This window comes from Eucalyptus grandis, chromosome 8, assembly GCF_016545825.1.
Source record: "Eucalyptus grandis isolate ANBG69807.140 chromosome 8, ASM1654582v1, whole genome shotgun sequence".
In the NCBI taxonomy this organism is placed as follows: Eukaryota; Viridiplantae; Streptophyta; class Magnoliopsida; order Myrtales; family Myrtaceae; genus Eucalyptus; species Eucalyptus grandis.
This window is the reverse complement of record NC_052619.1, coordinates 19,660,634-19,732,722: the sequence shown is the minus strand read 5'-3', so window position 1 is coordinate 19,732,722 and position 72,089 is coordinate 19,660,634. Positions and strand designations below refer to the sequence as shown.

The window sequence follows — 72,089 nt, the reverse complement described above, 5'->3', positions numbered from 1 at the left end:
ACAACCCATCCAACCCTCCTCATTGACATGTCCTTTGTTCTTGTAATCCTCGTCAACCCTCATCTTATATGGAAAGAGCTTTTCCAGAAACATCTCATTCTCACCCAAACCCTCTCTCCTGCCAAAATATACATCCAGCTTCTGCTGAAATTCTGCAGCATCGCCTCGTTCAACTGGTGCACCATCATCTCTCTTCTTCACTGTCAAAAAATCACTGTTTGTCGCCATCAACCTCTGCAACCTCCGCAGCTTCCAGAAGATGCCCTTCTCATCTCCTCTTGCTCCTAACTGCAGCTCTTCTTCTTAGTAGCTTCTTTTTGCTCCTCATTAAAATCAGGTCCCTGCTCAATCAGATTCTTGGCCACCACATCTTTCAAGTAAAGCTTATGTCTTCTCTACTTCAACTCCTCTTTGTCTCCGTCTCTGTCTCCGTTGCTATATTCAGACTAGCAAAGAGACACTTTTCTCTTTAAGACTTGATCTTGGCTTCACACCTTAATTAGTGCATTATAGAACTCAAAGTCCTTGTACTAGCCATACTCACATCAACATCTCACCTTAATTGAGGGCTGATAACTATGATCCCTACATCAATCATTTCCTGTTTTGTGCCCAAGCTGAGCATTGCAGACAGCTTTCAATAATCACTTTGGGTAAGCATTTTGTCGGCACAGACTTTCTTACAATAATTGATTGTCTTTTTTACCTTCCAAGTATGTGTCACTTCCTATCTCACCTTCACAATTTCTGAACTTCTGTTGGATGTGCCTTTTCTGTCTATACTTATGTTGATAAATTGTTTGTATGAAATATTAAATGCCTTCTTAATGTCTCGTAGACAAAGTAGAGAGGTGCTGAAGCTCGACCAGGAAATGAAAGATCTTGCTAAGCTACTGATTGCAGAGCAGTCACTTCCAATGTTTGGCAAAGGATACAATTATGCTACAACTTTGGAAGGTTCTTTTGAAGTAAAGGAAGTGGCATGGATACACAGTGAAGGAGTACTTGCCAGTGAAATGAAACAGGTCCTCTGGCTCTAGTGGATGAGTCTTCCCATTGTAGTGATTGCTACTCATGATGCTTGCTTCAGGTTAGCTTTTGTTGTACAGGTTTACTCGCATCCATGAAATCTCTATTTATTTTAAAGCTGAAGGTGTCAATGTTAACGGCAAGCAACAATCAGTTATTCAGCAACTCCATGCCCGCAAAGGATGCCTAATTGTCATGTGCTCGAGGGGGGATGCTGCAGCTGTGTCTCTTGGTAGAGCATGTAGAGTCATTGAAGTTCCTCAGGTGGACTGTCTTCAGCCTGTAGTCAATATAGTTCCTTTGCAGGTACAGAGTACTTCCAATAGTTTTCTATGATTGCCAAGATGAAACATCTTTTTTTCCTATTCTACTAAACGCATTATAACTTGCTGAAGATGAAGCTATGATGTAGATGAGGTGGAGCTGGATGGGAACATCTAGCTTTTTGTTTCCTTGATTTGTTTTATGCTCTCGCTGTTGTTTTTCAATTAAGAGTGCCAAAATTCTCTCTACTATTTGGCCTTTAGTTCTAAAAGAGAGTCTCTTTTTACATCTCAACAAAAACAAAGGAAATAAATTTTATTGAATGAGCCTTAACATTTTGCTGTTTTTATTTGTTTATTTACTCATTGCTTAGACATTATTTTCACATTCCGGTTCGTGCTATCAAATAGCCTGTTTCATTTTAGTAGATTTCGCTAATTCGTCGGGCATGAGATAACTTTTAACATTTGGGGTCCAGTTGGCATGTCATCTCACGGTTCTAAGAGGATACAATGTCGACCGGCGTAAAAACCTTGCAAAGAGTGTGAGAACAGAGTAGAAGCCCACTAACAGATTTCTTCTAATTATGTTACCCGGCGGTGAAACGGATTATGTCATGAGAATGTAAAGCATCTTTCTGATGCTGAGTGTACATTCTACTGGTCACTTGTACTTCATTGAATGGCAACCCCTACAAAATCTTTATTTATGATCAATTAGGAAAAACCATTAAAACCCACCTTTTTGCGCGTTCGCCGCTTGTTATGCATTTATCTGTCAATCTACCTCGAAGTGTTGTACTCATGGTACCTGAACATTATATCATGATTGACATAACAACAACGGCTACAACTTAGATTCAAGTGACTATGCAACTTAGAGCAATCCATGTGTCACACCCCGATTCACAAGAAAAAGGGGCATGACACGGCCGTCCTTTTACCAAAGGACGTAGCCTCAACGTAACCAAAATTTAACCCGATATCAACATATATACATCTATATATATATATATGACAAAAAGGGGCACTTGGTTACAATATCAAAGTATATCTATAATCTACAAAAAAATCAAAACATAAACTTTCTACAAAGACTAACTTATAAACTTATTAACTATGCATCTTTACCAAAAAAAAAAAACCTATTAACTATGCACAAGTCATACCAAAAAGTTTCCACCACAAAAGTCCTCCCCGAACGAACGCTCACGCCTATTCGCGATTCGCTGAAGAACCTGAAAAACAAGTATAAGAAAGGAGTGAGCTACCACGGCTTAGTGAGTAACACATTTCTTCTAAGCGGATCAAGAAATTACTATACACGTTTAAAACATAATTCAAATACATAATCATAACTCAAATATCGAAGATACAAATTGTCTAGTCTATTAGTCAATCTCATAAACATGTATCAATGGTCTATTCCATTGATTAATCTCATCAAATCACATCGATGGTTCATTCCATCGACCAAACTCAAATAACACGTCAATGGTCCACTCCATTGACCAATTCATGCTCAAATGTCTAACCATGGTCACGTGTAACGCTCGTGAAAAGACGACCAAGATTTCCCTCTTGGCAAGGTCTCCACCTATTATTAGCCGGTGGCTCGGCTCATAAGGACATCCTAGAATATTTTGCGCATACCCACACACCCCTCAAGGTCCACAGAGACATTGAGCACTAACTACCAATCACAATATCTACTAATCCAACATCAGAAAGGAAGTCATATCACAACTCAAAATTTGATATATAAATATCAAAGCATTCTCCAAAACATTTCAAGATTCTTTCACAAAAAATTTCACAAATCCTTTTTCAAACAACCATTCAAATCAAAGTCAGAATATAACTCCCTTCGAACAATAAAAATGGCAGAAATAGCTCGATCTTGTTTTATGCAACAAAATATGCTTTTTATCAACTCAGAGTATTTAATCCACCACGTTTCTCAAAACATGAGTTTAAAATACAAAGAAGAAATAATGTCACTCACTTGGGAAAAGCCAAAAATCAACTATGACGCTCACTCGAACCAACGCATTCGGATTCCTAACAATTAACGGAAAAACAATATCAAAAGGCCGAGTAAAAAGGATATTCGCATAACGACTCGTCTATACTAGGCCATCATTTCCCGCTCGGTGCAGCCCATGCATCAACTTTGTCACGCCATAACTTCCTCCACAAAAATCCGTTTTAAGCCGTTTTATAGTCTTTAGAAAGCTTTCTTAACGTACAACAACAATCCCAACTCAGCCTCCCAAAACAGTACCCGAAAAAAAAAAAAAAAAAAAAAAAAAAAAAAAGGCTCGAAGCTATTATTTGCTACAGTACTAGAATGCGCCCCAACTTCAAAATTCCGTTCCGGACAAACCGCAAGCTCAAATCACGATCCGTAAGATGCTATAGTTTCACAACATCCCAAAGTACCATTTCTACAAAAATATACAACTCAAAAACTCAAAAATCGGGCTTCACCGCACAAATATTCAAGAAATCCGAATTTCGAGCCTTATTTGCGGCGATTGCTTCAAGTAAGTGATTAAAGGCTTCGATTTCTTACCGGCCTTGCAAAACACACTTGAGTCGGCTTGATGAGGCATCCGGATGACGAGCGTGCCAAATTTTTTTCCTTTTTTTCCTTTTTCCTTTCTCTTCTTTCTCTCTTCTCCCCTGTTTTCTTTCGTTCTCCAGTTTTTCGTTTCTGCTGAAGACCTCCTTCTCTCCTCTCTTTAAAATGGTACAAGGTTCCATAGTTCTCCCTCAGCTTCCTTTTTTTTAACTTTTCAAACTCTTTATTTTCCTTTTATTTTATTTTCTTTTAAAGCCCATGTATTACATTCTCCCCTCCTTAAAAAAAATTCCGTCCTCGAAATTTACAAGCACCTCAATCATGAAACAAGCGAGGGTATTTGCGCATTGCCTCTTCCTCGAGTTCCCAAGTGGCCTCTCTCTCTCTCTGTGATTTTTCCATTGGATCTTCACATAAGGAATAATGCGTCGTCGCAACACCTAATCCTTCTTATCGATAATACGAATGGGCGGCTCTTCGTACGTTAAGTTTTCTCTCAACTTCAATGGTGTAAAATCCAATACGTGATCAGGATTTGACACATATTTTCGTAATAAGGATACATGAAACACATTATGGACTCTGGATAATGCTGGAGGTAAAGTTAGCTTATAAGCAACTTCACCAATCTTTTCTAATATCAAAAATGGTCCCACGTACCTTTGGCTTAATTTACCACGCATGTCAAATCTCATGACGCCATTCATAGGAGAAACTTTCAAGAATACATGGTCTCCTACATTAAATTCTACTTTGCGCCTCTTAAGGTCCGCATAACTTTTTTGACGGCTTTGTGCTGTTTTCAAACGCTCTCAAATGAGTCTGATTTTCTCTTATGATTATTGTATAAATTCAGGGTCGGTTATTCTTTTCTCACCAACATCATCCCAGCAAAAGCAAGTCCTACATTTACACCCATACAAAGCTTCAAAATGAGCTATTTTAATACTGGAATGATAGCTGTTATTATAAGAAAACTCTGCCAAGTGTAAATGTTCATCTCACAAACCACCAAAGTCAATAACGCAAGATTGTAGCATATCCTCTAACGTCTGAATAGTTCTTTCTGACTGACCATCTGTCTATGGGTGAAAAGTTGTGCTAAAGTTGAGTTGAGTACCTAACGCCCCTTGTAAACTCTTCCAAAAGTTGGACACAAACCTAGGATCTCTATCGGAAACAATACTCACTGGAACTCCATGAAGTCTCACTATCTCATTGACATTTCGCTTCGCCATGTCTTCAAGTGAAAGACCAAATCGATAAGACAAAAAGTGTGCAGATTTAGTCAATCAATCAACAATTACCCATATGGCATTCTTACCACTAGGCGTTCTCGGTAAGCCGACGATGAAATCCATGGTAATATGCTCCCACTTCCATTTAGGTACTTCAAGTGGGCGTAGCTGGCCACCTGGTTTCTGATGCTCAATTTTCACTTGCTGGCAAACTAGACATTGGTCGACAAACTTCACAATATCTTTCTTCATATTGATTCACAAAAAATTTCCTCTCAAATCCCTGTACATCTTGGTGCTCCCTGGATGAATCAAGAATCTAGTGCTATGAGCTTCTTGTAATATCTCATTTTTCAATTCTAAATCATTGGGAACACATAATCAACCACAAAACCTCAATGACCCATCTACATGGATACTAAAGTTATCTTGTTTCTTAACTTCTACACCTTCTTTGATCTTCTCCAATTGAGGATCTTCATTTTGTTTAACCTTGATTCTGTCAATCAATGTCGGTTGTACTCGAAGATTAGCTAATTGAGCACCAAGCTGATGGACCAAAACCTCCAGGTCTTGCTTTCTCATATCTTCAAAAATAGGCTTTTGAAAAGTGAGCAAGGCTACCACGTTAGCTTTACCTTGATGGTAATTGATAGATGAGTCATAATCCTTTAGAAGTTCTAACCATCTCCTCTGCCTCATGTTAAGTTCTTTCTGAGTAAAAATATATTTCAAACTTTTGTGATCGGTAAAGACTTCACATTTTTCACCATATAAGTAGTGCCGCCATATTTTTAAGGCAAACATAACCGCCACCAACTCTAGATCATGAGTAGGATAGTTCTTCTAATGAGCCTTCAACTGTCTAGAGGCATATGCCACAACTTTACCATCCTACATAAGAACACAACCTAAACCTTCCTTAGATGCATCGCAATAAATTGTAAAGCCACCAGTTCCTGAAGGCAAAGTTAATATGGGAGCTGACACCAATCGCCTCTTCAACTCTTGGAAACTACACTCACATTGATCTGACCACACAAATTTAACTCCATTCTGGGTTAGGCAAGTAAGTGGACTGGCAATTTTAGAAAACCCTTCTATAAATCTCCTGTAATAACTTGCTAACCCAAGAAAACTTCTTACCTTCGTGACATTGGTAGAGCGATTCCATTGAATAACTGCTTCAACTTTCTTTGGATCAACTGAGATACCATCCTTTGATATTACATGACCCAAGAATTCTACATGATCAAGCCAGAAGGCACACTTACTAAATTTAGCATACAACTTCTTTTCACGCAAAGTTTGTAAAACAACTCTAAAGTATTGTTCATGTTCTCCTAAACTCCTCGAATACCCCAAAATATCATCGATGAATACCGCAATAAATCTGTCAAGAAATTGTCTGAATACCCTGTTCATCAAATCCATGAAAGCCGCATGTGCATTCGTTAACCCAAAAGGCATGACAAGAAATTCATAATGCCCATACCTTGTTCTGAAAGCAATCTTTGGCACATCATCAACTTTTATCTTCAACTGATGATACCCAGAACGAAGGTCGATCTTAGAAAATACCTAAGCCCCTTGAAGTTGATCAAATAAATCATTAATCCTGGGCAAAGGATATTTATTTTTTATCATCACATTGTTAAGTTTTCGATAATCTATGCAAAGTCGCATACTACCGTCTTTCTTCTTCACATATAGAACAGGAGCTCCCCAAGGCGATACACTAGGCTTGATAAAACCCTTATCCAAAAGCTCTTGCAGTTGTATCTTCAATTCACTCAATTCAGAAGGTGCCATCTGATATGGGGTCTTAGAGATAGGTGTTGTACCAGGTATTAAATCGATACAAAACTCTATCTCTCTATCGGGAGGCAAGCCAGGTAAATCTTCAGGAAATACATCAGGAAATTCTCTGACAACATGAACATTTTCTAGCTTTACCGGCTCCTTACTTGTATCTTTTACACAAGCCAAATAACCGCAACAACTGTTTCTCAAAAGCTTTCTTGCTTGCATAGCTGAAATCAACCTTGGAAAAGTGCCTTCATAACTTCCCGAAAAAGAGAATTTGCGTTGATTTGGAGGTCGAAAAATAACTTTCTTTGAATAACAATTAACAGTGGCATAATATTTTGATAACCAATCCATCCCTAGAATAACATCGAAATCCCATATATTTAACTCCACCAAATCCACAGGCAATGGTACATCATCAATTCGCAACAAATAATTCTTGAAAACATGATAAGCAATCAAGAAATCACCAGTGGGAGTATCAATACACAATTCATATTTTAGAAGCTCAGGCAATACATCAAGTTTCTTTGCAAAGTCAACAGAAGTAAATGAATGCGTGGCACCGAGATCAAACAATGCATAAGCAGGTTGTGAGGCAATATAAATATTACCTGCAATAACTGTATTAGAAGCTGCCGCATTCTCTCATGTCATCGTAAAAACTTTCCCAGTCATCCTTTGCCTTTGATGGCCTTCTTGTGGCCTATCAACTGGAGGGGCGGTCTTCCTCATAGAACAAGTATAGGCTCGATGTCCAGGTTGCCTATATACAAAACATACTCTATTATATTCTTCTGTGTTGGACAATCACGTGCCATATGTCCCATTTTTCCACAAGTGAAACATACTCCTCTCTTGCAGTAATAAGGACTGCTATGTCGTCTCCCACAAGTAGTACAAGGGCTTGGATTATTTTGAATTCTAGGCTTTCCTATCTAGTTAAAAGCTTTCCTCTTTCCGCTACCACCAGTGTCGCTATCCTGATAGACCGTGGATCTCAACTTCTTATGTTGAGGTACACCTTGCTCGTCACGCTCCAAAATCTTTTGTTCCACTTTGATAGCACAACACGTCTTTATAATATGTCAATGCTAGAGGTGTGAGTGCCGAACCAATTTCATATCGAAGCTCCCTCTAAAAGTGATCAGCCTTATCTTGCTCATGAGATACATATTGCTCAGCAAATCTACTCATCTGATTAAAGCGGGCTGCATACTCCAAAACCGTGGAGTCGCCTTGAGATATGTGTATAAAATCACTCTTCATTTTTGCCTGAAATGACACTAGGAAGAATTGGGTGTCGAAAACCTGTTTAAAGTCCTCCCAAGCTATAACACCACCCCTATCTCCAAGAGCTGGCCTCATTCCCTCCCACCAATGCTCTGCCTCGCCTTCTAAGTATCGAGAAGCAAAGTTAACCTTCTTGTCTTCGGGAACACCTTATGCTTCAAAGATCCCCTCGATCTTTCTAGTCCACTGCTCAGCTGCAAGAGGATCAGCTTTCCCGTCATAAGTGGGTGGTTTCGCCTCTCTGAATTGGGCAAAGGTGTATGAGCTAGTTGCTCCATCTCCACTTAATTCCTTTGTTTGACGATACCAATGAATCATGGCTTGCTCAAAGTCCGTTGGGGAAAACAACCGTGGGTTAACTTCCCTGACTTCATGAGAGTTAGGATTTCCATCACGCCGATCCTCTCATCTCCTCCTTAAAGACGCACCTCGAGAAGCTTGAGGCATGTCTCTAGCATCAGGGGCGACAACTTGCTTGCCTTTACTATTTCTACGAAGCGAAGCAAGTGTCTCCCAGTCACGCATGATCACCTGAATCCAAGAATGGAGCTATAACTCTATATCTAAAAGGCTAACGCATTAAAAAAATCTATCACACAATCTCACATCGTCCCCTATTTACCCAAACAAATCAAAACCTAAGCTCTTACCAACAAATGTCACACCCCGATTCACAAGAAAAAGGGGCATGACACGGCCGTCCTTTTACCAAAGGACGTAGCCTCAATGTAACCAAAATTCAACCCGATTTCAACATATATACATCCACATATATATATTTGACAAAAAGGGGCACTTGATTACAATATCATAGTATATCTATAATCTACAAAAAAATCAAAACATAAACCTTCTATAAAGACTAACTTATAAACCTATTAACTATGCACAAGTCATACCAAAAATTTTCCACCACAAAAGTCCTCCCCGAACGAACGCTCACGCTTACTCGCGATTCATTGAAGAACCTGAAAAACAAGTATAAGAAAGGAGTGAGCTACCACGGCTCAGTGAGTAACACATTTCTTCTAAGCGGATCGAGAAATTACTATACACATTTAAAACATAATTCAAATACATAATCATAACTCAAATATCGAAGATACAAATTGTCTAGTTTATTAGTCAATCTCATAAACATGTATCAATGGTCTATTCCATTGATTAATCTCATCAAATCACATCGATGGTTCATTCCATCGACCAAACTCAAATAACACGTCAATGGTTCACTCCATTGACCAATTTATGCTCAAATGTCTAACCATGGTCACGCGTAATGCCAGTGACAATGCGACTAAGATTTCCCCCTTGGCAAAGTCTTCACCTATTATCAGCCGGTGGCTCGGCCCACAAGGATATCCTAGAATAGTATGCGCATACTCACACACTCCTCAGGGTCCACGGAGACATTGAGCACCAACCACCAATCACAATATCCATTAATCCAACATCAGAAAGGAAGTCATATCACAACTCAAAATTTGATATATAAATATCAAAGCATTCTCCAAAACATTTCAAGATTCTTTAACAAAGAATTTCACAAATCCTTCTTCAAACAACCATTCAAATCAAAGTCAGAATATAACTCCCTTTGAACAACAAAAATGGCAGTAATAGCTTGATCTTGTTTTATGCAACAAAATATGTTTTTTATCAACTCATAGAGTATTTAATCCACTACGTTTCTCAAAACATGAGTTTAAAATATAAAGAAGAAATAGTGTCACTCATCTGGGAAAAGCCAAAAATCAACTAACACTCTCTCTTAAACCAACGCATTCGGATTCCTAACAATTTAACGGAAAAAAAATATCAAAAGGCCGAGTAAAAAGGATATTCGCATAACGACTCGTCTATACTAGGCCTATTTGTCAATAAAACGACACCTATGCGCCACAAAAGCTCTCATTTAGTGGAAACCCATCATTTCCCACTCGGTGCAACCCATGCGCCAACTTTGTCACGCCATAACTTCCTACACAAAAATCCGTTTCAAGCCGTCTTATAGTCTTTAGAAAGCTCTCTTAACGTACAACAACAACTCCAACTCAGCTGCCCCAAAATAGTATCGAAAAAAAAAAAAAAAACGCTCGAAGCTATTGTTCGCTACAGTACCAGAATGCGCCCCCAACTTCAAAATTCCGTTCTGGACAAACCGTAAGCTCAAATCATGATCCATAAAATACTATAGCTTCACAACATCCAAAAGTACAATTTCTACAAAAATATACAGCTCAACGACTCAAAAATCGGGCTTCGCCGCACAAATATACAAGAAATCCAAATTTCGAGCCCTATTTGCGGCGATTGCTTCAAGTAAGTGATTAAAGGTTTCAATTTCTTACCGACCTTGCAAAACACACTTGAGTCGGCTTGATGAGGCGTTCGGATCACGAGCGCGCCAAATTTTTTTTTTTTCCTTTTCCCCTTTTCCTTTCTCTTCTTTCTCTCTTCTCCCTTGTTTCTTTCATTCCCCTATTTTTCGTTTCTGCTGAAGACCTCCTTCTCTCCTCTCTTTAAAACGGTAGAAGGTTCCACAGGTTCTCCCTTAGCTTCCTTTTTTTGACTTTTTAAACTCTTTCTTTTTCTTTTATTTTATTTTCTTTTAAAGCCCCTATACTACACCATGTGGCTATGCAACTTAGAGCAATATGTTGTTCATTAATGCCTTCATCTTAAAGGTCTAGAAAAAGTTCTATTGCCAAAAATATTGGCATCGTATTTAGCTTTTAGAAGGGAACTCATTTTTCTTATGGTGGACTTTGATTGATGTATCTTGTGCTGCACAATGAGATGTAACGAGTCTGGTGGATGTTGGAAGAGGAAGATTGTATCACAAAAAATGCGGGTTATTAAATGTGCAAGATCGATGGAATCAATCAAGAAACTAAGACCGTTGAGATCTATTTTTGCCATTGAACGTGTCTCTCGAGTGGTGATTGTCGCTTCAATCATCAAAATGCAAGTTAACTCCCGATTCATACCTTTCTTGGGAAATATAGTCCAAGGCAAATTGTATTGTATATGTTTTCCTTAGTTAGTATGATATATAAATCCATATAACTCCTGGTTCATACCTTTCTTCAGAAATATAGTCGAAGGCAAATTGTATCATGTTTTCCTTTGTCAGTATGATATATAAATCCATATATGGTCCAATTTGCAGACATGGAGAGGCCTCGTGTATTCGAATGGAAAAAATTTCAATGTCAACTTGTATCACATACCGAAACCATCATAAATGGAGTATGACATGGCTGTCCTTCCACCCGAATGATGCAGCCTTAAAGCTCTCAAAATTCAACTCCTAAAAGTCCCATCATTGATATCACTCTCGTACGACTTATCATTAGCTGAGGAACTTGAAAAAGATTGGTAAATAGAGGGGTGGAATCGTACTACTTATCATTAGCTAAGGAACCTGAAAAAGATTGGTAAATAGAGGAGTGGACAACCACAACTTAGTGAGTAGTACATCTCTTCTAAGTGGATTGAGCATCCACTATGCATATTTACAAAACCGAACCACAACTCTTTTAACCAAAATCCAGAATATAACAAACAAATAATAAAAGGATAAGTTATGTATACTTAAGGATAGCTACATTTATACAAGAAACATTCATTTCACAATAACGTCAAAACAAATGTCAATGGTCAAATCCATTGATCAATCTCATTAAGTCACATGCCAATAGTCCATTCCATTGGTTAATCTCATGCCACACATCAATAGTCCATTTCATCAATCTATCTCATATGAAATCACATGTTGATACCACCACCCGCGGTGGCCGCGTGGTTAAGGCTTGGTACCCCATCCGCAGGGGGAAGAGTTCGAGACTCCGTGTCCGCGTTGCTTCAATGCAAAACGTGCGATTTACCTGTGTGTTGGGTCTGTGGTGGTGGCCCAGTTTACCCCAGGGTTTACTCTCCGCCGCGAAGCGGTGCACGGAGGTTCCCTGGGTCAAAAAAAAAAAAATCACATGTTGATGGTACAACTAAACTCAAATCGCATGTTAATAGTCAATTCTATTTACCAAACTCATATCACATGCCAATGGTCCACTCCATTGACCAATCTGTTGTTCAATATCAAACCATGATCACGATACAACGCTTAGTAACAAGGCGACCAAGATTCTCCCATTGGCAAGGTCTCTACCTATTATTAGCTAGTGGCTCGGCCTACAAGAATATCTTAGAATTGTATGCGCATACCCACAAGTCTCTCACTGGGCTCATAGCAATATTGAGCATCAATATCAATCTAGAGCAGCACCATCCACAATTCACAAAACCAAATCCATAAATCATTTCATATATCACCAAAAAAATTCGCAACTCAACTTATTCGCTGAAAATACTTTTCATATCACAAATCGATATCTATACAACATTCTACAAACCTTCTCAAAGTCGAGCTTTTCGTAAAAATGTTTCACAAACCAAAAACACGTAATACTTCTCAACTTCGTTATTTCCACCAAAAAGTTACTACTCTTAAATACTAAAACATAGTAAATGCCCAATCCAAATTTTATGCAACAAACATGCTTATTCATACCTCATAAAATATCAATCATTTATCATTTTAAAGACATGAGCTTATAAATTCTTAGAAGAGATGACACAACTCATCTGGGAAAGCCAAAAATTAACTTATGTGGTTATTCGAGCCAACGCACTCGTATTCCAATTAATAAATCAAAAACGATATTAAAACAAATAATATGCTACTCTCCAACTAACGACTAAACTAAATTATGCTTATTCATTGATAAAACAACACCTATGCATTAATAACAGCATATCCAAAGCGATCATTTAAGCTGTCCGCAACACGGAACTTGAGCGTGGAACTTGAGCGCAAAAAGCGTGAAATTTGGTCACATCATAACTTTCTTCGTGGAATCCTGTTTCAAGTGTACTTATAGTCAATAGAAAAACTTTCTAACATACTACAAGAACCCTAATTTATTCGATCCAAAATCAAGCCAAAAACCAACAAATTATGGCCCTCAAGTCCTAGTCGCACACTGTTCATCATGCGCAATAAACTTTAAAATTTTGTTTCGAGCAAATCATAAGCTCAAATCATGATCCGTAAAATCCTACAACTCCACAACATCCTAAACTATCATTTCTACAAAAATCCGCAGCTCAATGACTCAAAAATCGGATTTCGTTGTTCAATTTTTCCCAAAATTCCAAATTTCAGTCCTTAAGCCCAAAACTACTCCGATTTAACGAATGGGGAGCACGAGCACTTACCGGCATTGCATTACGTAGTTGAGGTGACTTGGCAAGGTTCCCATGGCGAGAATGCGCGAAACCCTTTTCTTCTTTTCCCTTCTTCTTCTTCTTCTTATTCTTCTTCCTCTTCTTCTTTCTCTCTTTCTTTTTCTTTCTTGCAAGCTCTCTCCGTCCCTCTCTCTCCTTCTTTCCTTCTCTCTTTCCCTTTTATCTCCTCCTTTTTCTTTTTTTCATTTCTTTCTTTCTTTCTTTCTCTCTCTCTCTCTATTATTTTTCCTCTCTCCCGAAAACTCTCAGTTTCTCTCTCTATTTATTGAAGCTTCCACCTTTTTCCTCTACCTTTGACTTTTCAACCCCTCATTTTACAACTAGCCCCAAAAAGTCATTCTATTAATTAATCATACTTCGAATATATGAGACGTGCGGACCCCTAGAGTGCCATAACTTTGTAGAAATGGACACTTAAGTTCATAACTCACGAAATGTACACTTAAGTGCCAAAATCGGAGTAAAATGAATCACTTGAGTGCCAATCCGTCCAAAGTCCGCCAAAACGCCGACATGACATTTTTCCGGCGAAGCGAGTCCAAAACGACGCCGTTTTGCACGCTAACGTGGTAAAAAATTAATTAAATTAAATTTAGTTAAAAATTAAAAAATATATATAATTTTAAAATTAAAAATTAAAAAAAAAAAATTAAAAAATTAAAAAATTAAAAAATTAAAAAAAAAAAAAAAAAAAAAAAAAAAAGGGGAGGCGGCCGAGGGATCAGCCCTCGGCCATCGCGCTGCCACCGGGAAGGGCCGGCGACGGCGGGGGCCCAGATCGGGCGAGGGTCGCAGCCGTCGCCCGGATCCGGTGAGGGTCACGGGCCCTCGCCCGGCTAGGCCAAGGGCGCGACCCTCGCCCAATCCGGGGCGACAGTGCGAGCCTTGCCACTAGCCACAAATTTGGGGAGGGTCGCGGCCCTCGCCCGTGGGCGACCCACAGCGGCGCGGCCCTCGCCTGGCCGTCGCTCGCCAGGGCGACCCTTGGCGGGCGGCCCTGGCTCGCGACCCGTGCCGACCATCCCCGCCGTCGCCACCTTCTCGGCGACGGCGGCTAAGGGTTGATCCTCAACCGCCTCCCCCTTTCCCCTTTTTTTTTTTTTTTAGTTTTTTCTAAATTTTTAAAATTTTTAAATTATTATTTTTTAGTATTTTAACTAAATTTAATTTTTTAATATTTTAACTAAATTTAATTTAATTAATTTTTATATTTTTTTTTGGAAAAAGCCACCAAAAACCCCAAATTTTGCCTATAGTGACAATTTTACTTCAAATTTTGATTTGTGACGTAAAAAATTCAGAAGTTTGCTAATTGTGACACATTTACCCCAAACTTTTATTTGTGACACAAAAAATCCAGAACTTTCATTTGTGCGACACATTTACCCTAAATCATAGGGACATTTTGGTCTTTTTACTTTTAAAAACTTTTTTCTTTTTTTTTTTTCCTTCTTCTTCTTTCTTCCCTCCGCCGGCCATGGCGGAGCCAACGGAGGGAAGCCGGCATCCTCGCCGGCGTCCGGCGGGGGCCGCCCTCACGGCGTCCGCAAGGCCCTCCCTCATCGGATTTGGCTAGGGCACCCTCGCCCGACGCCGGCGAGGGCATCCCTCGCCTGGCCGTCGCCCGCTGGGGCGACCCCTAGCGGGCGGCGGCCTCGCCGGCCGTTGCTCGCTAGGGCGACCCACGGCGGGCGGCGGCCCTTGGCCGCGACCCCGACCGACCATCCCCCGCCGTCGCCGCCCTTCTACGGCGGCGGCCCGAGGGTCGATCCTCAACCACCTCCCCCCTTTCCCTTTTTTTTTTTTTTTTAAAAAATTTTTCTAAATTTTTTAAAATTTTAAATTATTATTTTTTAGTATTTTAACTAAATTTAATTTTTAATATTTATTTTTTAATATTTTAACTAAATTTAATTTAATTAATTTTTATAATTTTTTGGGAAAAAGCCACCAAAAACCCCAAATTTTGCCTATAGTGACAAATTTACTTCAAATTTTGATTTGTGACGTAAAAAATTTGGTTTGCTAATTGTGACACATTTACCCCAAACTTTTATTTGTGACACAAAAAATCCAGAACTTTCATTTGTGCGACACATTTACCCTAAATCATAGGGACATTTTGGTCTTTTTACTTTTAAAAACTTTTTTCTTTCTTTTTTCCTTCTTCTTCTTTCTTCCCTCCGCCGGCCATGGCGGAGCCGACGGAGGGAAGCCGGGCGTCCGGCGAGGGCCGCCCTCGCCGGCGTTCGGCAAGGCCCTCCCTCGTCGGATCGGCTAGGGCACCTCGCCCGACGCCGCAAGGGCATCCCTCACCCGACGCAGCGAGGGCGGCCCTCGTCGGTGTCGGACGAGGGCCTCCTCGCGACGGGCGAGGGCACCCTCGCTCGACGCCGACAAGGGTAGCCCTCGCCGGGTGACGGCTTCCTCTCCGTGAGCTCCGCCATGGTGGCGGAGGGAAGAGAGAAAGAAAAAAATAAAAAATAAAAAGAAAAAACATAAAGAATAAGACGAAAATACCATTAATGGGGTAAATGTGTCATAATTTACAAAGTTCGAAGTTTTTTACGTCACAAAACAAAAGTTTGGGGTAAATGTGTCACAATTTACAAAGTTCGAGGTTTTTTACGTCACAAAACAAAGTTTGGGATAAATCACACCTCAGAAAAGTTGGGGTTTTTGGTGGCTTTTTCCCTTATTTTTTACCACGTCAGCCCAAAACGACGCTGTTTTTACATTATTTGGCCACGTTAGCGTGCAAAACGACGTCATTTTGGGCTCGCTTCGCCGGAAATATGTCACATCGGCGTTTTAGCCGGACTTTAGTCGGAGTGGCACTTAAATGATCTGTTTTTCTTCAAATGTAGCACTTAAATGTACATTTCATAAATTGTGGCACTTAAGTGTCATTTTGTGCAAAATTATGGCACTTGAAGCATTCTTTTGCCGAATATATGATTTGGCTCTACCTAGATACCAACAAAAGCAAAACCATAAGCTCCTGCTGGCGCTGCTAATCGATGTCCAACGCGATGTTGTTATTTCTCTTCCCAACTTGTGTTTCACTTTTCAGGGAAAAAATATTCAACGGTTTGCAGGTATGTGCATTTTTTCAATTTAAATCAATTACAATTTTTTCGGTAAAAAACCAACCACAATTGGATCCATATATACTGACGTGAATCTAATTAAAGAAAATTACGGCAAAAAAATATATAGTTAAACAAAATTGCGAAAAAAATTAAAAAAATAAAAATTTCAGTCCTCACTTTTCTTCCCCATCTGCACTCTCTCCTCCGTCTCTGGCCATCTCGAGCCCAACCTCCCCGTCTCCGGCCATCTCGAGCCTAACCTCCCCGCCTCCCTCCACCGTCGCCACGGGTGGAGTTGCCAACGCCGAGTCCAAGGAGAGAACTGCTGAGCGGAGTTGCAGATCTCCAAGTCGACCATTGTTGCTCGCGGCCGTGGACGAGCCGCTGTCAATGGAGCCACAGTTGCGGAACTGGAAGTCGTTTCCGGGGTTGCGTTGGTGGTGGGCACGCCGTAGGACATCTGGGGCCGGGTCCAGGTCCGAATTCCGGGACGAAGCGCGCGCATCCGTGACTGTAGAAGGCAAGAGCGACGGGGCTACCGGTCGGCAAGGACGGAACAGGACGAAAATAGACAAGAGGAGCATGGTAAGCAACACTAATGACAAGAGATAGGGGAAAGAATGAAAGGGCCTCCGGAGCAACAACGACGTGAGGGAGGCCACCGAGAGCGTGGCGGCAAGCATCATGAGGATGTGGAACGCTGGGTCACAACAATTGGGAGCCAACGACAGGTGAGCAACAAGGGCCAATGAGCAATAGAACAGAAGACAGAAGACGGCAAGAGTGGTGGCACAAGGGTGGGTTTCGAATGGGGACGCAGTTTTCCCTTGGAACCTCACCTGGACTAGGTTGACCAGCACGGAAACAAGAAAGGCGAGAATGGCGTGGAGGGCAGTGAAATCAGGCGAACCTTGGGCGTTTGTGTGGGGATGACCGCCGGTCGGCATCTGGGTAGGCTTCCGGAGGATCTCGTGGTCCTATCCAGAGGATGGTTATCGAAATGATCAAAGAGAGATGGCTCTAAGTGGCAAGCCGAACTCTGGGTTTTATAAGGAAAAGGTCACGTTGTACGAAGTTGGAGGAAAAGGCCGGATCGGATGAAGAAGGTCAAAGTTGCCGTGGGAAAAATTGTTTCGTACCGCTGGATTGGATGTAGACGGTCGAAGTGGCCATGGGTAGCCATGGGAAAAATTGGGACTTGGCTGCCGGATCGATTAGAAGATCAAAGTGGCCATGCAGGAAAAATTGGGACTTGGCTACGAAAAATTGGCCAAGTCCCAATTTTTCGTAGTCAATTTGCCAATTTTTCATAGTCAAAGTGGCCATGCATGGCCATGGAAAAATTGGGACTTGGCCGATAAATCCCAATTTAACGGCCAAGTCCCAATTTTTCCAATTTAACGGCCGAGTCCCAATTTTTCCATGGGCCATGGAAAAATTGGGACTTGGCCGATAAATCCCAATTTATTGGCCAAGTCCCAATTTTTCCAATTTATCGGCCAAGTCCCAATTTTCCATGGCCATGGCCACTTTGACCTTCTACATCGATCCAGCAGCAAGTCCCAATTTTTCTCATGGCTACTCATGGCCACTTCGACCTTCTACATCCAATCCAGCAGTACGAAACAATTTTTCCCATGGATAAGACTACGAGATCCTCCAGAAGCCTACCCAGATGCCGACCAGCGGTCATCCCCAAACAAATGCCCAGGTTCGCCTGACCTCATTGCCCTCCATGCCATTCTCGCCTTTTGTTAAATTATGTCTCGAGTTTTCGCTGGAAAAAGGAAATATAAAATAAATATTTGGGCACACGGTATATGAATTCCTTCTTTCGGAATTGTCGCTAAAAGATGTTATCCACGGGGGCCAGGTTTCCTATTTCCTTTGAATCCTTGCACTGCCGAATTCCTTATGGCGAGAAGTCCCTGCCCGTGAAGAAAAGGGCAGACATCACAGGAGGTTTTCTTTTCTTTTGGCCGCTACACGTACAAGTCGTGAAGAAGGAGCTGCTCAACGTCCGCCGAAATCCTTCATACGTGAAGACGTCCACGCCGCTTGAAGAAAATCCGCAAGATCTTGAAGCCTTGCGAAGTCGTACGTAGAGCGTTTCGTTTCACGGTAATTTGTGCCGTGAGTTTATACCAAGGGAGTTGTTATTTATACACTTAGGTCTGGGTTAAATTTAGGTACGGGAAACATTTGAGCCATTGAACGATTGTAAACTCCGATTCTCTGATTTTAGTGGATTATTTGCTGCTGACTCTCCCCGTGGACGTAGGTACCGATACTCGGACCGAACCATATAAATTTCTGGTGTTGCAAGATCCTGTCGTTTCCGCGTATTATATCTCAACGCCTTTCGTGCTGGTCAACCTCGTCCAGGTGAAATTCCAAGGGAAAACCGCGTCCCCATTCGACACCCACCCTTGTGCCACCACTCTTGAGGGTGCGGCTATCCTCAAGTAATACCAATTCGGAGACTCCTTTTTATGTTGGACTTTGTTTGAAGTATCTTTTGCTCCATCATGACTGCAAAAGGAGTCTGGTGAAGGGAAGAGGAAAATTGCATGCTTATTCTAGGAAAAGAGCAGGTGGTGAGAACCAAAAAAAGTGGTTATTAAAGGTGCAAAATTGATGAAATCAACTGAGTTTCTGAGACATGATTTTGCTTTTCACTGAGATTGGTTTTTGATGTGAAAATGTCTCTCGAGTGGCGATTTTCGTCAAAATGTTATTGAACTCCACATGGTTCAAACCTTTCTTGGGAAATACTCTTGAGGTTACTTGTACTGTCTGTTGAATCGACTAAATGGGCATATTAGCTTGTATTCCACAATGGAAACGTTCCGCTCTGTAGGCACAGTGGGGACTTGTGTATTTAAATGGAAAGATCTTCATGTCAACTCCCTCCAAAGCATTTGTTTGTGGTCTCTCACTTTGACATTTTGTTACCTGAGTTCAATTTGTTAGTCAATTGTGTTACAAGATACAATTCGACTCTCACTAGATACCAGCAAAAAGCAAAGCCGTAAGTTCCAACTGCGCTGTTATTTTGTCTAACACACTGTTATATGTTTCTTCCCTACTCATTTTTTATCTTTCCAGGGTGTGCGAGTTGCAGGCACTCTGGGACATTTGCAGCTCTGTCAACATGGACCAATTGCCACTTCCGGCACAAAGCGCATATCCACGACCATACGAGGCAAAAGTGGCCGTGCTCTTCCACCATGTAGCCGGTGAAAACGAGACACTCGGACAGACATAAGTACAATCTTTTTTTTTTGAACCCACATGTAAAGTTTTCAAGCAAGACCAAGCAAGAGGACGATGGAAAGCAATGCCGAAAACAACAAATAGGGGAAAGAGTGAAAGGGGCCTTGGAACAACAACGATGCAAGGGAAGCCACCGAGAGGGAAGCAGCGAGCATCATGAGGATGTGAAATGCTCGGGCACAACAAGCTGGAGCAAATGATAGATGAGCAACAAGTGCCAATGAGCTATAGAACAAAAGACAGAAGATGGCAACAAAGGTGGTAAAAGAGTGGGTGTCAAAAGGGGACTTTGGTTTCCCTTGATATTTTGAGCAGCACGGGAACAATAAAGGTAAGAGCCGCATGGTGGGAAGTGGAGGCAGGGAAACCTCGGACATTTCTGTGGGACAACTGCCGAGCGGCATTGGAAACTGGAATAAGTTTCCAGATTATCCTTCATCCAATGTATAGAACGATTATCAAAGTAATCATATAGAAAGATGGGCTACTAGAACAGGGAAAATACTAATGCATTAGAGTAGGGGCAAATCTTCCTTTTCATAATGGAGTGGTTGAGCACTGCACTAGCAGATTGTCGAGCTATTCTGTTATTGTCTTGCCACTCTTAGGCAATTTGATGAACCTAGACCGAATGAGGGTGACATTATAGTCAAACTGTCGTCTTGCAGTGAATGCGACGGGGTTGGGGACATCACACATAAGATAGCATACTATGACTTTCATCCCATGTCCACGAAACTTTTACATTCATCTTCTGCTTCACTCATTGGAGGACAAACGAAAGTTGTCTAGTTTTCCTACTTTATAGAGCGCTTGATGGTCACCGCATATTTATTTCTTTATGGAGACAGAAGCAGACCCTCTAATGAGCCAAAAGAGTTTAGTGCCTCCGAAATGCAAAATTCCAAAGTCAACAGTGATGGACAAACGAAATGCAAAATTCCAAAGTAAGTACAATAATTTAATAATAAGTTCCTCTGGAGCATACGGAAGTTTTGGCTCGGCAGCTTGGAAGCTGGTCTCAAGAGCCCCACCCATTCGTGCAAATAAGAATGGAAATAGACGGGTGTTATAAAACCACCGGCCACTGGGCCTCGGAGAGACTTGTTCGGATTATCTGTCCAGGTCCATGTCGGTCGAGGCTAACGCCAGCAGATCTGAATCTACAAGGGCCCACCTCCATTCTTAGATTCAGTGCGCAATGGCTTTTCAGCCATTGTTACTTGCTGCTTGCAGGCTCGAAAATCTCTCCTTTGCGTCTCATCCCCGGCTCAACGTTGGTTAATCATGAAATATTGTTTATGGTCACCCCAGGTTTCTGATGGGGTTCAGTAAAGCTCTCCCGATTAAAGACGAGAAAATTTGGTGCGACCAAGCTCACATGCAAAATCCAAACTTGAGCAATCCCATTCACAGTATGCCCATCTTCTAGAACAGATACACTGCTTATATGGTCACCTTCTACTGAACAATGGACACCCGTACCTATATAACTAACTTGCTTAGGCTTTGAAAGCATGTCAGTCCTTCCAATCATTTCACTTAACCTGTATTAATAAGAACGAAAACAAAAGTGTGTACGGCACATTGATAACAAGTTGTCATTAATCAAGCCAAATAACAAGAAAGAGAAGTATAAGGTGAGGTCCATAAGAAAATCATGCGGATCTGAATTTAAAGTATACCGAGGGGAGGGGTTTCAAGGGATTCGTCAACAAAGGGGAATGAAGAAGACGTTCTGGTACTAGAGAATATAATCATTACATGTATGCCAAACTTATGAGCTTTCTAAGGATCATACAATGGCTGGAGCGAGACAGCTTTGATATATGGCATTCTTTCATCATCTTTCCTGGTTTTGTACAGAACAGTTGAGAGATGAATCTGATTAGTCGCCATCATCTGAAAGACTTGATGACAATTATGTCATAGTCGCAGGATAAACACAGAGGGAGTTGTATGAATGATTATTTTCCTCTCCAATAGGCGAAAGCTTTAGTCAACACCACGAGAATAAACAAGTTACAGTCCTTTAAAATATAGTGAAAAGGATAATTACGCTTTTATGAAATCACAGTTCTTTCCAAAATGCGTAAAAATAAGGGATAACTACACCAAAAGTTCTAAACCTCTGTTGAAAATTGCAATTCAATTCTAAAACCCTAAAAAGGTACAAGAAGTCATAATACTTGTTGAGTTGATTAATGTGGCCTTTCTTTTTATCTTTCACTTTCTTAAAATACAGAGTGTCTGTTGCTTTTTCTTTTTCTTTTTTCTCTTCATTTCTACTTTTGCTCTCCCTGTTACTATTCATCTTCTTCACCGCACAAGCTCAACGATAACGCAATCATCATCAGAGTTTGGCCGCCAACCAAGTCTCCAGAGCAATGTCACGACAGTTCTCTTCCCTACCGTCAACAACCAGTGGCGAGGCCAAACAAGATCCTCCAGTTTCAATCTCCATTTTTGGAGTTCCAAGCAGCCATTTTTTACTATGAAAGTCATCAAGCTGTCCCCAATGTTCATTTCATGCCCCATCGACATCTGAGCGAGGGCCAGAGACAGCTAGAATTTGCCGCCGATCGAGACCTTAGAGCCCCTGTTTTCACTTTCTCCTGGACTTCACGTCCTTGTAACCCAGCTTTTGCGTGTTCATGGCTTGTTATGCATTTACCTGTTAATCTACCTCAAAGACGTGATCATGGTACCAGAACATTGTTTCATGTCAACATGGCAAGAATGACTGCAGCTTATTTTCATCCGGGACGCCATGCATCTTAGAGCAATATCGTAGTTCATTAATGACTTTATCATAAAGGTCATGAAAAAATTTCTATTGCCAACATTTTAGTTATCTACCAAAATCGGTTTTTTTATGAAGAACTTTGGTTGAAGTTATCCTTTATTGCATCGGAAGACGTGAAGGGAGTCTGGTGGAGGTCTGAAGAGGAAGATTGTATCCCCTATCCAGAAAAAAAGAGTAGGTAGTGGAACAAAGAAGTGGGTTATTAAAGGTGCAAGAATGATGAAATCGATCATCTGAGACCGGATTTTGTTTTTTCGAGTGGTGGTTACGAGGCCTCTTGGATTCAACTGGAATGAATTCAATTTCAACACCCTCCAAAGCAGTCGTTCATGGTCTCCCTTTTGACTTTTTGTCAACCAAGTCCATTTTATTAATCAACCATATTACAAGATACAAAGCGACTCTTCACTATATACCAAAAAAAGCAGAGCCATAAGATCCAAATACGCTGATATTGGTTATCTAACTCGCCATATGGATGTTTCTTCCCTGCTCCTGTTTCCCTTTATAGGGTGTGAGAGTGGCAGGCACCCCATGGGACATTTTGCGGCCGTGTCAACATGGACCAATTGCCGATTCCGGTACAGAGCGCACATCCATGACCGTAAGAGGCAAAAGTGGGCGTGCCCTTCCACCGTGTAGTCGGCGAGAACTGGACACACGGAGAGACATAAGTACAATCCTGTGCTGCACCCACGTGTAAAGTTTTTGAGCGAGACCAGGCAAGAGGACCACGGAAAGCCATACGGGTAACAGGAAATAGGGTAAAGAGTGAAAACGGCCTTGGAACAACAAGGAAGTAAGAGAAGACACTAGGAGCAAAGCAGTCAGCGTCATGAGGATGTGAAACACTCGGGCACAACAAGCGGGGCCAATGATAAATGAGCAACATGTGCCAATGTGCAGTAGAACAGAAGACAGAAGATGGCTACATAGGTGGAAGACCAGCGGGTGTGAAATAGGGTCTTGGGTTCCGCTTGATATTTTACCTCGATGAAGTTGACCAGAACGGGAACAATAAAGGCGAGGATGGAGTGGACGGAAGCAAAGGCAGAGCGGATGTCTGTGTGGGGACGACGGCCGGGCTGCATTGGAAAAGGTTTCTAAGTTATCCCCAGCCCTATGTAATGGATGATAAACAAAATGACCAGAGAAAGAGAGAAATAGCAACTAAAACAGAGAAAGTACTGGTGTATTAGAGTGTGAGCAAAGCTTGCTTTTTATAATGAAGTGCTTGGGCACTGCACTTGCATCTCGTCCATTTCTTTTATAATTGACTTGCCACTGTTCAGGAGTTAAACGAAGCTTCATCGAAGAGGGTTACATCATTGTCGACCTGTCGTCTTTCAGGGGTGAAATGCAACGAGTGGGGACATTGCACGAAAAATGCGTACTAACACTCTACATTAATCTCCCTCTTTACACTGACAAAAGGAAAGTTGTCCAGCTTTTTACTACTTTATATGGCGTCGGATTTTCCCCGCATTTTCTCATGACGTAGCCAGGATAGCAAAACCTTCCAATGAGCCAAAAGAATTTTAAAAGTGCCCATGAAGGCAAGATTCCAAGTCAAAATCATGGGATATTTTTCGCTATGGGGTTCGGTAAAGCTCTCTAGGTTAAAGTCAATAATGATTGTCTTAAAAATTGAGGAAAAGTTCCACAAAGCAGAGTCATAAATGTAAGTTAGCGAGCGGGATTGAAAACTGCAACATGCTTCTAAGTTCCACAAAGCAGAGTCATAAATGAAGTTGGCGAGCGGGATTAGAAACTGTAACAGGTTTCTAGATTATACTTTGTTCTATGCACACGCTGATTATGGATCGGCGAGCGGCCGGCAAGCCGTCAGCAGCCTCCCCTGCAGTCACGCAAAAAGATTAGGGAATTTAGTTTAGAAAAAAGAATTCGTAAAAGTTCTTTACAAAGTGTATTTTTTTTTTCAAACCATATTTACATCAAAATTACTTCCCAATTGTTTTTAGATTACAATTTACCAAACATCATTTAAATTTTGGAAAACTCTTTTTATCTAAAGTCCTTCAGAGACTTACCCCAAACCAAACCAAATGCACCTATGGAGGCCTTAGAACAACAACGATGCAAGAGAAGCCACCGAGGGCGAGGCAACAAGAATCATGAGGATGCGAAACACTTGGGCACAACAAGCAGGAGCAAGTGAGAGATGAGCACCAAGTGTCAATGAGCAATAGAACAGAAGAAAGACGGAAGATGGCAACAGAGGTGGTGAAGGAGTGGGAGACGAAAGGGGACTGAGGCTTCTCTTGATATTTCGCCTCAGTGATGTTTGTTGGGAAAATCCGTAATGATATTTTGAAAATGATAAAATAATCGAAGGCTATCAATATGTTTAATAATTGAGTAATCAGGTGAAACATGCATAAGCTGTTATGTAAATAATGTTCTAATCGGGTCATCTAACGACGAGGAATACGCTATTTTTTCAATGGTGAACAAAGCATTGGATGTATGTATAGAAGCTGGAGGTACCCAAGTAAAAGGTAAACAAGTTAGAACAGGACATTTGGAAAAGTTTGGAGGTACCGTGAACGGGTCAACAATAAGGTAGTGTCATGATTGCTAATATGCTTGGAATGATTAGTGGATAGAAGCTAGATTGAAGTTGAATATCAGCAAAAGTTTGATATAACCAGAAATTTACGGAAGGTGGACAGCACTAGAATACTACTTGGATATCAGCAACGTACTACATGATTACCAGCAGGGCCTAAACTGAATATTAGCAGAGTATTGAAGGCTAGATATCAGCAGGGCATAAACAGGTTATTAGCAATGTGTTGAAGGCCAGATATCAGTAAAGTACAATTCTGAAGGCTGAATATAAGCAAAAGCCTGGCCATAGTCTGATATCATCAAACAACTGGAAAGCTGAATATTACCAAAACTGCTGATATAAGCAAAACATTTATACAACCTATAACAAAAATATCGTCACAAACTTAAGATTATTATTCTAAGATATTTTATTTTATCCCTTTATAGCTTGTGATCATGTATGGACTTTTGTCATCGAAGATTTTGATTGACCAAGATTATCTAAGTAGAATAGTTCAATCACACACAATATTTTGATTGATCTAAAAGCAGGATACTTTCCATAATTGAATTACTCTATTTCGGACATCAACATTTGATTGTATGAACGATAAAATCAATGGGAATTTTTGATCGGTCGACTTCAACGGCTGATTGATCTTCTTAATGATTGTCCAATTACTAGTTTGGAGATTGATCCCCTTAAAGAATATCCAATGGGAACATTGGATGTGGAGGAGTATAAAGGAGACCAAGGCACCAAAGAAAGTGGGGGATCAAGAATTCATAAATCCAAATTTTCGAGTGGCATTGGAAACTGTAATAGGTTTCTAGACTATCCTTTGTCCTATGTACAAATGATTTTCAAAGTAATTAATAGGGGCAGGCATAGTTTCAAGATAGAACGTGGAACTTGAGAACCAAACCGATGGAACTTGTCCAATTCCAAGTTCTAAAGTATGCAGAATAAGTTCTTGGTTCCAAAAATTAGAAAATCTATTTTTACAAGTAGATTATAGGTTCTAGATTGGTAAAACCTGGAACTTGGAACTTGGAATAAGTTTTTATATTTTTTTAGTCTATGTATTTGCATGATCATGTGATATTTCATGGTGTTCATTGATGAATGTATAATTTGGAACTATAGCTCAAGCTTCCATTTTATGACTAACACTTTTGCTTTTGTATATCTAAAATAAATTATAATCAATGAATTGTAGTAGCAAGTAGTAATTATTAAAGGTAATAATTCACTATAATTATTCAATTAATAATAAATGTGAAACCTAGGTAGGCCCTGAAACCGATCCTAAAACCTATAACAAGGTAGATTCCAAGTTATAGAATATGCAGAGTATGACTTAGATTCTAAAAAATGATAAACATGTTCCAATGGATAGATTTTGGGTGGTACAAAATTTGTAACCACTCAATCCTAATAACTAGAGAGAAAGATGGGCAACTAGAACAGGGAAAATACTAATGCATTAGTGTGGGAGAAAATCTTGCTTTTTCATATCGGAGTGACTAAGCACCGCACTAGCTGATTGTCGATCTATTCTATAATTGTCTTGCCACTCTTCAGCAGTACGGTGAAGCTAAGACCGAAGGAGCGTTACATTATAGTCATACTGTCGTCTTGTGACGAAAGCAACGGGGGTGGGGACACCACACGTAAGATAGCATACCATAACTTTCAACCCCTGTCCACGAAACTCTTACATTCATCGTCTTTTTCACACACTGGATGACAAAACGAGAGTTTGTCTTGCTTTTCTGCTTTATAGAGCGCTGGATGGTCATCGCATATTTGTTTCTTCGTGGAGACAGAAGTAGACCCTCCAACAAGCCAAGAGTTTAGTGCCTCCAAAATGCAAGATTCCAAGTCGACATTGATTAATCATGAAATGAGTATAGGAATATAAAAAGAAGTTCCACTGGAGCATGCGGAGGTTTTGGTTTGGCAGCTCGGAAGCTGGTCTCCGAACCCCATCCCATTCGCCCAAATAAAAATGGAATGAGACGGGCGTAATGAAATTTACCGGTGGGGCTGGGAGGGATTTGTCCGTATCGGTCGAGGCTAATGCCAGTAGATCTGAATCTACAAGGGCCCACCTCAATTCTTAGATTCAGTGCGCAACGGTTTTTCAGCCATTGTTACTTGCTGCCTGCAGGCTCGAAAATCCCTGCTTCGCCTCTCCTCTGTGTCTCAACATTGGTCAATCATGAAATATTGTTTATGGTAACCCAGGTTTCTGATGGGGTTCGGTAAAGCTCTCCCGGTTAGAGGCGATAAAAATCGTTTATTAAGTTGAGAGATGTTCCACAAAGCAGAGACATGGATGGAGATGGAAGAGAAAGAAGGAATAATCTCTCTTCCCTGGCTTGCTCTTCGGGCCACTGCCATTATTAGGCTTTGTTTGTACTCTCCACTTCACCTGCAGAAAAATTGCAGGAGCTTCTTACAATTTCCTATCCCATTTTTTCACTTTAGACAAATGATAATGAGGTGCGACCAAGCTCACATGCAAGACGCAAACTTGAGCAATCCCATTCTCAGTATGCCCATCTTCTAGAACAGATACCCTGCTTATATGGTCACCCTCTACTGTATAATGGAGACCTGTACCTATATTACTAACTTGGTGAGGCTTTGAGACCATGTCAGTCCTTCCAATCATGTCTCTTAGCCCCTATTAGATAGTACGAAAGAAGAAATATGTATGTCACATCAAACAAGTCGTCGTTACTCAAGCTGCATATAGAATTGTTGTGTGGCATCCTGAGAAAGAGAGGTATAAGGTGAGGTCCATAAGAAATATCATGGGGATCTGAATGCGAATCACACACCTAGGAGGAGGGGTCTCAAGTGATTCGTCCACAAAGGGGAATGAAGACATTCTGTTACTAGGAATATGGTCATTATATTTATGCCAAATTTATGAGCTTTCTAAGGATCATACAATAGCTGGATCAAGACTGCTTTGATATATGGTGTTATTTCATCTTCTTTTCAGTCTCTTCGTAGTAAGGGACAACTACTCCTAGATGTTTGCCGTCTTTCACAGATCGGCATGTCTTGACAAAACCGTTACTTTGGTCTGTTTCTTCACTGGCTACCCCTCTGATGCATGTTAAAAAGCAGAGCTTGCAAAATGTAGAGCTGACTTGTTATAGAAGCTAGCTGCTGCCCCCCTGACCTTTTTCCAGGTTTTGTACAGAACAGTTGAGAGGTGAATCTGACTAGTTGCTATCATCCAAAAGACTTGATGACACTTATGTCATAGTCGCAGGATAAACAACACAAAGGGAGTGGCATGGATGATCATTTTCCTCACCAATCAAGGTGAAAGCTTTTGTCAATACCCGTGTGAATAAACAAGTTACAGCCCTTTAAAATATAGGGATAACTGAAGTTCCACACCTTTGTTGAAAAATGCGATTCTCAAAAAGTACAAGAAGTCATATAGTGCTTGTTGAGTCGATTAATATGGCTTTTTTTATTACTTTTTAAAATAGAGTGCATCTATTTCTTTTTCATTTCTTTTTTTTTCTCTTCGTTTCAACACGTCCTCTCATTGTTAATATTCATCTTCTTCACCACACGAGCTCAACTACGACGCAATCATTATCGGTTTTGCCCACCAATTGTCTCCGGAGCAATGTCTCCACCGATCTCTTCCCTACCGTCAACAGCCAATGGCAAAGCCAAACAAGATCCCCTAGTTTCAGCTCACCATTTTTGGAGTTTCAAACAGCTCTTTTACTTTTGACAGTTATCGAGCTTTCCCCAACGCTCATCACGTACCCGTCAACATTTGTGTAAGGGCCAGCGACACCTAGAACCGAGACTCAAGAACCCCCATGTTCATGCTCACATCTTAACCGTGACCCACCTTTTTCCTTGTTCACGGCTTGTTATGCATTTACTAATTAATCTCCCTTGAAGATGTAATCACGGTACCTGAACATCGTTTCATGATTGACATGGCCAGAATGACTACAGCTTAGTTTTATCCAGGACACCATGCAACTTAGAGGAATATTGTAGTTCATTAATGCCTTTATCCTAAAGGTCATGAGAATTTCATTGTATGCATTTTAGTTATCTACCGAAGTCGGAAAACTCCATTTCTTATGATGAACTTTAGTTGAAGTTATCCTTTGTTGCATTGTAAGATGTAAAAGGAGTCTGGCGGAGGTTGGAAGATGAAGATTGTACACGCATAGGGGAAGAAGAGTAGGTGGTGGAACAAAGTGGGTCATTAAAAGTGCAAGATTGATGGAATCAATTGATTATCTGAGACCATATTTTGTTATTAAGAGTGGTGATTACGAGGCTTCTTGGATTCAAATGGAAAGAATTCAATGTCGACTCCCTCCAAAGCACTCCAAAGCAGTCGTTCATGGTCTCACTTTTGATTTTTTGTCACCTCAGTCCATTCTATTAATCGACCATATTACAACATACAAAGCAACTCTTCACTATATACCTACAAAAGCAAAGCCATAAGATCCAAAATGCGCCGTTATTGGTTATCCAACTCGCTGTACATATGTTTCTTCCCTGCTTGTGTTTCCCTTTCCAAGGTGTGCGGGTCGCCAGCACCCCTTGGGACAATTTGCGGCCGTGTCAACGTGGAACAATTGCCTGTTCCGGTACAGAGCGCACATCCATGACCGTACGAGGCAAAAGTGGGCGCGCCCTTCCACCGTGCAGTCGGCAAGAACTGGACACACGGAGAGACCAAAGTATCATTTTGTGTTGAAACCACGTGTAAACTTTTCGAGCGAGGCCAGGCAAGAGGGCCACGGAAAGCCATGCGGGTAACAAGAAATAGGGGAAAGAGTGAAAGGGGCTTGCAACAACAACGATGTAAGGGAAGCCACTAAGAGCAAAGCAGCGAGCATCATGATGATGCGCAACACTCGGGCACAAGTGGGAGCCGACGATAGGTGAGCAACATATGCCAATGTGCAATAGAACAGAAGACAGAAGATGGCAACGTAGGCGGTAGAACAGCGGGAGTCAAATGGGGACTCACCTCCCCCTTGATATTTCACCTCGATGAAGTTGACCAGCACGGGAACAATAAAAGCGAGAATAGAGTGGAACTCAGTGAAGGCAGGGAAGATGTCTGTGTGGGGACGACGGCCGGGCTGCATTGTAATAGACTTCTAGGTCGTCCCCTGCCCTATGTGATGGATAATTATCAAAATGATCAGAGAAGTACTCATGTATTAGAGTGGGAGCAAAGCTTGCTTTTTATAATGAAGGGGTTACGCACTGCACTTGCAGATTGCCCATCTCTTCCACAAATGTCTCGCCACTGTTCAGGAGTTCGACGAAGCTTCATCAAGGAGGGTTACATCATGTTCAACCTGACGTCTTTTGAGGGGTGAATGCAATAGCGAGTGGGGACATTCCACAAAAAATGCGTACTATATAGTAACGGATTCCATGTCACGTGCTTTACATTAATCTCCCCCTTTACACAGACAAAAGGAAGTTGTCTAGCTTTTTGCTCATTTATATGGCATCGGATTGTCCCCGCATTTTCTCATGACGGAGCCACGATAGCAAAACCTTCCAATGAGCCAGAAGAACTTAAAAGTACCCACGAATGCAAGACTTCAAGTCAACAATCATGGGATATTGTTTCTGATGGGGTTCGGTAAAGCTCTCTGGGTTAAAAGGCGATAATAATTCTCTTTAAAATTGGGGAAATGTTCCACAAAGCAGAGTCATAAATGGAGGTGGAAGAGAGAACCTCTCTTCTATGGTGCTCTTTGGGCCACTGCTATTGTTCACCTGTCCTAATTATCGGCTTTGTTTATACTGCATACCTTTTGTTTTTATTTTTTTGGTCAGATTATACTCCACTCTTCACTTGCAGTAAAATCGCCTGAGCTTCGTACGATTATCCTCTCCTCTCTTTCATACTCTAGACATAAAAATTAGGTGCCGCCATGCTCATGTCCAAGATGCAAAACTTGAGCAATCCAGATCACCATATACCCACCTTTTAGAACAAATACACTGCTTAAATGGCCACCTCCTGCTGAACAATGGACACTGTACCTACAGTGCCGATTTGGCAAGGCTTAAATGCGCGTGGTCAAGATATCAAGAGTATGTCTGTCATCTCAATCATGTGGGTTCCTCACTTAACCATGATTAGATAGGACCGAAAACAAAAAGTATCTATGGCACATTAAACACCAAGTCATCAGTTCTCAAGCCAAATGTATAATTGTTGTGTAATATACTGAGAAAAAGAAGTCAAAAAGGTCGGGCCCATAAAAAATCATCACAAATGTAAAGAAACCTAGGGGAGGGGTCCTATAAGGAACTGACTAGTCACCAAAGATGAATGAAGAAGACATAGAAGTAGTGGAGAATACATTCATTATAACTATGCCACATTTATGAGCTTCCTAAAGATCACAAAATGGTTAGAGCAAGACTGCTTTGACATATCTCACACTATCTTATTAATCTTTTCATTCTCACCTTACTAAGTGACACCACTCAATGTTTGCCTACTTAACAGATCAACATGTCTTGACAATATTGTTAGTTTGGTCTGTTTCTTCACTGTTACCTCTCTGATACACGTTAAAAAAGCAAAGTTGTACAAATGAAAAACTTACTTGTTGCAGAAGCGAGATACAGCATCCCTGAACTTTTCAAGTTTTCTACAGAACTGTCGAAAGGTAAATATGATTAGTGCCATCATCTCAAAATATTGATGAAAATTATGTCATAAACACAAGATAAATGACACAAAGGGAGTGGGAGTGGTCAATGACCACTTTCCTCTCCACCAATCAAGGTAAAAGCTTTAGTTTATACCATGCGAATAAACAATATGATCCTTTAATGGAGTGGAAAGGAAACATAATGGCTTATCAAATAATCATCCCTTTCCAAATTCTTAAAAACAATGACTCACAATTGAAACACATATTCAACTAGTGCAAAACTAGAAATTCAGATTTTCTCTTCCTTTTTGACTTCAAGCCCGCTGATTCATTTCTCTCTATAGACATATGAGGATTTCACCCAGTTTGACATGATATAAATGGTGACAGTCAGCTGAGCTCAACAAGGATAGACAAGACATATGCATTAAATAAATTAGCTTTTTAGTTAACATTTTAAAAAAGAATTGCTCTTGTTGTCCTCATTAAGCCACACATTTATCCAAGAAAACTACTTCCATCAAGTAATGTCAAACTTATCAGATAAAGGGGTAACAGGGCACAAAAACATTATATTCAACGTTCTCTATGTGAAAAACAGACCATCACTGAAAGGACTACTGGACCACTACTGACTAACCACTAGTAAATATATTATTTCATCCTGAAGATTAATCACAAAATAACACAATGACTATTCATCCCAGAGATAACATGATTATTATATGCAATATGACCTGACGAAATGAGATGTCCAGAAGATTCATCATAAAATAACACAATGACTATTCACCACCAGGATGACATGATAAATAAACAGATTCATTTTAGTGCCAGTCACCCCTACGCATGTCTGCAGTCACGTTAAAATTCTAGTACTTGGTTTTTAACCATAGACTTGGGGGTTATTTTCCCACAACTTATGAGCCCCGAGTTTGATAACTTGATCTCAGCTTGGTGTTGCCTTCTCCTTGCGCTCTTAGACAATTTACGTGAATCCTCATGTAATTCAACTTGCGGTTACCCCTTTCAGCGGTTGATGCATTACAATAACTTTAACGCCACTTTTTCTTACCAGACTTTCATTTTCCTTCTTCAAGAAGCTCCTTAGTCTTCAGTTTAAGCTGGTGCCTCTGATTGTTGTGTACTCTCCATTCCATCTCCCCAAAAGGAGCAAGCTTGTTCAAAGAAACAAACCAATTTAGTCCTTTGTCATCCATCATCAGAATTTATGAAGTGCTCAGCCCATATCTGTTCGGTTTGATCTTTGCATACTTAAACCTTGTCATCCAATCTCCAATTGTATCCTCAGAATCTAACTTAAAACTCCTCCATCATTGCCTCTTTAGCTCTCTTTAGCAAAGACAGTTTCCGTTTACGTTTTCCATCCTCAGGAGATAGTTTCTTCATTCTGTGCCTCGACAATGTGATCAGATTCCTCCTCCTCCTCCTCCTCCTTATCTTCATCTTTGGCATAAATTGGGAAGATCAAATATTGTTTTGAAAGCTAGTCATTCGAAATTCAACTAACTATTTAAATGGAATTGCTCAATGACCCCAACCCAGTAAAGAAAATGTTTGCATTATGTAACTACAAAGTCTTCAGCAATCACTGCTAAAATCTTTTACCATTAGGTGAGAACAGCCTTTTTATCGCAATACTTTGTCCATAGTGCCCTTTTAAAGTATTTGCTAAGCTACATCTCATGTGCTTTGACAATGTGAGAGTAAGATCTGCATAACTAGCACATCCTTTTTACAATAGATCAGGTGTTCTATTGCATCAGATTTATGTCGGAGAAGGCTCATTCATGCTAAAAAAAAAGTAACTCTCAAACGGCTTCCATTTCATTATTTCAAAAACAAGGACAAATGTAGAAATTAATTTAGAAAAACTTTTTTAATTTTCGCATAGGTGGGCTGCAGAATCATGATTGTTGGAGTACTTGCAATTACACTATTTCTGTTTTCGCACTCTGTTTTGCTCTTGCATCCATATATACAAATAATTAATAAAATACTAAGTTAAAAAAAAAAAAATGAAGAATATAAATTGTTTTAGTTCACAAGACAAAATGTATGCAGGGCTACTCCCAAATGGTTGTAGAACCAAACGAGATGTACCTCATCCAACCCAACCCCAGACTCTTTGTTCCCAATCTATTTGGCTTTCTGACTACCGTTATTTAAGTGGTATCCCTAAATTTAAATGGATTCGCCACTGAAACACGTGAACAAAGACATGAACTGGGTAAATATAAAATAAAGAGATGCTTCCAGTTCATCCAAATCAGAAGCTTTTGCTAGATCCATATGATCTACTAAGCAGATCTTGACATAATCAAAAATATAGTCAGCATTAAAACATTTTGGACATCTATTTTATTTCACCTGCACATAGTTAGTATTGAGAACGGCAAAGATTACTAGTTACTAGTTTCAATTGGCGAGGATAAGGGCACGCCCCCGAGAACCATAATTAACGGCCAAGACGTTAACACCATCCTGCGATAATATCAGGAAGAATTATTTTACTTGGTGTTCTCCATAGCTCTGATCCACTACGGATGGAAATGAGGTCACTTCTTCAAAAGCACCCACTTAAGTAAAATTTATACCGTATCTTCCGTTTCGAAAATGGAAAGAAGGTAACTTTTTTCAAAGAAGCCATGAATTACAAGGCAAATGCACCTGGCTGTTTGATATATGCCAAGTAGAAATTTACCGTTTGTATCACAAAAGCTCATCCACACCATCACATGGAAGACATCTCTGGGAAATAGAATAGGATTGTTAGTCTTGCTTTAATTTTAAAGGGGCAAAGAAAGTTAAGAATAATTATCAATGATAACCAATTTGAACGATATAGTTCTCGTCCATTATGAAAATATCAGCATGCTCCAGATTACTTCATGACCATCCAACATGTGAAAATTGAAGCTTTGTGTGTGGCTTGGGAGAGAGGGCATTCCGCTACTGAATACTACAAATCAATAGTGCCACATTGTATTTTCCTCTTTACTCTAAACTCTGTTCATGAACAAATAGAGGCTAATCTAAGGATTACATTTCAATCATCATAAAGGGTTCACAACTGAAACTTCAATTCGAGTTAAAACCAGCTAGAAATATGAGAAAGAAAACTTTTCAATAAAGCACTCTTCCTTAACACAAAACCTGGATAGCAAATTATCATGCTTAAGTGATACATAATAATACGACAATAAAGTGGAAGGAAAGCAAAAGTTCACTGAGCATGAGATGCTATATCACAACACGGTCTCATGTACTTGAAATAGAGTTAACAATTACTGCATTGATGGAAGAAACAATGTAGTCCCCCCAGGAGGACTCAAAATATTGGATGGCAGTTTTATCCGATAAAAGTCATCTACTTGCAGCAATTTCCACGAAAAATAGGGCCAAGCCACGGTCAGAACATTAGCAAACGCACATTACATGATTGAAATTGGAAGACCTGGAACTTGTCCTTGTCGACTACAATAAAAGCATTCCTCAAGAACCACAGCTTGGTGAGATTCTAAAATCAAATAGCAAAACAGCTCAATCAGGCAATCAATTCAGAAAAGCAAAGGAGAAAGGAAAGAATATGAAGAAGAATTAGAAGACCTAACCTGGGGGAATGGCTATGCCAAATTTATGAGATCTCTAAGGATCGTAGAACGGCTAGATGAAGACTGCTTTGACATATCTAGCATTATCTCATGATTATCTTCAGTCTCATATTACTAAGTGACAACTACTTCTCGATATTTGCCTCCTTAACAGATCAAAATGTCTTGACAAAATCGTCACTTTGATCTGTTTCTTCACTAATTACCTCTTTGATGCATGTAGAAAAGCAAAGATTGCAAAATGAAGAACTGCATTGTTGCAGGATTTGTCAAGTTTTTTATAGAGCAGTTGAAAGATGAATCCGATTAGAGCTATCACCCCAAAAAATTGATGACAATCATGTCATAGGCACAAGATAAACAACATAAAGGAAGTGCTGTCGATGACCACGTTCCTCTCCAATCAAGGAGAAAGCTTTAGTCAATACCCATGCGAATAAACAAACTACGGTCCTTTGAGTGGAAAAGAAAAGTACAGGCTTCATCATCCTTTTCATTACACTTGAAACCAATTACTAACATTTGAAAAACATATTCAACTAGTACACACTAGAAATTTCGATCTTCTCATCCTCTTTTGAACTCAAGCCCACCAATTTATTTCACTCTATAAACACATGACAAGTGCACCCAGTATGGCATAATAAACCCAGCGACAGTCAACAACGATAGGTAACTCGCATACATAAGATACATAGGCTCTCTAGTTAATGGTAAAAAAGATCAAAAATGAAGCCAGACAGTTGTTGAGACAATTATTTCCAGTAGGTAACGGCAAATTTACCAGATAAAGGGGTCTTAGGCGATTGAGTTTGTGGAGAAACTTTATTGAAAAAGCTTTATAAAAAAAGGGACACCACTAAAAGGACTAACTTAATCAAGATTGACCAACTACTAGAATATATATTTTATGACTTGAAAAATGAGACGTCCAGAAGATTAATAACAAAATAACACAATGACCGTTCATCACTGAGATCACATGACAACAGATTCATTTTAGTGCCAGCCACCCCAAAACAACCTTTCCACTTGAGCAAAATACAACTTCTAAATAAATTTTTCTAAAAGATGAAAGAACTCAGATACCTCACAAAAATTTAAGCATCTTCCTTAAGATGCAACACATAACATCCTTATGTCTGAACCACAAAAAATGTCTCAAACACATATATATTGACTAGAAAGCTCTAAGACCAGAGCCCTCCCACCTTGGTTTAGTTCTAATCATGTTGGAATTCTAGCTCTTGGTTTTACCCTTAGAGTTGGGGGTTATTTTTCCATAAGCTATGAGCCTCGAATTTGATAACTTAACCTCAGCTTGGCGTCTCCTCCTCCTTGCATTCTTAGACAATTTACCCGAATCCTCATGTAATTCAACTTTTTGTGACTTTCCATCTTCCAAGCTACCCTTTTCAGCAGTTGATGCATTAGAATAATCTTTACGCCTCTTTTTCTTGTCAGACCTCCGTTTTCCTTCTTCAAGAAGCTCCTTCGTCTTCAGTTTAAGCTGGTGCCTCTGATTGTTGTGTACTCTCCATTCCTTCTCCCTATAAGGAGCAAGCTTCTTCAAGGAAACATACTGATTTAGTTCGTTGTCATCCATCATCAGAATTTCTGAAGTGTTCAATCCATATCTGTTCGGTTTAATCTTTGCATACTTAAACCTTGTCTTCAAATCTCCAATTGTATCCTCATAATCTAACTTATAATACTCCTCCATCATCGCCTCTTTAGCTCTCTTTAGCAATGATAGTTTCCGCTTCCTTTTACGTTTTCCATCCTCAGAAGATATAGTTTCTTCATTCTGTGCCTTGGGGACATGATCAGAATCCTCTGCCTCCTCCTCCTCCTCCTCCTCATCATCATCACTGTCATCTTCACCTCCATCATTTAACTTGTGTCTTAAGCTTCTTTCTCTAGCTGCTACGAATCCATCCTTCGACTCTGATTCATCCCAGCCAACCGGTAGTCCTAGCAATTCATCTTCCTTCTCGAAGTCTGGTTTTTCAATTTCTCCACCATCTTCATCTCTGTCACTGCCAAAGTCAGGGTCCACATCATCTGCATTGTAATACTTTTGATTAAAAACTTGCTTCATCATCCTATCATATTCCTCGGGATCGAAGTCATCATCAAGATCAACTCCATCCAATGGGCAGTCCCCATCTTCATCTATCCCAGCAATCTGCTTAAACTTTTCGAGTTTCTGCTTCATCTCCTCCTTTTTTAAATTCTTCAAGTGCTTCAACTCCTCCTTCCTTTCCATCTCAGCAATTTTCATCCTCTCCTCCTTGCTCTCTCTCTGCTTCTTCCTAGCCGTCTCTTTCTTCCTCACTGACCCCTCGATGGTCCTCGAATGACCCAATACCCTGTCACCTGCATTCTCCTCATACCTGAAATTCGTTTCATAATCCTCTTGCTTCTCAATCTCCTCCTCATCCTTCAACAACTCTTCCAACTCCTCCTCATTAACATGTCCTTTGCTCTTCTTATCCTTATCAACCCACATCTTATTCAGAAAGAACTCCTTCAGAAACATCTCATTCTCACCCAAAGCCTCGCTCCTGCCAAAATATTCATCCAGCTTCTGCTGAAACTCTGCACCATCACCACCTTCAACTGGCTCACCATCATCTCTCCTCTTCAATGTCAAAAAATCACCACCGTCGCCATCAACCTCTGCAGCCTCTGCAGCCTCCGCAGCTTCCAAGAAAGCCCTTCTCATCTCCTCTTGCTCCTCACTGTAGCTCTTCTTCTTGGTAACCTCTGTTTGCTCATCATCAAAATCAGGTCCCTCCTCAATCAGCTGCTTGGCCACCACATCTTTCAGGTAAAGCTTATGTTTTCTGTCCTTCGACTCCTTCTCTTCATCTCCGTCACTATCTTCAGACTCGAAAAGAGCGACATTCTTCTCTTTAAGACTCGGGTCTCGGCTTCGCACCTTAAGTAGCGCATTAAAGAAGTCCAGGTCCTTCTTACTAGCCTTACTCACATCAACATCATCATCCAAAGATGATGAGGACTCGGAGGAGGACTCGTCACCTGATTCAGAGGATGAGTCATCTCCGACGAGGCCCTTTTTTTTTAGTTCCTGAAGCCGATGGAGGTCCTCGCGCTTCTTGTTATGCTCGAAACGGCGAGCATATTCTTTGTTGATCTCAATCTTCGACACATTCTCGTCATCAGAATCGCCACCATCAAACAGCTTCATCCCCATCCCTGAAGCAACAGTCATCAATCACAAGCCTCTGCTTATTCAACAGACAACAAAGGGAGACAACAATCTGTTCCAGCAAATAGATGGAGCACATTGCACAAAAACAAGAACAAAAAGAAGAATAAGAAGAAGCACATTGAATTAAAGATCAAAACATTCGCTTAAAAAACGACATGCAACAACAAGGTCACAGCCCTCTGAATTGAGATCAGAAACATCCCTGTCCTGATTAGGGTTTATCCTCTCGTTTTCTACAAGAAAGAAACAAACAAAGATAAAGAGACCGAAAGGCTGAGCGCGAAACTCCGGCCAACTGAATTGGCAAGCATTCGACAAAGATTTTCCTTACAACCAACCGACCAGCCCCCGTCGAGTTCGGTAGCTTGAATTCACTAATTACAAATCGTCAGCTAACCCCGTCAAAACTATGCCTTTTACAAACTATTTCCTGTTTCTATGACAGAACACCGAACACCGAATAAAATCAGAGACACGGCATGTCGCGTCAGAAAATTCCGGGCAAGAACCGACGAAAGACAAGGGGCAATCTTCGGACCTTATCCTGGGTTCTTTAGGTAACGCCGATTCCTCCGATTCCAACAGAAGGGCGCAAACAAAAATCATGGGGTCTCGCGAAAAACAGCGATGAAACTATGAATCCTTCCGAGAAAATAGTGGCGAATGGTTAATCACAGAACAAGCAAAAGAAAAAAAGAAACGGATTGGAGCTTGGCCTACCGAGGTGAAAGAAGCAAGAAGAGAGACCGCCGGAATACCGAGAAAGTCAGCCTCTCCGTCCCTCGCCGCCCCCTGGCGGAGGTCGTTGCGGCGGCGGCGTTCGGGGTTGTTGTCTTGCCGGCGGCGGAGCGCGAACGCGAGAAACCCTAGAAAGTGAGAATCTGGTCGTTCGATCTGAACCGGGTGAAGTGCAGTTGGGTTGTGCAAAATAAGGCGGTCGCGGCTTCTCGTTTCGTTAAGTTGTTTTGGGCTCTTTACAAAGCCCAAAAATTTTCATTAGGAATGATTTAATTCGAGGAGTTAAAAACAAATAATAATAAGAAGGGAAAAGACCATTAAAAACCCTAAACTTTGCTCCAAGTGACACATTTATCCCAAACTTTTTTTTTTTGTGACGTAAAAAATCCAAAAATTTTCAAATTGTGACACATTTATCCCATTAAGGGCATTTTTATCTTAATTTTCTATTTTTCCTTTTTTTTCTTTTTTTCTTCTTCTTCCCACCGCCCGCCAAGGCGGAGTGGTGGTGAAGGCACCTCTCGCTGCAAAGGAAGCCGGTGTCCGCTAGATCTAGTGAGGGCACCCCTTGCCCTCGGCTGGGTCACGAGGGAGGCCCTTGCCCGACCCAACCGAGGGCCGCCCTCGCCCGACACCAATGAGGGCCACCTAGCTAGCCCAAGTGAGGGTGACCCTCCGCCAACCAAAGAAAAGGAAAAATAAAAATAAAAAGACCAAAATGCCCTATAATTTATGGTAAATGTGTCACACGACAAAAGTTCAAATTTTTTTGTATCACAAAAAATTTGAGGTAAATGTGTCATGATTGGCAAAATTTAAGATTTTTCATGTAAAAAAAAAAGTTTATGGTAAATCTATCACTTTGAGCAAAGTTTAGGATTTTTCATGGTTTTTCCCTAATAAGAAAAAAAGAACAACTTTAACCATGTGAAAACAAGTAAAATGTAATAAAGAGTAGGAACTCTATTGTCGGATTGCACGCAGTACAATCAATACGTTAAATGATAACGAAATAAATTCGTCCTCAAATGAAATTAGGTGAAACTATAACTGCAAATTCAATTTAACTATTTCTCTTTAGAGCGTACGATACCCCTTGAATTTTGGGAGCAGTCTATTGATGAATCTCTCCATCTTGGTCTTTGGAGTTTTGTGTACTTTCAAATGTTGATGTGAATCGTTCGGACTATGCATGATTTCTCCATGCCATTTGTTAAGATGAAGTAAGATTAGCGTTCTCATCATATCGTCATTACTCCGCGCATGTTTTGTTAACGAATAGGTCCCATTAAATAGACTTAACATTTTTCTTTCCTTTTTTTTTAAAATAGACTTAACATTAGCACATTGAAAGAGGAAAGAGTTTTGTGCATGATTCCATATATAGAAAACTAGAATCTGCTTTCCTAAACAATTGATTCAAAGAAAAACATGGTCATATTTCGGGAAACAAATGGATTATCAATACCCCATCATTTGGTTTCCCCAGGTTGGAACAGAAAACAAGTACAGGGTTCAACCATTCACCCCAAGTCCCACATCCGCCATGCCATTAAGATATAAATAACGCAACCAAGCAAGCCTCCTGACGGTGCACGAGTCCTTTTACTTTCGCTTGGCAACCAGCTCGCTGCCGTGTTTTACATCGCATGATGAAGGCATTCGAGCCATCTTGACATCCCCTAAATCTGCAACGAAACCTATGCGAGAACAAAACCTAAATCCCCATGAATCCATCCTTCATCTTCTTCTCACAGCTGCTGGACCACGCTGAGCTGGGGCTGCACCCTGTGGTTGGCCACCTCCCTGCTCCTCAGGAGGCATATTCATTGCCTGTGTTACGGCGTTCATGACTATGAGTCCAAGAGGGATCACGTACATCCACTGAAAATCACAGGAATCAATGATGAGAAATTGGGGATTTTAACTTCTGAGGGACTAATATTTTGCAAAGGGAAAAGGCGAACTCACATATTTGGCCCAAAATGATTTTTCCGGTGGCTTCACAACTTCAGCCTCTCCATTCTCTCCAAGGGATATCTCTTCTGCGAATACTGGAGTCCTGCAACAGGCAAAAATACGACAAATGAAGCACCTACTTTCCAGTATGAATGCAAACCTACTATATAACACCATTTAGGTACTCGGTATGACAAATTCTTTTATGCCCCAGACAGATTGGCTTAGCATTTTATTTCCAAACGTGAATAAGTTACTATCACACCAGATGCCTTAACATTGTCTTCACTCTCCCACCAACTAGACACTCTTCATAAGCACACATGCTGATTTGTTACCACTAATACATCTCCGTAGTGAAAATAGAGTGGAAACATGAGTTGACTTTTAGAGTATCTATAGAATGTTCTGCCTGGTCATAAATTAAGGGAAATGCAAGCCTATGAGAGACTATGTACCTTGGTGCCTGCTCACTGTTCTTCAAAATAGTATGCGAGTTAAATGACCACTTTGCTGGCTGAAACATAAGAAACATTATCATGAATGGAAAAGTTACGAGGGCATGGCCAAACCTCAAGATTAAGAACAGCTGAACATCAACAGATCATCAATGCTGATTATGCAATTGTCTAAAAGGCTCATGCTTTTGCCACTCCAAATATGGCCAAAGACACCGCTCCCACTTTGAATGAAGGTTATTATCCCTTGCAGGTCCTACTTTAGCATGCTGTTGGAACTTAAAAATTTTCATCTGTGAAGACAAATGTGGGGCCCACTCCAGATTTAAACTTATTTCTTACTTCTTCTTTTTTAATTCTTTTTGTTTGGTTTCTTCTTTTTTAATTCTTTTTGTTTGGTTTCTTCTTTTTTTGCTTTTTGTTTTTCCATTTGGGACGATATTGGTGATCCTCTTTTCCAAGAAAAATAATTTTTTTCGGTAGATAGCCAACTAATTGTTGTGTTAATGAGTTGCATTTTTTTTATTCATTTTGTACAGGGATATTCAAAAATAACCTAAGTACAAGTAAAAGTGGAAAAAATCATCCACTAATATTAACAAAAACCTTTGGTTTAATCAAAATTTCACTATATGTCATTATGCTATAGTCCATGTATTTTATCTGCTCAACTTTCATTTTATTCGGTGAACCTAGCAGTCCTTTTCTTTTTTTTTTCCATGTCATTACTACACAATTTCTTAACAGATACTCTTAGAGAAAGATTAACAACATGACAGAGATAAGTACAATAAAAATCTAAACATCCATTATTACCATGCAGATTCAAAAGAAAAAGCCCTGTAAAACATTATTACATGGTAAAGTCATGAATGAAAGTTGAGCAGTTAAACACACAGATTATAGCGTAATAAAGTAGTAAAGTTTAAATTAAACCAAAGACCTTTGTTAACACAAGCAAATGGTTCTTTCACGCAACTGTGCTTAGGTTATGTTTTGAACAATGGTTTTCTTGTACAAAACAAAGAAAAGTATGCAATTCATTAGCACAATAACTAGCTGGCTATCCACTGAAAGAAACTATTTGTGGAAAAGAGGACCACCAATTTCATCCCAAGTGGAAAAAGAAAACAAGAAAAATAAGAAGCCAGACAAAAAGAAGAAAAAAGGCAACAATAAATCAAGATTAGGCCCCACATTTGCCTTAGTCATCACAATTGGAACTTTTTAAGTTCCAGCATTATGCTAAAGTGGAACTCACAAGGGACAATGTCATCCATTCAAAATGATAGGGGCATCTCCAACCACATTTAGAGTAGAAAAAGTGCGAGCTTTTCAAAATTATAAAAACATTTTCCTAACACGACCTCCTTGAGTCAGTTTTTCCATACCCAACACAATCTAAGGATTATTAAGGGTGCGTTTAGTAACATTTCTGTTCAAAAATTGTTCCAGGGAATAGAAATAGAAACGGAGAACAATTTTTTAACAGAAAAACGCGTTTGGTAACTGCACAAAATTTCTGTTCTTAGAATAGAAAAAGAACAGAAACATGTTTGGTAAATTTGTATAATTTTTTTATTTCTTTTAATTTTTTAATATTTTTAGGATTAATACCTAAAAAACCTCAAACTAGTATATTTATAACAAATATACCCCGAACTATTTTTTGATAATGAAAAACCCCAAACTGGTACATTTGTGACAAATTTAACCCGACTAACTATAAAAAACCCTAAACTTATATATTTATAACAAATTTGCCCCAAATTAATTTATTCGACCGCAAAAAACCCAAAACTAATAAATTTGTGACAAATATACCCTCCGCTAAATTAGATTAATACCACAAAAAAATCATAAAAATTATAAGCTATGACAAATGGAGCATAAAATCCCAAATTGGTATATCAGTTAACTGTCACGTGTCATTTAACTTAATAATTTCATAGTAAAATTTAACGAAAACTAATAGAAGGTAAATTTGTCACAAGTATACCAGTTTAGGGTTTTCGGTGGTAAAAAAAATAATTTTTGGTAAATTTATCATACGTGTACCGGTTTGGGGTTTTTCGGGGTATTAAGTCATATTTTTATTTTATTTTTCCTTTTTTTTTTTTTTCTTCCTTTTGGCTGGTCGCTGTGCCTCGCCATGGCCAACGACCGGCCAAAGAAAAAAAAAGAAGAAAAAAAATAAAAGAGAGAAAAATTGTTTCTCATAAGTATTTCAGGAATTTTCTTGTTTCTTGTTTCCAGTTCCAAATTTTTCTCGGGAACAAAAAATAGATTTGGAACAAAAACGTAAACAAACTCGTTTCTGTTCTTTTTTGTTCCCCGAAACAAAAAAAAAGAAAAAGAAATTGTGTTCATGACCGAAAAGAAGTCACACACCTTAAGGACAATGGCCAAGTTAAGAGATGGTTACAGCTGAATGACATATTCATTATCTTCAGCGTAAATTAGGAACCAGATGAAGTATTGTTTTGGAAGCTATTCATTCAGGCTTCAACACAGATATTCAAAATGAACTGCATAATGACCCCAACCCAAGAAAGAAAGAGTTTGCATCCTGTAACTTAAAAATCTTCAGCAACCATGCTAAAACGTTTTCCCATTAGCTGCGAACAGCTTTATCGTCACAATATTCTGTCGGCGGTGCCCACAAAGTACTCCATCTTATGTACTTCAACAATATGAAAGAGCAAGATCTGCATGACTTGCTCATTCTTCTTATATTAGGATCAGGGATCTTATGATGTCAGATTAACTTTCATGCAAAATCATAGAAAAACTCTCAAACAGCTACCATTTCATTATTTCAGAAAGCAAGGACACACGTAGGAGTTAATTTTACAAAACACTGTTTGATTTTCGCAAAGGTTGGCTGCAAATTCATGATTGTTCAATTGTATTTGCATATACACTATCTCTGCTTTTGCACTCTGGTATGCGCTTGCAGCTATATAAACAAATAATGGATAACATTCTTAGTAAAAAGGAAAGTGAAAAATAAGAATCTGTTTTACTTCACAAAACAAAATATATGGAATTTTAATCCCTAATGGTCATAGAACCAACCAAGATATACATTGGCCGACCCAACCCCACACTCTTTGTTCCTGACCTATATGACTTTCTAACTAGAGTTTATCAAGTACTATCCCTAGATTAGATCAAATCCTTCACCAAAACACACAATCAAAGACATAAGCTGGGTAAATATAAAAGGAAAGAGATGTTTCCAGTTCATCCAAATCAGAAGCTTTTTCTACATTCATATGATCTACTAAGCAGATCTTGACATAATCCAGATATAGAGCCAGCATTAAGACATTTCGGACAGCTCTTTCTTCACCTGCACATAGTTCGTATTGAGAAGAGAGAAGATTGTTACTTACTAGTTTCAGTTGGCGAGGATAAGGGCATGCCCCAGGAGGACCGTAATTAACAGCCAAGATGTTAACACCATCCTGCAATTATATAAAGTAAAATAAAATATCAACATTAATCGGAAGATGGAAAGAAGATAAATTTTCCAAAGAAGAAGCCATGAGTTACAAATGAAATGTATCCGGCTATTTGATCCATGCCAAGTAGATATTTACCATGTGTATCACAAAGTGCTCATCCAGACCATCACGTGGAAGACATCTCTGGGGAATAGAATAGGATTGTCAATATTACTTTAATTTTAGAGAGGCAAAAATAGTTAACAAGAATAACAATTGTCGATCACCAATTAAAAAAAAAAAGTTCTTATCCCTTATGAAAGATATCAGCATGCTCAAAATAACTTCATCGCCCTTTACCATATGAAAATCGAAGCCACTGATTGTGTGGTTTGGGGGAGGGGACATTCCATCTACTGAATACGACAAATCAATAGTGCCACAACGTATTTTCCTATTCACTCTAAACTCCATTTAAGGAAAAATAAGAGCTTATCTAAAGATTACATTTTGATCATCAGAAAGGGTTCACAACCCAAACTTCAATTCGAGTTAAAACTAGCTAAAAATATGCAAAATTAAGCGATCTTTTAGCACTCCTTCCTGAACACAAATCTTGGCTAGCAAACGATCATGCTTAAGTGATCAATCAAAACGCAAGTTGTGACGGGAGACACAATTCTACATCACAACACACTCTCGTGCGGTTGAAGTAAAGTAAACGATTACCGCTTTGATGGAAGAAACAATGTAGTCCCTCCCAGGAGGACTCAGAACATTGGATGGCAGCCTAATCCTGTAAAAGTCATCATCTTGCAGCAATTTCTGCAACAAAGAGGGGCCAGAACACGGTCAGAACACAGCAAAACCTTACATCGCACGATTCGAATCGGAAAGGAAAACGCGACGTCACCTGGAACTTCTCCTTGTCGACTTCCGTGAGAGCATTCCTCGAGAACCGCAGCTTGGTGAGAGTCTACCAACCAAACACACCGAACCACCTCGATCAGGCGATCGATTCAGAAAAGCAAAAGAGAAAGGAAACGAAGAAGAAGAAGAAGAAGAAGGGCTGACCTGGGGGCCGTGGGACCAGGTCTTGAGGCGGGCGGAGAAAGTGCCGGCGGGGGAGAAATCGGAGTCGCCGAAGGCGTGCTCGAGAGGGAACTGGAACTTCGAGTCGGACTCGGCGGCATCCGAGTACCTCTTCCGGGATCGGGGCGGCGTGACCGGATCGACCCCGACCCCGACCCCGGCTCCTCCTCCGATCGCCGCCCCCAGATCGTCCTCCTGCTCGATCAGGAGCTCATCGGACTGGAAGGCGCCGGCGCGGTGGTGATGCGGTGCGGCCGCCAGTAGCAACACCGCCATCGCCGTCAAGATCCTCCACAGCTTCTCGGCCTCCATTGCTTCCGATGCCGCTGCTGCTGTACCGTGCCGTGCTCCAGCTTTGCAAACTCCGACTTGACCTTCGAAAGTCGAGAGAGAGCAGATGGGCCGGAGATGGTTATACATTTGGGCCAAATTTGGGCCAGGCCCAACTAAACTTGTCTTTCCCTTTGCATTTGATATAGGGGTAGGCAGCTGGGCCGATTTGACCCGGAAATAGAACCGAATTTAGCCTTGTCCAACAAGATTGAGGCCGGCTCGCATGTGGACCGGGCCGATTCCCGGGTAACTGGCCTTGACCGGTTCGGCTTCCCTAGACCGATCGCTCCTGATTTGATTTGCAAGACCAAGAACGAATCTGTCCAATCCGATTGATCTGCGAATTTGCATAAATGAATTTGATTAGATTGCCGTAATAGAGCATGTTCATCCAGCTGGATTAGTCTCGTGTGGACTAGAATGGTCTTGTGTGCTTGTTCTCCACTATATAGGTTAAAGATAAAAGCCACTTGCGTACCATACCGATTGAAATGATTGGTATCAGCCAAAAAACCAGTGATTCGTGTAGGCTCCGAAATTTTTTCCATTATTATGATTTCATTTGTTTTGCAAAAAATAATTAATTAAAAAATCTTTAAAATTATTACTTATTTCACTTGAAATAGCTAGTTAATGAGGAATATTTTCTTTATGTCTAAATATTTTCCCAGACGACGAAATATTTTCATTTATTCATTTTATGAGCAATATAAATAATTTTTTTAAATGCTTTTGATTTTTTTTTTTGGTGAAACAAACGCACTCTCGTGCTTTAAACCATGTACTTGCAAATAAAAAAAATTGGCGTGGATTACTCCTCTGCAATATTAAGAGCATCTCTAGAGTGGGATTACCTTTTGTTCTTGATCGTGTGCGTTGGTAATAGGAACAAAGTTCATTCTGTACCAAATTCAGAGGACCTCGGGAGTCGGGTTCCTCCCAGTTCTTGTCCGTGTGCATCGGCAATTACAATTGTTAGGAGCGGATCCCTTCTTTCCAAATTTAGAGTATCTCGAGAGTCGATTCCTTCCCATTCTTGATGGTATGCATTAACATTGTGATCGTGTCCTTCTATACAAATTATGAGCATCTTGAGGGTGCATCTGATAATAATTCTGTTCTCGGGAACAAATTCTAACCAGAAATGATTATTTTTTATTTTGTTCCCGGGAATTGATTATGAGTAAAAGAACACGTTTGGTAACCATCCAAAATTTCTGATTATGTAATAGAATTGCGCTTGGTATTGTGCTTATGATTATGTTCAAAATCAATTTCTTTTAATTTTTAAATAATTTTTCTCATATTTTTCTTCTTCTTCTTGTGGTTGGTCGCCGGTCCTGGGACCAACTAAACGAGGGTTGGCGATCTCACTGGAACGTTGTCCCTCGGCGAGGCCGACCTTGTCGGCCAAGCCTCGTCGGCGGTTGGGCGAGGCTCGGCTCGCCTCACTTAGGTGGCCCAGCGAGGCTCACCTAGCCACCGGTGGGGCTAGGTGTCGCAAGGCTTGCCCAACCTCGCAAGCTCGCCGGACCGGTGGCGGGCGGTGGCGGCGGCGACGGCGGGTGGGGGTGAATAGTGATCGTGAGATAGCCAAAGGGAAGGAGAAGAATATTTAGTTTTTTATTCTTAAATTTGTTCTCAAAACAAGAATCAACTCGGGCTGTTTGGCAACGTGCCAAACAAAGGTGCGGTTCCGATTTTGTTCCTCGGTTTGGGACGAGAATCGCGTTTGGTAAATTTTTTTTTTCCCGAGAACAAATTTGTTCCCCGGAACGATTTTGGACAAGCTTTGAGAATAAAAAAATTTGATTCTACGTCCGAGAATCGAAAAAGAATCAAAATGTGAAACCCTTGGTTGCCATCCGCCATCGCCCGCCGCCGTCCGCCACCACCCGCCACCACCCGCCGCCGCCCGCCGCCGATCGCCGTCGGTCGCCGGAGGCTCGCCCGAGCCGGGCGAGGTTCGCGAGCTCACTGGGAGGCAAGCCCGACCCACCGCGAGGCTCGGCCTCGCTGAATCGGGCGAGGTCGAGCCTCGCCGGTGGCTGGGCGAGCCTTGCCCGTGCCGGTGAGGCTCGCTGGCCACCTAGGCAAGGCTTGGCCTCGCCCGGATCTGGCTCGGCCGAGCCTCGGCGGCCGGGCGAGCCTCGCCACGCCGCCGGCGAGGCTCGGCCGACGGCGGCCGACCTCGCCGGTCGGCGGCGACGCTCCTGAGCGTCGCCGGCCTCGTCTGGCGATCGCCGGTCCCGGCGACCGGCCAAATGAAGAAGAAGAAGAAGAATAGAAAAAAAGGGAAAAAAAGAAAAAAAAAAAAAAAAAAAAAAGAAAAAGAGGAAAAAGAAAAGAAAAAGTAAAAAGTAAATAAATTATTTAAAATTTATTTAAAAATCAAAAGAAATTAATTTGGAACATAATCAATTAATACGGTACCAAACGCAATTCTATTCCGAATCAAAATTTTAAACAAGTTACCAACGCGCTTTTTTACTCGGGTTAGTTAGAACGTAATAAAAATAATCATTTCTAGTCGAATCGCCTCCTAGAATGTAATCGTTCTTGAAACGCGCCCTTCTTCTTTTTTTGTATTCTTGATTCAACTTCCAATTTGTTCTCAAGAATAAAAATTTTACCAAACACGATTATCGGTTCAAATTGATTCTCGAAAACAAAAATTAGAATTTGACCCTATTTAGATGGTTATCAAAGAGTCAGATTCTCTCCTATCATTGTTTGCGCGGGTCAACAATTAGAATGAGCGGACCTACTTATCAAAATTTACAACCTTTTGGGTTTTGCACAGTGGATGTCGACTTGATTTAGTCTGTATGACCATGTGTCAGCCTCGAGTGCTTTTATTACTCTGCTGACTGCACAGTGATAGGTCAACTTTAAACATGAGGTACTCCCTAAAAAAAAAACTGTCAACGGACAGTCATTTAATTGTTTCTACATTCTAGAAGGGTCAGCAATCAATTCGACCAAACTAAACATCCTAGAAGCGCCCAAAAAAAGCAACGTCCAGATCTATGTCCCACGGTCCAGGAGGGATAGACCCAACGCAGGGATAGCAGCGTCTCGAGCACCCACGACATCCTGGAAGAACCTAGCGCCTTGTCCCGTTACTCCATCGACCTTTCTTTTTCCAAGGGGAACATCCTCGAACAAAGGAGAACATCGGATTGCTGCAAAGCAACGCTTTCCCGCATCACGACAGAATACGATGCTTCCTTGCTGGATTTAATTCTACCTCCACGCACGCGTGCCGCGATAGGTGGGAAAAAAAAGGAAAACCCCAGGATATAGTCGAAGCAACATACTTGTAAACTGAAACCGTCAAGTAAAAAAACTGAAGCTTACCCGTTTGAGTTACATCGATTGCCTCCAAATTTTGCTGGATCTCAATAACTTAATTGGTCTGTAGCCTTTGCTCAGGGTGTTTCATAGATTTCAAGATAGCCAAATTTTCAGACCGAAACTTTGAATTAATAAAAAGAAAAAAAGAAAGAAAGGAGCCATTAAGATATTTATTTAAATAACGGTATAATAGAAAGATACGGACTTACATTTACCTTTGGAAGGTGAGAGGTTTATGGATTTACATGACTGCTTTCTTGATAATTCCGTATTCCTCAGGTGTTTATTAGAAGGAGAGACGCATTATTATACTATGAATTCAGTATAATGCATGGACTTTTTTTGTGAAATTTTATAATAAAGTTACGAGGTTAGAATCCTCTCATCATTTGCTTAGTCATATGGAGAAGCTATACATAAAAAATCGAGGACATCCTCATGTTATATTTGATAACTCAACCAAACAATACATATAAAGTAGAACGTCCATCATTAATCAAATAAAGCCAAACTTTCATGTCATTAAAAAGAGATTAGTTTTAGTAAAGAAATCCTTAGTGACACAGAGCAATTCCACCAATGCTTTCTAAACGACTGATAGGACATCGCCACGTGTCGAAGTGCCAGACCCGACACCCGTACTTCAAGAGGCTCCACCGTCGTTCTTGTTCTCACTCTTGCCCGTGAAGTGGCTCGACCCATCAAGAACCTTCTCTCTTTTGCACGTTATTAAACCCCTCACTCCATTCCTTGCCAAGCCAAGAAGCCAAGCAACAAGCTGCCACAAAGCTTTCCTTCGATCCGAACGCACCCAGCTGAGGAAGAAGAGCGGAGGAAGAGCAGAAGATGTGGACGCAGCCTTACAGGAAGAGCGACCCTGAGGCCGGGGACAGGCCGCTGTACCCGGCCATGCTGGAGAGCCCGCAGCTCCGGTGGGCCTTCATCCGCAAGGTCTACTCCATCGTGGCCTTCCAGCTACTCGCCACGATCGCCGTCGGCGCCGTCGTCGTCTACGTCCACCCCATCGCCCACTTCTTCACCTCCACCCCGGGCGGCCTCGCCCTCTACATCGTCCTCATCATTGTGCCCTTCATCGGTGCGTCCGGCTCCGTGTTCTTGAATGGTGTTCCGGCTTTTGATGGTTTTTTCTTGCTACTTGTTTCGAATGATGGAACACTTTCCCTTTTCACTTCATTCGTATGTTACAGTTCACTCATGTTGATTTTTTTTTTTCTCCTTTTTTTAAATTCAAAACTCCTAGACAGATTTTCATGTCACTCGGATGGTGATAACCTATTGACATCCAGGTATAAAATTTATTAGAGATATGATGGAAAAGCAGAAGGTAAATGTTGCTTATTTTCAACGTAAACAAACGCGCGGCTTCTTTTCTTCTCTGGGATTGGGGTGATGCTAGAGATGTTAAACTTAACATGTGGAGATAGACTTTGTTGTGAATGATGTGACAGTGCTAGAATTGATGTTGACGTGATCACGGTACATCTTTTTTCGCATATAGAGCATGAGAATGATGGTTTTAAGATTTGATGCAGTTATCTGTCCATTGTACTACTACCATCAGCGGCATCCTGTGAACTACCTGCTGCTCGGGATATTCACCATCTCGCTCGCGTTTGTGGTTGGACTGACTTGTGCATTCACGAGTGGTGAGTACAAATCTTGAAGTGGCTTGCTGTTGGTTGCTTCTATCACTTTCTGGTGTGATCTTGATGCTTTATGCTTTTCAAGAGATGGTAGATGCATATTGGAAGATGAATGAGGAAAAAGTGTCGACAGAATTATAGTAAAAGACTTATCTTGATGAAGAGACGGTTTTGATATACATTTGGGAAGTTAGGCAACGCAAGGTCGAGCTTGTCTCTTTGAGGCTTTGGTAGGTCATAATTTCACTTTACATGTTCCAATGGATAAAAGAATAGAAATTCTTGTTCTGGAATGAAGTTATGATTTCAATGGTAATGGGAAGTAAATCCAGTTGAAATATAGTAAAATTAGTGTCTTCGATTGCTAACTAGAATCATTTTTCATGATCACTGCTGAGGATCTGGCATCTTGTCATGTATGCATTTCGGACCTGTTTCTGGAATAAATTTGATGCGTGATGCTTCATTAGTGCATACCCAGAAATCAGACTGAAGATTTTTAATTGTGCCTGAACAGAATGACTAATATCCAAATTCTTTCCATAATGAGGGACTAGGTTGCGGCCTTGCAGTCTTACATGTGCTCCGCAACGCAAGTGATTCTCTACTTGCGTTGTAGGCAGCAAAAATGGTGCGACATTATTATGTGGATTGGGAATGTAAAAGTTGTCACTTTGGCGAGCAACTGGCTCTCCTTCAGATAATTTTCAGAAAATAAGCCATCAATCGGGAATTTTTGGCTTGATTCAGCTATCAGTTTAGTGGCTAATCAACTTCTTATTTATCTTTCTTCTATTTTCTTAGTTTAGGCATGAAATGCAAAGCTTTCAATCAGTTTCAGGGTTGCCCTGTTGCTTATACATGTATGTGCTTGAGTACATGATGATTGAAGCAGCATCAAATGATTGAGTTGCACGGTAACTTCACCTGTTTAAATGAACGAAGCCTCTTTGTTTTTGTGTCACGTTTACTTGGGTTGGCTCCAGACTCGCAGATTACAGTCGATATATATTGCAGATGATCAATCCGCTGTCTTGTTCGGCTCTGGCTTGCTTGATGTTTTAAGCTATTCTTGGTTAATTTTACGGGATTGAGGATCTTTTAACTCAATGTCGTGTACGTAGTTATTGCCAATGGAAGTTTAATTCTTTTTTCCCAAATGCGGGTGCAGGGAAAATCATCCTCGAATCTGTTATCTTGACGACCGCTGTGGTAATCAGTCTTACCCTCTACACTTTCTGGGCTGCGAGGAGAGGCCATGACTTCAACTTCCTAGGGCCCTTCTTGTTCGGTGCTATCTTCGCGCTTATGATCTTTGCTTTTATACAGGTATGGCTTTTGCTTTTATACAGCTATGACTAGAAAATTGCATTTCGTTGATTTGGATCACCTTGTAATCTGTTGTTGAAACATGAAGAGAGGGAGGGGACAGACATGGGATGATGATTTGTCAGTGCTATTTTAATCACAGTATTTTTGTCTCATGTTGGCATGTTGGTATGGTCAGCTTATTTTTGGTTTCATCTTTTCTTAATAATTCCAGAGGCGCTATACCAAGTGTTCTTACCAGATGCAAATTTAAAGTTTTTCGCAAACGTTTTGCACTCTCTTATCCTCTGTGTATCCTATATGTGCTGCTTTACATATGTCGTCATGTTATACATCTCACCGTCATTGATGGCATTGATGCTTTTGCCATATTGGATGCAGTTACTGTTCCCTCTTGGTAGGATCTCGCTCATGGTGTATGGATGTTTGGCGTCGATCATATTCTGTGGGTACATCATATACGACACGGACAACCTGATCAAGCGCTACTCCTACGATGAATACATATGGGCCTCTGTGTCGCTGTATTTGGATGTGATCAATCTCTTCCTGTCCTTGCTCACGATCTTCCGTGCTGTGGAGAGCTGATGGGTCTTCTTCTTACTGCTTGAAAGCTTAAATTCCTCTGTTTTTGACCCAGAAAACATCAAATCGACATTGGCACATATTGTTTGTCAAATATGATCCGTAGCAACTATGTGAACCAATGGATCGATTTGTTGATAGTGTACATTTTTCTTCTGTTGTACTTTTGTTTCCTTAGTGACCAATCTGTATTTGTATAAACATCATCTGTGATCTTTTATTGGTGCTATATGGAAAATCCTTTCGATTAAACACTAAATGTCTCATTTCTCTTGTAAAAGATGGCCTTAAAACATGAAACTTCATTACTCTGTTCGAACTCAGAACGAATCAAGCCCAAAACATGATCTTTGGTTCCCTCCTTGTCCTTGTTTTTTACAATTGAACTCTAAAAAGGGCTATTCTTGTAGAGCCTCTCTCGTTGGAGAAGCAAGCTGCCCTTAAGCGAGACCAAGTTTAGGCAACCCGGGCCTTCATGAGTTTCTGGGCTTTGTCTTTCAGACCTTTCATTGCTCGATGCAGACATTGTGTTGCCACACACGGCTTGGTTTGGGTCTGTTCTTGTTTTCAGAGATGCAGGTTGTTTGGCATGTTTGCCGTCTTCGCATTTGGCATTCAAACATCTTTTCTTTTCGTTTAGCATGCTGGAAAATTGATTTATGCCCGTGCCATTCAGAGTCATGGCAGTTCCGAGTGTATCACGTCGAATCGCCTGAGTTTGCTCCTGGTACCGTGCGTTTGCTGAACTTCAATTGTTGTATAGTCAGCCTTACTCGATTGCTTGCATAGTTTGTCAGTTTGGGCAAGAATTTATCACAATAGGGACGAGGAACATCGCATGCAAGTTGCTGTGGGATTCTTGACAAAGAGATGTGTCCATGCAGGGCGCCCCGAAAGCAAAGGGCCAGTGCCTTTGTGAACCTTACAAAATGCATAAGAGGGGACCTATTGGCAAAGAAAGGGAGATAACGAGGATCTAAGATAGTCAATGAAGACGGCATTCACTTTTCTTAAGCTGGAGGCAATCGGTGATCTCTGTTTCAATCCTCTGATACTCTTGTTCTTAGTTGCTGAGGTATTGCTATGTAGTATGTCAAGTTAGTTACATGCAACCCTAGATTCTGCAAAATGAGAAACTAGAAGTTCTAAAAACAAAAAGGAGCATAAAAGAAAAGTGGAATTCTAGATGATGCCTTTATGTTGAGGGCATGGATGGGTCATCCTGCCTCTTGTCCCTGGTCTTTTGCAGAGGCAGAGATTCTCCTCAAGCGATGGCCCTGCTTGCTTTGCACAGGTTCAGACCCATGGTCGGGGCTTGCTGCTCTAGATTTCAACTTTGCTGTGTCCCTTCCAATTGCCATCTCTCCCATAGCATCGACTGCTGGCAATCTTTGATCGGGAATTCTGGTCACGAGTTTGTCCCATGACAATGATCAAGCCACGATAGTCGGCCCACACTGAACTGCACGTTTTGATCAAGATAACTTGAAGAGAAACAAATGCATTACTGACAAGAATCTTCCACCAGATTTTGCCAACCATGCTTGCCAACATTCATTGACAGAGCTCTCGTCTTGAAAATTGCAAAGTGCAGACTGTTGGTAAAATATGCTTCGAATTGGGTTGAATAATGAAGTTGGATCTTTAGACTTCAGGCTTTCCACTTTATTTAAGAATTTGCCCCAAGAATGGTCGAGCAAATTTCCTCCAGACAACAAAGTCTCAAATGAGGAATACTAGATAGAATTCTAGATTTCTTCATGGAAACAATCGAAAAATAATGGCTGTAGTTTCTCTCGAAAGAAAATGAAAAATGGAAGAAGTTCTATGTTTGATTTCAAAACAAACGTATTTATCTTTTTCTTTCGAATAAATGCAACTCTTCAAAAGATTGCAAAAGAACAAAGACAATCTTTCGGGAAGGTTGTAAAATGAACAAGTATGTTTCAAAGGTTACGTTGAAAAAACATAAGAAATTCAGAATTAAATAAATAAAAAATAACAATTGTAATTTTTCGTGAACAGTCGCACTATTTCAACAAGACTTTATAATTGATTTTTATTTAAATAAATCCGAATTTTCAATAAATAAAAATAATGATCATTGGTTAGTGCCAAATCTCGGCCACGTGCGCACTCATATCTTTTCGATGTGGGACAAGGCACCTCTTCATTTGTTTTATAAACAAATTACCAACAATCCCGACTTTTGTTTATAAAACAAAAACAAAAAATAAAACGTTAGAAATATACAGCCAAAATTTCCGTGAGATTAATATACATACATAAAGGTCTCTTTCGAGTTAAACCTTTTTACTTAGTGCAAGCATCTCAAAACTACATCAAAGTGACAAGTAACTCGGCTTTAAACTTGTACTTTTATATAATAGAACCGGACATACCACACATACAGTAACCTCTTGTTTCAGCGAGAAGTTATATATTACTTCGCACTATTATGGCCTTGTGCTTGATCCTGTTTCATGAGCTCTCTAGAAAGTAACCCTAACTTTCGTAAGAAGCGGCACCACTTCTAAGCTCGTATAGGTGAAGTATCTACCACGTGTTTCTGTTACTATCAACACATTACAAGTTTGTATTATACTTCATTAATAATTCAATTCAACCTACAAAACGTAACAGACGATACTGACTTCTCATATCAGGGCTACGTTAGTATCAAACAATCACATTCAATAACTTGTTTTTACCCATTAAACCTTGTAACTAGTGATGTTCTAGAAAAATGTCGGGTTACCATTATTGGTGATTTCAATTAAAGGGTTTCAGCCCTGTTTCTTATGAGGTCATTATTACTATATGTCTTGGTAAAGCCTTCGTCAAAGGATCGGGAAGATTATTACTTGACCTCATGTAAACAATTGTTATGGTACCATCTTTAATCAATTATCTCATATACTCATGTCTTAAACTAATATGTCTAAGACTTACCATTATAGGTGCTATTATAGGCTCTTGCCAAAGTAGCCTAACTATCACGGTGGATAGAAATATGAGGCATAGGACTAGGCCACAATTTGATATTCAATAACAAATTCACAGTACATTCAGCCTCTTTCCCAGATTCTGCTAAAGCAACAATTCAAATTTCATAGTTGAGTGAATTATGCACATTTGTTTCTTGCTCACCCAAAAAACCACACATTCACGAAATGTGAAAATTAATCCATTAGTGGATTGTTTATCTCTCACACTTGTAATCCAACTAGCATTGGTATATTTTTCTAATATAATTTCTATATTGGATTACTAGTATTTACTTTGCATATACAAAAGTAATATCAAGTCTTATAATGTATCGCATACATTAAATACCCATTTTTAAAACTCTCCACGAAGAATCAAATGGAGTACTTATATATTTGAAAACAAGATGTTTAAATTTATGCAACATCTTCTCCGTGTAATCACTTTAGCTCAAAGAATAACCCCCACTATTTTTTAATTTTAATACTTAAGATAGTATCTGCTTCTCCTAAATATTTCATTTTGAAAATGAAAGCTAGATACTTCGTAGTCTCAATGACTTCAAGTCCCCTTCGGATACCCCCACCATAAGTGTAACAACCTCATCTCTTGTTTGTCCCACATCGCCTCCGGCCATCTTGGTTAGCCACTAAGGCTTGGGTCCCTCTAACGCCGAAACCCTTAAAGCCTGCCGGAAGAGACGTAGCGGGTCGCGCCCTCGCCCGGCCGGACAATATTACACCCAGGCCGCCGGCGAGGACCACAACTTCGACACCGTGGGGCCATCTGGGCGAGGCCAAGAGGTGGAGAGTGTAACGAGGGCTCTTGTTTGTCCCACAGCCCTCTTGGTTAGCCTTGCCTCTAACCCGTGTAACGCGTTTAAAGCCGGCGGTTCATCCGCGTCGGGCGGGTGACCCAAAGCGGACAATATTACACAGTGGGGCCCGGGATGTTACAATAAGAATATTTCATGAGGCATCCAATCAAAACTATGCATTGTCAAATTTCATGCTCAATGAAATACATACATCAAAATAGAAAACCAATGCAATTCTACTCTCTTGGCTCATTTATGCTATTCCTTAGAATCAAATCTATGAGGGGCAAGGACAACAAATAGAACACATTAGAACCAAACAAGGGACACCCAAAAAACCCATTAAGTATCTCCAGATTGCCTCCATAAATAGAGCACTACATATCATCCTATGCATGTAAGAACATTCTCTAAAAATTCAGTAAATGCGAGCGAATCGAGTATCGAGGTATCAAAAGTGCATAAACTGGAATTGAGAGAGGCGAAAAGAAGATACCAACAATTCTAGGAATGGAATCAACAACACCGAATAATCCGAATCTTCTAAAAGGTATAATCAGAGCCATACCTCATTTCTTCATCAAATTGCACGCAAGGGCAAAACCATAAATTTAACATTATTATGCTTGAAACCATAAGATAATATGATTGAATTGAATTTTGATGCCACTGCTTATGTGCTCACATAAGCCCATAATAACATAAACATTCGTGCACATATTAATCTAGGACATCAAGCAATCAAGCCGATTCCAATTAATCTTGTGCTTGAATGCATGGCTCAAAAATACTAAAGCATGAAACGAATCAAGGCCAAAAGTCTAGCTCAATCACACAATACCAAAATTCTACATTTTAAAGTTTTGATCTTTTCTTTCTCGATAAAGATTAGAAACTATTATATGCATAAATAAAAATCCCATGGTGCAAATGATAGATCAGAGACAGACCCTTCAATTTACTTTGACCAATTGATTTATCCCTTGTACATACATAAATTTCATCCACAACAAAGATCCTATTATAGAGAAGCAAGAACATCAATATGTGCAGACAAATGTCTCATTAAAAGAAACATACCCAAGATGTCACCACTGGCTAATCATGCATGAAACACTCATTAACTTCAATTTGATTAGAAACAAGAACCTGCATTTGAGGAAGCTTTGATGGCCATTTTCTTGCTTGCCTCACAGCCAATCCGAATTTTATTTAATAGGCCACATCAAACTCGACGATATGAATGGGATTAGCAACATTCGACAACGATGAGCAACACAGTCCAACTCAACTTGTCAAAGGTCCAACTCAAGACCAATGAAATAATAAATGGAATGAAGCAAATAATCGAGAATATTATCACAGCTGATATGATCATTTTCTTCCCAAATTTCAATGAAATCACATACCTTGCTGATTGTGCACGCAAGAGCGCTATTGGCAACTTTGATGCTGATGATGATTACATTGGTAGCGTCGAAGCCATTCTCCGGCGAGCAATTGCCATTCGCAATATCACACGTTGACTCGTCACGGGTAGTGACGTAATCTTGTGCTCCATCGGAACCTTCGCTCTCACGTCGCCATTCCTCCTAGACAGGACGTAGAGAGGACGAGGCCCACCAAAGTTGCGAGGAAAGTCCCCAGAATGTACTGATAGATCACCACCATCTCCATTTCCTTCTCTTTCTCCTTCGAATGAATCAACCAATGAGACCATAGAGACAGAGACAACAGAATGGAGATCTCGCGCTCTCCTCATCTCATCGTGTCTCAGGAAATGCCGATGTACGCAGCGAAAGAGCGAATTGCAGTTTCGAAATCACCCTTCGTGGCCAGAAATTCAAGACCCAGGATTGACGTTTCATACGGGACACTTAAAGATGGATCACGTAAATTGATGAAATTGGGGACAGCAGAATGGCAAGGTCTCCATCCCTCCTTGGAGAACCAACGTGTCAACGCCATATGTCAAATCCGCCAGAAACCACTGCAACACTCCCTTTTGCCACTTTGGCCTCTTTCTTCTACCGTCGTCTTCTGCTGCCCACTCCAAAAAACCCTCTCTCATTCATGGTCCTCAACGGCACATTCTCTTTAGGAGTTCGACCCTCTTGTGGACGCCGCTGCTTCACCAACGTCGTCATGCTTTAAAGACAAGGATGGCGGAGTCTTGAATTACGACGCTAATTTCCTGGAGCAAAAGGTAATGAACGAGGCTCTTGCTTACTATGCAAAATCCATCGTGGACATATCACACGAGACGGCATCTCATCTCATAAAAACGACATCAAGGATGCCGAGACTCCGATCCATGAGATTGAGTGCAAGTTACAAAGGCTTCTGTTGACTATCGGAGTTACGGCCAACAGAAAGGTCTCAATTGAGATCCAATCGCTTCAGGCTCTCAGCCATGAAGCAGTGCAGAACAGAACACTCGGTGCTTCTTTGAAACTATGGCCAACGGCGATGATGATTGTTGGCGTCAACTAGAAGCCATTGAGGAACAGACCTGTTGACAAGTGAAAGAACCTGTCCATTTGCATGCGTCTGGTGCTCGCATCGTGCAATGGCGAACCTGGCTTCTTGCATCTTTATCCACGGCCACACGTTGCCTCGAGATTTACTAATCGGCATTGGCAAGGGACTCGATTTCAACTGCTTCCTCAAGACAGCGTTCCACGACATGTACGACATATATGGACACTTGGCTGCTTGGCTAGATGCTGAATAAGGATGTGGCCTCCTAGAACTCCAAGATCCTTCATTTTCACGTACTCTTAATCTCTTGGACGCCCACGGGCGTGGTAGGGAGCCTTCGTACGTGGCGAGAGGGGAAACATTCGCCATCTTCTTCTTCTTCTTAGTCTTCTCCTCATAAATTGAATCGAACTCTTAATTTATGACAGAACCAAAATGGACATAAAAAAAAAAAAAAAAAAAAACGAGAGAAAATTCAAGAGAAAGAGAGAGCCTCCCCTGCCACCATGAGTGGGATGAATGCCATAATGACTAGAGAAATTTGTTCATGGAACGAAGAAGAGGGCTCCATTTGCGTTTTACACATCCTTTGCTTAACCCACCATCAACCGCATCCTTAACTTATTATTGCACAAATAAATCCTTAAAATTGTTGGTAAAATATGCTTCGAATTGGGTTGAATAATGAAGTTGGATCTTTAGAGTATTCAAGTTGGACTTTGAGGCGTGATATCACTTTCTTTAAGGATTTATTTGCCCCCACTACGTTGCTAATGGTCGCCGGCAAATTTCCTCCAGGATACAACAAAGTCTCAAATGAGAATACTAGATAGCAATTCTAGTATTTCTTCAGGGTCTCTCTAAGAAACAATCGAAAAATAATGGCTGTAGTTTCTCTCGAAAAAAAATGAAAAATGGAAGAAGTTCTATGTTTGATTTCAAAACAAACGTATTTATCTTTTTCTTTCGAATAAATGCAACTCTTCAAAAGATTGCAAAAGAACAAAGACAACCTTTCGGGAAGGTTGTAAAATGAACAAATATTTCAAAGGTTACGTTGAAAAACATAAGAAATTCAAAAAATAAATAAAAAATAACAATTGTAATTTTTTCGTGAAAGTCGTACTATTTCAACAAGACTTTATAATTGATTTTTTATTTAAATAAATCCGAATTTTCAATAAATAAAAATAATGATCGTTGGTTAGTGTCAAATCTCGTCCACGTGCGCACTCACATCTTTTCGATGTGGGACAAGGCACCTCTTCATTTATTTTATAAACAAATTACCAACACAGACTTCAAGCTTTCTGTGAATGCAAGAATCGATAAGTCTAGACATCCAGGAAAGAAGATTATGGATGATCAAAATAGTTATAAAGTCAGCCCAAGGCAATAATCTTTGACCGATTCATTTGCTCTCAATGAAGTACGTCTGGAAGCAAGGAAACGAAAGGACATAGCCGGATATGCTCTGCAAAGAGCTTTCCATCGATGTCTGAGTTCGCCTCTGTCACGGGTTTAGATCAGAAGATATCACAACTTTCCACCGTGGCTTTCCATTGCTGTCGTCATCAAGAGGAAAACTCGTAATTTAGGTGGACTGGCTTATATCTGAACGATTGCATCCTCACAATGGTGTGAGCTTTACAGATCATATGGATCAACTGAACTTTCAGTTTCTTATCCTCAGTCGATTCTCTATTACATATTGGAGTTAAAGATAGGCATATGATGTATCTTGCATTGTTCTCTAAAAGGAATTGATCTTTTTTCGAACATCCCAGGAAGAAACTCTGTCAAAGCATGAATACTTTGGGGCGGTAAACATCCAAACGAAGAAATTCTATCATTTCCAAGGACTTTTTGATTTTCATATTACGCACAATCAATATATCAAAAAGAAAAATATTACTTTATTGAGTGCAATTAATAAGTGTCTCGAGAACACTCGTTAATAAAATCTTATCAAAACTATATTTTTCAATTTTGGTGAATACCGGTCGCTCCAAAATCAGAAACAAGAAAATCACACCCTACAAAGTAGAAAATGAATGAGAAAATTGTAATGGAAAAATTATCCATCCTCCATCACCTCTCTCAAATTATCCACGGCCAAATCACCTCTTTCTATAGCCATACTCTCACATTTCAATCCAACCCCAAGTTTCTTGCTACTTTCTTTCCTTTTCTTCTCTAGATACAAACAAACAAGTTAGAGAAAAGCTAACCAAAGAAGAGAGGATCATCTCCTAGAAGAGAGAGAGAGAGAGAGAATCCCCATCATACAATGTGCTTTGTTTTCTAGCTGTCGTTGAAGGGCGTGATATCCTCATAGGGTCACCCCACTTGGGATTTGAAGTTTACATCAGAAGAGCGATCGCGACCATACCGGCATCTAGAGTCCTTCGCCCATCACACCTTTTTCATCCCATAAATACAAAAGAGACAATGTCCAATCTTAAGAGGAGTCAACGTAGGTTGACCTTGAAGATGCAACCGCCGTTAATGGAAGTTGAAGGGGCATGATGGGTCTTGTGGTACCCCAGTTTCTCATCTTTCAACAGCGTTCGCAAGCACATTTGATCGGGTGGTATGGGTCGAGATATGTGGCATCGATGACTCGATTCAAGATCATCATGGCCCATGTCAACTTCGACGAGGCCATCCATGGCATCAACGACCTCGAGATCTCAACTCCATGGACGACCTCATGTCGAGGTGTTGCAGGCATGTGGATCCTTCCTTAGTGGCGCTCCAAGACATGATCTTTGGTCCCTCCTTGTCCTTATTATTTATTATCGAACTCTGAAAGGGCTATTCTTGTAGAGCCTTTCGCTTGTTGGAGAAGCAAGCTGCTCCTAGGCAAGACCAAGGTTAGGAAGCGGGGGCCTTCATGAGTTTATGGGCTTCGTCTTTCGGACCTTCCATTGCTCGATGCAGACATTGAGCCTGTTTTCAGAGATGCGGGTTGTTTGGCAAGTTTACAATTTGAAAGATCTTATCTTTTTGCCCAATTGATTTATGCCCGTGCCATTCAGTGTCATCGCTGTTCAGGTGTATCACGCGACTCGCCTGAGTTTGTTCCTAGTACTGTGTTTGCTGAATTTCATTTGTTGTATCGTCAGCCTTGCTCAACTGCGTGCATAACATTTCTGTTTGGGCAAGAATTGATGATGACTGGGACGCGCATGTGAGTCGCTGTGGGATTCTCGACAAAGAGATGTGGCCACACACGGCGCCCACAAGGGCAAAGGGCCGGTGTGCCTTTGTGAACCTTATAATATGCAAAAGGGGGACCTATTGGCAAAGAAAGGGAGAGAACGAGGATCCAAGATAGTCGATGAAGCGATATTCAGAAACTTCAAAAGGAGACGGCATTCGCTTTTCTTAAGCCAAAGGCGACCAGCGATCTCTGTTTTGATCCTCTGATGTTCTTGTTCTTACTTGCGAAGCCAGCTATGCAGTATGTCAAGTTAATTTTCATACAACCCTGGATTCTGCACGATGAGGAACTAAAAGTAGTCCTAAAAACAAGAAGGAGAATCAAAGAAAAGTGAAGTTGTAGATGATAGCTTTATGTTGGGGGCGTGAATGGGTCATCCTACTTCTCGTCCTTTGTCTTGCGCAGAGGATTGAGAGATTTCTCCCCAAGAGATGGCCATGCTTGCTTTGCACAGGTTCAGTCCACGGTCGCGACATGCCGGTCTAGATTTCGACTTTGCTGTGTCCCTTCCAATTGTCATCTCTCCTGTAGCATCGACTACCGGCAATCTCCAGTCGGGAATTCCTGTCACAAATTCATCGCATGACTATGATCATGCCCACATTAATCCAGCCACACTAAAAGGGAAGAACCCTGACCAAACATGCCTAGAACCACCTTAGGACTGAAAATTGCAAAGTGCACTTAAAGCCTGCTTTCCGTGAATGCAAGAATCAATTAATGTAGATATCGAGGAAAGAAGATTGTGGACAAGGCTATAAACTTTGACCAATGAAGAAGTGCGTCTAGAAGCAAGGAAAGGACGTAGCCAGATGTGCTTTGCAAAGAGCTTTCCGCTGATGTCGAGTTCGCTCCAGTCGCATGTCTAGATCAGAAGATATTGCAACTTTTCACCATGGTTTTTCACTGTCGTCGAGAGGAAAACTAGTAATTTAGTTGGATTGGCTTATATATGAACAATTGCATCCTCACATAGCTTTGAGCTCTACAAATCATGTAGATCAACTGGCCTTTCACTTTCTTATCCTCAGTCGATTCTCTATCATATGTTGGAGTTAAAGATAGGCATATGATATATCTTGCACTATTCTCTTAAACAACTTACTTTTTCGGGAATATCCTAAGAAGAAACTCTATCAAAGTATGAAATACTTTGAGGGCACTTAGGAACAAAGAAATTCTGTCATTTTTAAAGATTTCACAATTTTCGTGTCAAGCACAATCAATTTATAAAAAATAATATTACTTTATTAATCGTAATTAAAAAGTGCCTTGAAAACACTTGTTAATATGACAAAACTCACAACCACATCCTGATTTTAGCAAACATCGGTCCCACAATAAAATCAAAAGCAAGAAAATCACACCCTTCAAAGTAGAACAATTATCCAACATCCATCTCCTTTCTCATATTATCCACGTCCTGATCCCCTCTTTTCTAGAGCCATACTCTCACGTTTCAGTCCAACCCCGAATTTCTTGCTACTTTCTTTTCCTTTTTTTCTCTAGATACAAACAAACCAAAGTTAGAGAAAAGCCAACCAAAGAAGGATCATCTCCTATAGAAAAAGAGAGAAAGAGAGAGAGAGGAAAAGATGAATCTCCATCATACAATGTGCTTTGTTTTGTAGCTGTCGTTAAAGGGCGCAATATCCTCATAGGGTCACCGCACTTGGGATTTGAAGTTTACATCAGAAGAGCAATCGGGACCATATGGGCATCTAGAATTCTACGCCTATCATACCTTTTTCATCCTCATAAGTACCAAAGATACAATGTCTAAAGACATGAAGAGTCAGCGTAGGTTGACCCCGAAGATGCAACAGCCGATAATGCAAGCTGAAAGGGCGGGATGGGTCTTGTGTTTTCTCCTCGTGGTACCCTAGTTTCTAGAAACTTTCAACAGCGTTCTCAAGCACATCTGGTCCCGGGGTATGGGTTGAAATAGGGGAGAACCAAGAAATGGCCAGCAACATATCTGCAAAGGGCTCATGCCCCCACTAAGATAATTCATTTATTAGTCATAAAAATAGAAAATTGGTTAACGTTGATAAAGAGGATAGATTTATGAAAAAACAGTGTATAGGTATCAAGGCACAGCGTCAGAATAAATAGGTACAATGACGCCTAATCTAGAAAATTCTAGGAACATTCTAGGTATTAAGGCACATGTGTCAAATACGGGAAAAGTGTTAAAAAAAGTCATGAACTTTTTATATTTGTGCATATTTAATTCTAAACTTTTTTTTTTGGTGCTAATTTAGTTCTAAACTTTTTTTCTTGGTGCCAATTTAATCCTTTTTAACTAATTTTGGTCAAATTTTGTTAACTAGGCACCGACCAATTGATGTGGCATAATCGGCACCGACGTTGACAATTTTTAAAAATATTTTAATATTTTTGAATTTTTATTTTTATTTTTTTTTTTTTTTTTTTCTTCTCCTCCTCCTTCCTCCAACCGGTTTGTGGACCTTGGCGACTAGCCAGAGGCGACAGCCGGCGAGGGTCGAGCCTTGCCACCTAGCACAAGGCTGCCCTCGTGGCCCTCATCGCCGTCACCTCTAGTCGGTCGCCAAGGTCCAACAAGCGGCTAGAGGAAGGAGGAGGAGAAGGAAAAATATATATATATTAAAATATAATTTAAAATTTGTCCACGTCAGCACTGATCGTGCCACGTCAACCCGGTGGCGTTCAATAAGCAAAATCGGGCCCAAATTAGCCAAAAATGATTGAATTGACACAAAGTAAAAATGTTTAGATTAAATTGGTACCAAAAATATGTTTAAAACTAAATTAACATAAATGCAAAACTTTTAGGACTTTTTAACACTTTTTCCTAGTAAATACTAAAGTTGCAATGGCATTGACGACTCGATTTCAAGATCATCATGGCCCATGTCGACCTTGAGCTCGCAACTCCATAGATGAACCCATGTCGAGGTGTTATGGGCATGTGGATCCTTCCTTGGGGTAGCCTGCAGATCCTCCCTTAGTGGCAGTGGCGAGTGGCCTGGGGTCCACGGCGGTAGGCGGCAGCTTCGGGGCATTTGTGGTGGCTAAGTTAAGGATTAGCGTTAACATTTTGCGTGGTCGTTTTACCACCTTCCCATCTCTTTCTTCACTCACTTTTCGCTCGCATATTCCTATAGAGAGCATATCTTCTTGCTTTGGGACCATCACATCCCACATCCACCGCATGCGTGAGGCAACAAAAGGCCACAAATATTCTCATTCGTCCATCAATTATCGCGAAGGGCGACGGATATGTGATCAGTGCTCGATTCAACCACAGAAGAATGGGATCGACAGCTTGGGGACCCGACGTTCACATGCGATGTCCTTTCGCTAGCAACTCCGAGTCGCCGAAAGACCCATTAACGACAGGGGGTCCTGGGTCAATTATTCAGGTGCAAAGATTGGTGAGCTTTTAGCGAGGATTGGTCAAGGCAAGGATGTGCACTCCTCTGTAGCCACCGATGCTGTCAACGGAGTGCACCTTGAAGTGGGTGTTCCCTCAAATGCTCGAAGAATGTGGCATTCGTGAAGGTCAATCAATGATGCAGACATGGAAATCACGATTCCATAAGGAAATCTGTTGTGAGGAAGTGGCTCGTCCTTATCCTCTCAAGTCAATACAGTTTGGTTAAGCGTCATGAACTTGTTTTTACCGTTTTTAAAGGTGATTATCCATTTTGTAGTGCAATTAGTTGAGATGAATGGGGATATCTTGTCCTAAGAGTACCTAAAGATCTTACTAGGAAAAGGGTGAGAGAAGACTAGAACCACAGTTCGATGAAATAGGACAATCTGATTTCGGAAAATATACAGCTAACTTGAAAGTGAATTTTGATGAAAAATAGCATCATTTAGTCAGCTCTGGAGATATTCGAGCTCAAAACGAACCATTACAAGATTTTTTTTGTAGTGCGAAGGACCATCGTGAAGAGAGTACAATGTTGTGGTTACAGAATGGAGTGAACAGCTTGGAGCTGTCTCAATCATCTTTTGCCAGAAACATTGTCGACGGTCAATGCGTAATGCAAGCAACAGGAGGAGACACTAAAAGATGATGATGGAGGTGATAGAAAAATATCTTTCTCACAATCCACAGCTCAACGTAAGCATAATGCCCGATGATTTTTGGGTACTAGGAAGATGTTTCGTTTTGACTTTTAAGTATTGGTCTTTTTAACTTGAGACCCAAAAGATAGTTCCTAGTATTTGTTGCCAAATCATCCATGGAATGAGGATTGCAGGTTCTGTCCTCTTCCTGGAATGCGTGTGAATTAGTGCGCACTAGAAGAAGAGCTGTAAAAGCTCTCGCCTCGTCGAAACCGTGTCGCGATATGATCGTCTCTCGAGAAGTTATGGCGTGGGGTTAGTCTAATAATTGATTATGCCGATCATATGTCAATGACCGAACATGACCTACATTGGCCTTTCTTGAAAATTTATGAATTTCCGATACAGTTTTCGGACTGCGATTGCGTCTCTCTGTTGGTCCCGGCCTAAAGCGAATACACATACGAACGCACGTAATATGGTCCTAAGAATTCAGTGGGTGCCACGAAAATGATATGAACCTCAAATGTCACCGTCCGTAGCCATTCTTGATGCACTAACTTGAATCTTCATATGTATGACATTGATGACATGGACCTACAAATCAAGATAATGAAGTTCGTATGCTGATGATCATCATTCTATCGACCCATTTCCCCGACCTGAGTGAGGTTCAGCTAAGATGCTCTTGTGTCATGGAATGTGATTCTCACATACTTGTATACCCTTGTGAGCGGCGTTATGATATTTGGTGCTAAGAGTTATAGGATGAATGGTTAAATCTCTACAAAGCTTTGAAGGTGGGATTGGTTTTCCATGCATAAATTGATTGAGAGTCGATGCCATTTTTTTGGTGAGATCAGGTGTTCTACATATCTTGCTTGATGGACTAAACATTTGAATTAAGTTGGACGTGGTAAGATATGATACGAGATTATTATTCGTTGTATTATTTTTTGGAACAACTATAGAAGGAAGGTTAGCTTGGTGTTCTTGGCTCACTTGGCATTGTGCGGGCTATTCCGTGACCAAGGAACTACCGGCCTATGACATTTACATGCGGCATGTGGGCTTCACGTATGGTTGACTCTTTGGCTGCATCGAGGGGGGCTCATGCTTGCTTTCACCTCCCTCACTCACCCTCGGCGCGGGAGCAGGAGAAAGCAAGACCCCTCAAGATATTTTGTGGGATACCACATGTCAAAAAGCCTATGAAGCAGAAGGTTGGGGCAATGGGTTTAGATTAGATTGGATTGAATTAGATTCAACCCTCAATTTGTGCAAACGGTCATGTGCATACACATCCATATTGTACAAATCCCATTATCCTATTCATTGATGTAGTCCACCGGGGCCGCACATGTTGACTATAGTTATTGCATAATCGAATCAGCAAGAACACTTTATGGAATTATTGGCAGACCCACGAAAGAATATATTAGGTGAAGCAACAACTCGAATTTGTCATGGAACGTACCGATGTCAATCCTCACAACCTTTTAGTGTCACGCATTATCAAGATCTTGAATAGGAGCATGCACTTTAGTCCTTTTTTACTAGAGTGGGGCTTGATTGAGTTCTTGCTCCATGTTCTTTCCATTTTATCAGTTGACTCTCTAGATTCAACAAAGAATATCAAATCTTTCAATTTGTTTCAAATCTCAATCCACAACTTCAACAGGGTAAGTAAAATTTTCCAAACCTTGTGATGCATATTTTTGGCTTTTCTGTAATTTATGAAAAGAAAAATCACACATGATTTCCTATTTAGTAACGAAAGCTCTTGCTTAGGGATTTTCTGCTGGTTTGCTTCACCAAGTATTATTCTGTGCAGGAGTAACCTTAAAGTTGTGGTAGGATCATGAGTTATCCCTTTTTCAAGATGGATATTTTAGAGAGTTTTGACTTTGTGGGTTCAGAGCAAGACACATTAAGGATGATTTAGCCCATCCCTAACCATTTCTAGCAAACTCGATGTTGGTATGTTCTTCCTAACACGTGACAACCCATGTCCTTAATATACCACATGACATGATCTTAAAAACCCAGTTCTCTTATTAAAAATACCCCATGAGTTCATTCATTCCAGGTACTTTGACACTTTCAAACACCAGGCCTTCGACACCCTGGCACTTTATGTGCTTCTATAACTTTGAATGTATCCACTTCTCAACATTGGCACCTTTGAAAATCAGGACTTCAACAGATCGAATTGTCGAGAGGTCTCCACGATCGAGCACCATTCCACTTCTCTTGACTTCCAGCGACTCGACACTCCTCATGGGTCGCATGGCGTTCGATATTTACCGAATCACCTGTCGCTCAAGCTTTGAACTCTGGCTAAGGATGTCCTTGTCTCCATTCGGTGTGCACCCAACGAACACGGTCCACACTTACTATATCTTTTGATAGGTCATGGGGCTTCTTCTTTAAAGACCTAATAAGTCAACCGGCTTGACCAGTCGGTCTAGAATGATGGCCATGGAAGTAGAAAAACTAGAACATCTTTTTTGCACATTTTCATTAAATATAACGAAGGAAAGTTGGAATTTCTCTTGCTTTGGCGTGGTCGGCGAAAAGGTGAAAAGCGGTTAGGACTAATTGAGCCAAAAAAAAAAAAAAAACTCTGATTTTTCCCACTTACTTGCCTCCAAAATTGACCCTTTATCTCTCTATGCCCTACCGAAGCATCCCTTTTCCTCCTTTCTTCTGTTTCTTCATCTTGCAATTTCTTTTTAATACGATATTATTGTAATGTACATCTGGAATAATTGGTTGTATAATTATTACTTAAATACATTCTTCAGATGATAAGCCAATGACATTGGGCAGCGTGCGGTCGTGTCAGGACCTGGACGGAGAGGGATCAATCATGCTACTTTTGGACATTTCTCAATAGGCATCGGATGGGACCAAGGTTCTCTTCCTTGTTTTGAATCGAATTATTTCTTTTTAATAAAAAGAAATAATGTTCTGTTCCCATTTGCAAATATAAAATGCCATAGAGCTTTTATCTCTTTCTTCACCTTACTTTTTTTAATATAATATAATCTATGCACCTTGGTACGAGACACCTATACCATAGCCAGAACCTCAAGTTATTGTGACTAGAGTGAGTATCAAGCAAAAGGTCTAGAACAAACACGTGGGAGGGTGGAGTGTGGAGAATGGATGAGATTAGGTTTTAGGTCATAAAATGAGGATTAAACATCGATCACATAAAGATGCTCACAATTTATAAACATCGTTTAATTAATGAAAAATATCATTCTCACTCAAGAACATTGACTACAACCGGTTTCTAGCCACTGAGCGAGGGCTTGTGAGCCCCACCAACTCCTAGGTCTTAGCCCAATGGCTAGTGGGGTTACCAAGCTTCAACCAATGATTAGTAGCCTCTTCAAACCCTTAACAATTAAAAAAAAATATTAAAAAAATAAAAATAAAAAAAATATATGTCAGCACCGGTTATATCATGTAGGATCATCAGTATCCATATTATTAATTTTTAATCAAAATTGATTGGAAAAATTATATTGACAAATTTTCAAAAGATTTAGAACTTAATTAGCCAAATTGAAAAGTTTAAAACCGAATCGACGCCGGTGTAATAAATTTATAACTTTTTTGGTAATTTTTCAGAAAAAAATTAATATAAAGATAATAATGGGGTTTCACTTCCATCTAAACTCAATGCCAACCGCTAAGGGTACATGTAGCCATTTCTATATTATAAACACGCCACACATATCTATGGCCGCAAAAAGTTCATTGCACGGTTTCGTTGTCCCTATTTTGTCCTGTGGGAAAGCTTCTCATTCTCCCGTGAGACCATCGTTCAAACTCTCTTAATTAATACATATTGAAATCAATGATTGCAAAGGAATCTATGTGTTCACGCCTTTCAGCGCAGACTCTAAATTCAACATGGACATATAATGTCGATTTGTTTTTGTCTATGATTTGCTAAATCTTCATTATTGCTCGGTGTTCTATTTAACAATTCAATGTAGAATGTGAGGAAGATTTAGAATGATACGAATATGGGCAGGCCCGAGGCTAATATGACTTTGCAAAGGCCCTCCATTCAATTTGTCACTAACTGTTATATTATAAGAGGGATAATTGTTTGAAAAGACTTGTTGTATGGCAACAATACAATCTTGAACTTTCCAATTGGCCAATTTAATCATGAACTGTTTGACAATTTTCCAATGTAATTCCTATCAATTTTGGCCAAAATTATTAATGCGGACACTACTTGTCTTATGTGACACATCCAACTAAAGTGGACAACTTTTGCAATTTTTTAAAAAAAAATTCTAAACATTTTTTTTTTTTTCTTTTTATTTTCTTTTTATGCCTTTTCTTCCTTTTTTTCTTTCACCATAAGCAATCACCTGGTCTTGACGATGGTTGGCAACTAGCTGTAGGCAAAGGCTATGGGTGGCTGATGAGGGCCTTGACAACCTCACCAAATCTAAGCCAAAGTTGACCAGCAAGGACCACCACGTCCGGCAATTTGCAAAGGAAGAAGATGAGCAAGGAGTAGAAAGAAAAAGAAAAGAATAATCTATAAAAATTTTAAAAAATTGTAAAAATTGTCCAAGTTAAGATTAGTGTGCCAAGATGATTGACGGTGATTGGACCATATGTGAGTGATTTCCAACCAAGTTTGGTGAAAAGGATTATAATGAAA

General features: G+C 40.4%; 4 protein-coding genes across 5 annotated transcripts; 2 read left to right on the top strand and 2 right to left on the bottom strand.

The window, feature by feature from the left end:
• The first annotated feature begins 1,011 nt into the window (after positions 1-1,011).
• Positions 1,012-20,196, top strand: LOC104457090 (glutamine--fructose-6-phosphate aminotransferase [isomerizing]-like). Its single transcript, XM_039299503.1, has 3 exons — positions 1,012-1,090; positions 1,170-1,335; positions 19,727-20,196. Exons 1-3 carry the CDS (start codon positions 1,044-1,046, stop codon positions 19,859-19,861), a joined length of 348 nt encoding a protein of 115 aa, XP_039155437.1. The 5' UTR covers positions 1,012-1,043; the 3' UTR covers positions 19,862-20,196.
• A 16,214-nt stretch (positions 20,197-36,410) lies between these two features.
• On the bottom strand, positions 36,411-39,770 carry LOC104456957 (protein KRI1 homolog). 2 transcript variants are annotated; one of them, XM_039300402.1, is made up of 2 exons: positions 39,573-39,770; positions 36,411-38,901 (listed from the first exon to the last, which is right to left on the bottom strand). In XM_039300402.1, exon 2 carries the CDS (start codon positions 38,850-38,852, stop codon positions 36,855-36,857), a length of 1,998 nt encoding a protein of 665 aa, XP_039156336.1. In that variant the 5' UTR covers positions 38,853-38,901; positions 39,573-39,770; the 3' UTR covers positions 36,411-36,854. The 2 variants fall into 2 exon arrangements, with proteins under 2 accessions (XP_039156336.1, XP_018716975.2); XM_018861430.2 differs by having other exon boundaries at positions 36,411-38,836; positions 39,573-39,769.
• Positions 39,771-40,972: 1,202 nt separating this feature from the next.
• LOC104416523 (ER membrane protein complex subunit 10) lies at positions 40,973-46,895 on the bottom strand. Its single transcript, XM_039300954.1, has 8 exons — positions 46,531-46,895; positions 46,370-46,432; positions 46,186-46,281; positions 45,613-45,660; positions 45,406-45,477; positions 42,008-42,066; positions 41,562-41,652; positions 40,973-41,474 (listed from the first exon to the last, which is right to left on the bottom strand). The coding sequence occupies exons 1-8, from the start codon at positions 46,858-46,860 to the stop codon at positions 41,331-41,333; spliced, it is 903 nt and encodes a 300-aa protein (XP_039156888.1). The 5' UTR covers positions 46,861-46,895; the 3' UTR covers positions 40,973-41,330.
• Positions 46,896-51,001: 4,106 nt separating this feature from the next.
• On the top strand, positions 51,002-54,070 carry LOC104457092 (protein LIFEGUARD 2). The gene is made up of 4 exons (XM_010072034.3): positions 51,002-51,334; positions 51,792-51,905; positions 53,074-53,231; positions 53,613-54,070. The coding sequence occupies exons 1-4, from the start codon at positions 51,085-51,087 to the stop codon at positions 53,817-53,819; spliced, it is 729 nt and encodes a 242-aa protein (XP_010070336.2). The 5' UTR covers positions 51,002-51,084; the 3' UTR covers positions 53,820-54,070.
• Positions 54,071-72,089: the final 18,019 nt, after the last annotated feature.

Bases quoted from the DNA above. Each gene is read 5' to 3' on its own strand.
- LOC104457090 (XM_039299503.1), top strand. From the start codon at position 1,044: ATGAGTCTTCCCATTGTAGTGATTGCTACTCATGATGCTTGCTTCAG. The intron at 1,091-1,169 runs GTTAGCTTTTGT...CAATGTTAACGG, and splicing joins ACTCATGATGCTTGCTTCAG to CAAGCAACAATCAGTTATTC. The intron at 1,336-19,726 runs GTACAGAGTACT...TTATCTTTCCAG, and splicing joins TCAATATAGTTCCTTTGCAG to GGTGTGCGAGTTGCAGGCAC.
- LOC104457092 (XM_010072034.3), top strand. From the start codon at position 51,085: ATGTGGACGCAGCCTTACAGGAAGAGCGACCCTGAGGCCGGGGACAGG. The intron at 51,335-51,791 runs GTGCGTCCGGCT...GATTTGATGCAG, and splicing joins CATCATTGTGCCCTTCATCG to TTATCTGTCCATTGTACTAC. The intron at 51,906-53,073 runs GTGAGTACAAAT...ATGCGGGTGCAG, and splicing joins GACTTGTGCATTCACGAGTG to GGAAAATCATCCTCGAATCT.
- LOC104456957 (XM_039300402.1), bottom strand. From the start codon at position 38,852: ATGACTGTTGCTTCAGGGATGGGGATGAAGCTGTTTGATGGTGGCGAT.
- LOC104416523 (XM_039300954.1), bottom strand. From the start codon at position 46,860: ATGGAGGCCGAGAAGCTGTGGAGGATCTTGACGGCGATGGCGGTGTTG. The intron at 45,478-45,612 runs GTAAATATCTAC...ATATAATTGCAG, and splicing joins AGCACTTTGTGATACACATG to GATGGTGTTAACATCTTGGC. The intron at 42,067-45,405 runs GTAAGTAACAAT...CTTATGTTTCAG, and splicing joins ATCCTCGCCAACTGAAACTA to CCAGCAAAGTGGTCATTTAA.